At 39.2% G+C, this 72,089-nt stretch overlaps 1 protein-coding gene across 1 annotated transcript; it reads right to left on the bottom strand.

The window, feature by feature from the left end:
* Nucleotides 1-47,936: 47,936 nt before the first annotated feature.
* LOC114298452 (uncharacterized) lies at nt 47,937-71,521 on the bottom strand. Its single transcript, XM_028243022.2, has 7 exons — nt 70,968-71,521; nt 66,642-66,789; nt 62,228-62,419; nt 54,579-54,707; nt 52,080-52,249; nt 51,148-51,278; nt 47,937-48,460 (listed from the first exon to the last, which is right to left on the bottom strand). Exons 1-7 carry the CDS (start codon nt 71,197-71,199, stop codon nt 48,383-48,385), a joined length of 1,080 nt encoding a protein of 359 aa, XP_028098823.1. The 5' UTR covers nt 71,200-71,521; the 3' UTR covers nt 47,937-48,382.
* Between the last annotated feature and the right edge of the window lie 568 nt (nt 71,522-72,089).

Genomic DNA, 72,089 nt, shown 5'->3' with positions numbered 1-72,089 from the left:
CATAGGGCAAGACAGGATGACTAGATTGGCTAGAGAAGGTCTTTTAGGCCCACTCGCTAGAGTCACTTTGCCTACTTATGAGCACTGTCTTGCTAGAAAGGCAACAAGGAAACCATTTGGGAAGGCCAAAAGGGCATCTATCCCATTACAACTTATTCATTCTGATATATGTGGACCAATGAATGTAAGGGCAAGGAATGGAGCCCCTTATTTCATCACATTTATAGATGATTGCATGCGTTTTGGCCATGTCTATTTGATTTCTCACAAGTCAGAAGCATTGGATTGCTTTAGACGGTATGTTAATGAGGTTGAGAATTAATTAGACAAGAGCATTAAGGCTCTAAGGACTGACTGGGGACGCAAGTATCTATCTGTGCAATTTAAAGTGCTTTGTGAGGAAAAAGGAGTTATCAGGCAATTGACAATTCCTAGGACTCTGCAGCAAAATGGTGTAGCGGAGAGAAGGAATCGTACATTGCTTGACATGGTTAGATCTATGATGGCGCAAGCTAATCTTCCCATTTCTTATTGGGGAGATGCTTTGTTGACTACTACCTGCATCCTTAACCGTGTGCCCTCCAAATCAGTTCCTTCCATCCTATATGAGATGTGGACTGGCAAAAAACCTGATTTGGGCAATTTGCGGCCTTAGGGTTCGGCAGCTTACATACACAACGCTTCTCATAAGTTTGGGAAGTTGGACCCTAGAGGAAAGACGTGTATCTTCATTCATTATAGTGAGCATTCTAAGGGCTATGTGTTTATTGGGAAGCATCCGGATGGAAGTGTGACTGAAATTGAGTCACGAGATGTGGATTTCCTAGAGGAGGATTTCCCTAGCAGAGGTGAGGTAACTAGAGATGTAGAACTCCATGAGATGGAGGATCTACTTGAAGGCACACCTAGTAGCCTAGTAGAGAATGAGGAGATAATCCCTTAAGCTCCTAGGGACAGTGGGAGTGATCTACCTGCCCATGGATTAGATCCAATGGATGAGGATTCTCAAGATTCTCAACTGCGTAGAAGCAAACGTGGAGCCATTCCCCGTCATCGTTTTGAGATTGAAGAAGAAGCATTCATGATTGCACCGAGTGATGAGATGGAGCCTAAGAATCTCAAGGAGGCTCTCTCATCCCCTGCTAGTAAAGAATGGAGTACTGCAATGGATGAAGAAATAGAGTCTATGAAGAAAAATCATGTATGGGACTGGGTTCATTTGCTGCCAGGGCGCAAGACTATTGGGAACAAATGGGTTCTCAAAATCAATCACAAGGCGGATGGTTCCATAGTAAGGTATAAGGCTCGCCTAGTGGCGAAAGGTTACACCCAACGAGAGGGTGTGGACTATGAGGAAACTTTCTCACCAGTTGTGAGGTTTGCCTCTATTCGCCTAATTCGGGCCATAGTAGCTCAGTTGGACTTAGAGCTATATCAGATGGACGTTAAGACTGCATTTCTCAATGGAGAATTAGATGAAGAGATCTATATGGATCAACCAAAAGGCTTTGTGGTAGTAGGTTAGGAGCACAAAGTTTGCAAGCTTCAACGATTTATTTATGGCTTAAAGCAATCATCCAGACAGTGGAATCTGAGATTTCATCGAGCCATTGTTTCTAATGGGTTTACGATGATGGATGAAGATCACTGTGTGTACGTTAAGCGGTTCAAGGACATTTTTCTAATATTGTCATTATATGTAGATGACATATTATTGGCTGGAAATGGCAAGGAGATGATTGTCACCACTAAAAGGTGGTTGTTCTCTACATTTGAAATGAAAGACATGGGTGAAGCAAGCTATGTGCTCGGTGTTAAGATCCTTAGGGATCGCTCTAGGAGACGTCTTGGCTTGTCTCAAGAGACTTACATTAAGACTATCCTAGAGCGATTCTAGATGCAGAGCTGCAAACCCATTGACACTCATGTTGTGAATGGCGAGAGCCTAAGCCTTGATATGGGTCCTAAGACTCCAAAAGAGAATGAAAAGATGGCTTGTGTTCCCTATGCAAATGCTACTAGAAGCTTGATGTATGCTATGATGTGTACACGTCCTGACATTTGTTATGCATTCGGATTGGTGAGTCGTTACCAATCCAACCCAGGACCAGCTCATTGGAAAGTAGTTAAGAGGATATTACAATATCTTAGAGGGACTGCAAATTACACACTTTGCTACCAAAGTTCAGATCTATATCTAGTTGGCTATTGTGATGCTGACTGGGAAGGAGACTTAGATGAGCGTAAGTCTACTTCAGGATATGCTTTCATGCTTAACGATGGTGCTATTTCTTGGAGCAGTAAGAAGCAATCCCATATCACCTTATCGGCTATGGAGGCTGAGTTTGTGGCTTGTTCATCTGCCGTTCAGGAGGCCATTTGGTTGAGGAGATTCCTTCAGCATTTGGATATTGTCACACACACTTCAGACCCTGTGACTATCCATTGTGACAGCATGGCTGCTCTCGCTTACGCTAAGGATCCTAAATACCACGAGAGAACCAAACACATTGATGTGAGGTTCAACTTTATCAGAGACATTGTGGCGCAGAAAGAAATGATCCTAGAGCACATCCCTACGAGTCGCATGGTTGCGGACCCTTTGACTAAGCCCATTGCTAGAGATGTTTATCTTACTCATGTTAGGGCTTTAGGACTACGTAGGTGGTGGTATATATATATATGCGTATTCAGTTGAACTCATATTTTTTTGGGATATTTTTGACATTAGTATTCATATTTGTTTCTATTACACATTTATGTTTACTACTTTTTGCAATGGTTTGTGAATTAGCATACACAAAATAAATAAATTGATGTTAGCAGGCAAGATTGGCTCACTCACACAAGCAATCGCCTTTAGCGCTAGGTAGCGAGCAAGGATGAGACTAGTGGCTTATTGTACTTGGAGCAAATAGAGAAGCTAAAATTATCCACTAGCTATGTCGCCTTGGTTAGAGCCAAGATGAGGTCTTGTTAGAGACTGACCATGGATATGAGAGTACCCACTTTTCCATGATGTGCCTGTTATGGATAGCCAAATGCGAGATCTCATTTGATGCTTGAGAAGCGAGCAAATAGAGAATTCGAGTTGGACATTAGGAAGTGACTTGTGCGCTTAAGAACGACTAGACTAAGATCTGTATGGTGTGTGATTTTAACATCACTCTTCGGAAGAGTTACTCCACTATAACATGCATTCGTACTGCATGTGCTTTTCGACCCGTTAGCGAGGTGAAAGAATGGATCCCTGCTTCTTCACCATGTGAGTCCTAAAAGTCATTTTTCCCTAAATGACTTCACTTTGTGCCTTTTGTGACCTTTGACTATGTCATAAGATGAGGAGTTGATGTTTAGCTACTTTGGTATGTTGCCTGTGGTCATGTATGATTCGGCTTTAAGGGACATTATAGGGAAAGCGGTCAATTTCAAATTAAATGATATGAGGATGAAGGGAAGATCATCTAGTTATATATCTCTGCTCTATGTTCACTGTCAACAACTCACATCGCTCTCTATGGGATGCTGATTGGGTGTGAATATAATGCGGGACCTAGGAGAGTCAAACATGCTCTTTGAGGAATTAGAGATGTTTTTTGGACCGATGTAGCTAGATGGGTCTGGGTACATGAGACATTATTTCTGTTCATTTTGGGTTGATGTCTCTATGCTGACTCATATTGAGTTTCTAGTATAGAGCTCCCACATGCAGGTGTTCTCAGTGGTCGCACGGTGCATTGGCTAGTATGAGATTGTTCATTTTTTGGAGAGATTGAGATAGAGATGTGGCAGTGTCATGCCAACTCATGTGCAAATGGGAGATGTTAGAAATTGGGCGCCCATGTGGCATGACCCATGACCCTTTTGAACCTTATCCATGTAAGTTTTGAATTCAAATTCAAAACTTATTTGGATAACCCACTCATGATATCTATATCTATCATATCAACTGATATGGATAGATGATATACATAGCCTATATATCTGATACAATATATGGGATATGGGATAATGAAACAACGTATGTTTTTTCCCATACTGACTCTCTCCCATTAAAAAACAACGATCAAGCTTTTTGCACTATGACTTGTGTGGGTGATACTCATATTGTGGTATCACTCCACTGCTGGGTGTTTGTTGTTCGCATTTTTGAAGCACGTGATTTACCCGCAAGATTCTTCGCTTCAGGTTCTATCACCTAAGGTATGATCTTAATAATTTTACCCGCTGCGTTATACTTGATTTACATATTCAAATCCTAGTAGTGATTTGATGGCTAGACCTTCGATAAAAGAATCTGCAAATAACTTAGAAAAGTCAAACCTCTAGTGATCAAGGGGTATTTGTTGAGTAAACGTGAATGCTCCTCCTCAAACAATGTATATAATTTTCTTGCACACTTACCGACGGCTTTCATGATCAAGAGTATGGAAATCAAACTAGAGAAGGATGGAAAAGATAGTGAAGCCTGGTTGGTGACTTTGAGGTAACCTTTTCCTCATGCTATGAGAGACAAACACATAGGGGTGAACAGTAGAGGTGCAAAAAGGTGATAAGGAGTTAAAAGACTCAACATCACCCAAGATCTACTAGCACCAGTCAATTTCTCAAGAAAAACACAAGAAACACCACTAGAAGTCCATAGAGAACTTTGATCTCTTATACGAAAGAGTCTGGTATTTTCTAATCTAAGAGTGTACAGAATGAGACATACTAATCAAAGTACACTCAATCCAAAATGAGTAATAACCACAGATAGCACACACTCATTAATAAGTAATGGATATTCTCATCAATTCTAATATGCACCAAAACTTCTCAAAAATTTCAAGCCTGCAAAGCCATACATAGAAAATCTTTTTAGATTTTTGATAAACAAAGAAAGAAATAAAAGAACAAACACACACAAAAGACCCCAAATAAGAAAGACAAACACAAAACTCAAAACAAAAACAAAAAAAAAATAACAAATAAAAAAATTAACCCAAGTCAAGCTTTCTCACCCAAACCACTTTAGTATGAACAATGTTGTAAGAATTGGGGTTCTTGGGTAGTGTCTTGACGTTGAGGTTCCCTTCCCCTTCAATGGGAACCCAGCTCGACTTGGTTTCCAACATCTTATTCCTAGGTCTAGGAAAACACAACCCCACTTCATGTTTGGTCTCAAGAAACTCAAAACAATGAGGTCTAATGTGACCCTTAAGCCCATAGTGTTGACAAATAGAAATGAATTTACCCTTGGCTACATAGTTATGAGGCAAAGAAGAAGATGAAATGATAGTACCCCTAGCCATGAAATCTTGAGTATTCTCATCCTTGGAAGTTGGGGCTTTGGATGGTGAGACATGTCATTTGATGATGCCAACTCCTTCTTTATCCTTGGCCATATATTGAATACAAGGAGCTGCATCCACACTTCGAGCACTTGAAGCTTTGACAATGTCGAGTTCCAACTCCAAGGAGATAATTTTCACTTCGAGCTCTTTTTGGGACTTTGAACAAGTCTTCAACTCTCTTTCAAGATCACCGTTCTTCTCTTTCAACTCATCATAAGCATAAAGTAATTAATTCCTCTCCATTTCACATTTGGAAAGTTTGGCAATCAAAGACTACATTTCATTTGAGAGAACACTCACTTCTGCTTGAGCTATCATAAGCTCCTGCTCTACTTTCTCTTTCCCCCCTCTACTTTGCCTGAGTTTGGTGGACAACTTGATGTTCATCTAGAAACTCTGCTTATACAACATCTCATAAGCTTCATGAAGAGTTACACCATCTATTTCTTCTTCTATACTAGAAGACTCACTACCATCATTTGAAGACCCTAAAGTAAAGCTTTCATTCTCACTCTTGTCCGAAGACGAATTTCCATTTGAAGAATCAACATTCGATGCATGAGGGATGGAGGTACCATGAGATTTACCATTAGAACTTACATCCTCATAGAGAGACTTCAACAAATCCCATGCTTCTTTGGTTGTCTCATAATGAGAAACATGGGTTCGCTCACTTTGGATACAACATTCGATGCTCTTGAGTTGTATCCAAAGTGGTTCAACTCAAGTTCACTCCATTGCTCTTGAGGCTTAAAATTTGTCAAGTTTGTTGCCAAGTCAAGTTCATATGGCATCTCAAACCCTTATTCTATGATCCTTTATAAGCTTGCATTGAATGTCAATAAATACACCCTCATTCGAGCACTTTAGTACAAGTATTCAGATTCGTCAAAATGAGGTGGAGTGGAAACATTCTGGCCATGAACATACATAACTTTCCCCTCGGCATAATCCATTCGTCCCTCGGCTATGAAAACCGCCACAAAAGCGAGACATTGTTCATGCCCTTCTTTGCCTTGAGTCTCATTGTCACTTTCATCCTTGTCAAACTCTTATTCATCGTCCCAAGTGATAGCGAAGGCTTTCTTCTTCCTTAATCGATTAGGGCATTCTTGAGCAACGTGGCCAAAACTTTGGCATTCATAGCATTGGATTCTTTGAGGATTCCCTTGTATTTTTCCTTTATTATTCTCTATTGTAGGATCAATTTTGAGTTTTTATTTTCCTTTGGATTTATGAGTTAATTCCAAAAGATTAGGCTTCTTTTTCAAAAAGGATTTTTTGAAGAGTTTTATAAAAGCATTCGTCATCTCTGAATCAAACTCATAATCCTTATTTGAATCCTTTCCAACTATATGAGCACTACTAAAAGCAACATCATCTTTTTGTTTCTTTTTGAAATTCATATGGGCCTCATACATTTGGAAATTTCCAACCAAATGATCTAGCTTGAGGTTGTCAACATCTTAAGCCTTCAATAGCCATAACTTTTGGTTGAAACCAATCAGGCAAGGACCAAAAAAAAAATTCCCACAATCCTGGATTTCGGTATTCTTTTTCACCTAAATTGAAGCTAGAATTCACAATGTCATTCAACTTCACATAAAATTCATTAAAGGTCTATCTATTTTTCATGGAAAGGTTTTCAAAACTAAAAGTGAGCCTTTGAAGCTTTGAGTGTTTAACTGAAGGAGTGCCCTCATGAATAGTTTCTAAGATATTTCATGCCTCTTTTGCGACTTCACAATTACAAATACAACTAAACTCTTCAGGTGTGATGGCGCAAAACAAGGAATTGATAGCTTTACTATTCCAGCTACTATTTGGTAATCGGTTGTGTCCCATTTGTCAATTGGTTTAGGGAATACTACTCCATCAATGGTAATGGTAGGTTCAGTCCACCCAAACATGATGGATTGCCAAACTTTTTCATCAATTACTTTTAAAAATACTCTCATCTGAGCTTTCCAAAGCGAACAATTAGATTTGTCACCGTAGTATTCACCTCACGAATTGAATCCATTATCACAAATCAAACAAGAACTCACTCCTTATAACTTTGAAAAATAAAGATTGGGCGACCCGCTCTGATACCAATTGAAAAAAAGTAAAAACCCCGAGATACTGATTTGTGATTAGAAAATTCAATCCATCTCAATTTCCAAGTCCAGATCCGCCAAGTCCAATGGCCCAAAATCTAGAAATGATAGAATTGATTGTCGTGCTTAACCTCCACCACAAGCCCAACCAAGACATGAAGACCACCTCATAATGGTCATGTGGACGAACTGCTAGCTAGATTGCCTTTGCTTAGCCATCTCAAGAAAAATTGTGTTAAGCTTGAGGTCCTAGAACATAACTTGACTAATGATAGAATCACCAAATTGGAGAAAGTGATCAAGAAGACCCAGAAGCACGACTGTATCCCTGACATTGATGATAATGTTGCAGTCCGTCTTCCTAAAAAATTCAAAATGCCACACATTGATAGGTTCAATGGAATGGGGATCATACGGTTCATGTTCGATTATTTTTTGATATCATTATGCCTATGAGGCTCACCTGAACTCAAATTATTTCACTGTTTGGTGAGACCTTAATCGGGGCTACTGCTAATTGGTTTGCTAAATTAAAAAATGAAGTCAAGTGGAAATGGGAAGAACTGGTTGAGGGGTTTGTCGCCCAATATTCCTACAATTCTCAATTAGAAATGACAATGCGAGAATTAGAGATGTCCCAACAAGAGCCGAAGGAGAACTTCAGCGACTTTGTGATATGCTGGAGGGCTAAAGCTGCTAGGATGACCAATCATCCTAATAAAAGAGACCAAGTCCAAAAAGTGGTTAGGAATTTACAACCACATTTGCTCAAGTATATGCTTCCCATACCTCTCTCCAACTTCAAAAATATATTTCACATGGGTAACCAAATCAAAGATAACATAAGTCAAGGTTTGCTCAACATAGGGGAATCAAGATCATCCCAAAAACCGTTCACCACTTTTAGTGTCAATCCTCATGAAAAATCCCAAGTCAGTAAGAGTGAATACCTTAGGAGCCAAGTATAACCCTTTCATCAATACCTCAAGAACCAACCCTGGCCATTTCAAAAATTGAACTTTCCATCCCTTGCACATGACCCTATCCAAAGCCCTTCAAATTTCAATGAACAAAGGACATCTCGAACCCCTACAACCTAAACCTCTTCCTCACCCTTTCCCAGCCGGCCATAACCCTACCCAATACTATGCCTTTCACTAGCAACCTGACCATCACACCAACCATTGTACCCACCTTCATCATAAGTTCCATGACCTCATTAACAGTAAATTCATTGCTCTCCCTGAAAACCACAATAACCCCTTACTTGATCAAGATGGGATTAACACTATCCAAACCTCACCTCTTACCAACTTTGATCCTAGCCTATAAATTGTGTCATCCACCGAACCAAAACTGATAGAGCCTATCCCAGAGTTTGCTGACCTTAGCTCATTTGGAATTAGAGAAGGTGATAATAACATGGACTATCTCAAAAATTTAACAGCTTTGGCAAAACACTTTAGCTTGCCAATCAACAACATTGGATGCACTGGTAAAACCAAAAAAGAAAAAGTTCACAAAGTAGCAGTGGAAAAGGCTATCAAAATTGAGGGTTTAATCAAAGTAGAAATAATGGCTGAGGAAGACAATATTAACTGGACTAGTGATATGATAGAAATGACTTGGAAACTGGGCTAGATTCTAGCATAGGTCACTTCAACATGGGAAATGTTGATGCAACAAAAATGCTAGAGAAGAAGCCATTGTTGAGTACTACAAGCATGCTGTGGATGCCATGAATGATCAGTACAATGATTGAATGTTTGATCAAAGTGTGTCACATCTGATAGTGAGTTTAGCTGGTTAAGTTAGTTAGTGAGCTTGTTGTGTGTCATGGTTGAGTCTTTTTTCGTTCTTTTCCCTTTTCATTTGAATTTGATTATTCAAAGTCTTTATCCTTAATAGTACGAGTTGTTTTTCTACTTGCTTAGTTGTGCCCATGGTCAAATGGTGTGATCCAAAAAAAATGAAAAAAAATTCAAAGCTTACGGAATTTAACTGAATGGGAAAAAAGGACATGTCAAATTTGTAATGAATGAGATTAAATCTATAAAACTAGGTATTGAGGATGGTCCTAGCTTAGTTTAGCCAATTCTATGCTATCTTTAAAGGACCACAAATGTCACTTTGTCAAAAGAGTTCAAAAAAAATTTTACATGATCATATGAAGACGAACTTGGAGTTAATTCCAAAAATATGCAACTCAAGAACCTATTCAACCTTGATGCCAAATCGATCAAGCATGGAATTAAGAAAAGTTTGACCTGATGAGGAACCTAAAATAAAAATATGTATCAACACAAAGGGAAAACCCGTTGATTTGTTGCAATCAAGATATCATCATCAAGAGCTTACAGTCAAATGGAAAAAACTAATTCGAGGAATCAATCCCATCTAATGAAAGGAGTTCAGAGCATTCTATTGTATATAGAGAAACTGGAGGAAAATCATTCAAGCATTCAATGAGAAAGTCACCTGAAGAATTTGTAAGAAGAAAATTTGGTGTCATCTAAACCCTATTCATGATGCTAGGGGCAATTTCACATCAAAGAAACCCGAGTTGGGCGACTTCAAGACTCTCTGGATAAGTAGAAGCAAAAATCTTTATAAGGCCCAGAGTGGAACAAAGTTCTTATAACCAATCAACTCAAACAAGCTTAAATATCACTACCCTTGAAAGGTTTGCTAGGCCGAAGACCTAAAAAAGGAAACCTAGGCAAAAGTTAGAGCATTCAAAATGAAATAATTAAAAAATGAGAGCTTGCAATGCTAAAAACCTGTAAAATGAGACCTTGGCAAAAGTTAGAGTGCAAAAAGGAGAGAGTTAACACCCGAGCGAACCTTAAGCAGAACTACGTAAAGCCTAATTCCCATCCTTGGGATACGTAGGTAACTTCATCCTGAAGTTTGGCCCCTTCTCATCTGATTGATTAGTTCACCATGATGTTGATTTATTCCATCTTGATACACCGGGCTTATTCTCACAAATTGTAGACTCGTGTTGTCTGGCTCGATTTTAGGATTATTTAATGGTGATCATTGTAAAACATATGTTTAGGACTCTTTGATGAGGAAGGCTAGTTTGCACGATTGGTACTCTATTTTGACAAAGTAAAGAACATTCGATACAGAAATTGGAAAAAAATTTAATACCTAACTTTATTCTTGTAATCTCAAAGCATTGAAAGCATGTTTGACTAATTCCTATGAAGGAAAAATTTTGAAAGCTTGAGAGAGAGAGAGAGAAAAAAAAAACATCATAGACTAGGAGCATGATTGAGTCGAGTGCCGGGTCAAGTCTCTTGTCTGTTGCATTCTATCTCCTTCTAGGGGCACGATTGAGTCGAGTGTCAAGTCAGGTCTTTTGTCTTTTGTGTTATATTTTCTTCTTTTCTTTCTTCATGTTAAGTGTTTGTTCTATCATATGGTGCACTTGTTGGAAAGCTCACGGCTATCAGTATTGTCATGAAAAGCTCCTTGAGCCGTATGATAATTCTGTCTAAGGAAGAAATCTGAATGAAGATGGAAAAGGCCCAATGAACTGCCTTCGGACTACCAACAAAAATAGTGGTTTGATATCATCGGCCTTAACTAGGGGCAATACCAAGCTCACTTTTTCACATGACTAGGCGCATACATTGATTAATCCAAAATGAGGGTAATAGGCTCAACCATGAGTCACATTCTGAAAAAGAAAAGTGAAGACATAAGAGGGGGCAAAAGAAAAGAGATATAAAAGAATAGAGAGATGTAAGTTGTGTGGAAAAAGTGAGTAGGGATGTGTGACAAAATAAAATAGAGATAAAAGAATAGAGAGATGTGAGATGAAAAGGAAAAGTGAGATTGGGATATACACTTGAAAATGGAAAGATAACAGTAAAATATAAGGTCTCTCCTTCATAAAAAATATTAAAGCTCGGTCTTGTGAGATTCCTCCTTGTCACCCTAATATGCTTGGTCATCTTGGACAACATTGTTGCCACTTGACATATAACGATTCTGATTTAGATCTGACCCATTTGATGTTTTGGATCCGGGTTTTATTGTCTTATACAGTTGTTCATGTCTTGTTTCCCCTTATTTCTCTTTGAGTTGGCTATGGGGATGTGTTGGTTTCATTTGGAACAGGTTGATAGCTTGTTTTTCAAACTGTTGTTGCCCAGAATTTTGCCTCTTTGCTCGAGCGACACTTCTTGCGCTCGAGCGGTCCTTGTTTACTCTCAGTATTTTTGTAGGTCCGCAAAAAGAACTGGAAGTTGCCATTCTTCACTCAAGCAAAGCTTCTTGTGCTTGAGCGGTGGTCTTCTATCTGTAAAACTTTTGGGAGTTGGTATTCTTCGCTCGAACAAAGCTTCTTGCACTCGAGCGGTGCAACCTATTGTGTCTAGTCGCTCAAGCGACACTTCTTGCGCTCGAGCGATCTATGCATATATCAGTTCATAAACAGCCATTTTTGAATCACTTTTTCATTTCTCTCTCTCTCTAAACATTTCAAAACCCTAATTCCTCTCACCCTCTCTCTCTCTCTCTAAAATTCACATATTTCCCTCGAATACACCTAGATCCGTCGATCTTTTCACCAGTAACCCTTTTTTAAAAAGATAGGGCTCGACGAGGGCTTCGTTCTAATCAAAGCAAAGTTGATTTTCGGCGTCCTTGAGTTTCCTACACTCTTCATTTCATCTTTTAAGATTGAGGTAGGCATTTTTCGCACTTTCTATGAGTTTTAACTTAGCTATTTGTGTTTTGAAACAATATTATGATTTGGGAAAATTTTTGAACAAATCTAGGGTTTTTGGTCAAAACTTAAAAAAGGGGTTTTCTAATAGTTTCATGGAAATGGTTGTGGGGTTGGAAGTGAGATTGAGTTGTGATAAAATAGTTGGTTTCAATATGTAGAATTGATTTTGGAAGAAAATGGGGTTTTGCCCTAATTGTGTCAGATGTTGATTTTATATAAGTGATGGAATTGGTGTTGGGAATATGAAATTCGATTAGTTTTGATGAGGATAGTGGAGTTAGATATGTATTATCACTCACATCTTGAAATTTGGAGAGTTTACCCTTATTGCTAATTGTTTATCTATTTAGAAATATCTGTTTTGGGCTATCGGTGGAGGATAGCTATGATTATTGTAGAAATTGCATGAGAATTAGGAGAATTGAAACTATTTTCTCATTCAATTGCATTGAGCATTATCTTACACTTTTACATTGGAAATGTTTATCATTTTAAGAAAAATGGGTGAATTTGGGAAGTATGTATTGTCTCGTTGAAATAAGTTGGCCTGAGTGTCTATGGTGAAAGTCCTAAAATTGCTCGTATACATGGGTGCCAATCTCATGGACGAAATTTTTGTGAAATAGCAATAGTAGTGCTTGTATAGCCTACGTTTACATGGGTGCCGGTTTACGATTTCCCATAGACAAAATTTTCGTGAAAGGTTGTATTTGTTTTGGGGTTCACAAAGTATGATTCCCTGCCCTGTTTTCTATTGTAAAGGAAATAATTTATGAATTGTGATATTAGACTAGCACTGCACGGTTTTGGAAAGAGATATAAAATGTTTTGGCACCAGCATTGCATATGCATTCACCTTATATCTTTATTAAGATTCATATACTGTGTTAGATTATTTCTTTTGGGCTTTGGCTCACCCTATGTGGAAAAAACATTTCAAGTGTAGATGACATGCCTCCGCCAAGGCAATAGCTTGGGAGGACTTGGAGCAAGAGCTTCATTTTATTGATTTTTTTTTGTATATGTTTAAATTCTACTTTTGTTACAACCATGCACCTTCTTGGAAAGTTGCAAGCCTTTAGTGCATTTCTTATTTGTTTTAACTTTCATCCTATTTCCTTATCATGTAACATTTGCAATAGATTCAGGGTTAGGCTTGTGAATTTATAGCAGCATATGTTATTCTTTTGTAAAACTTAATTGAAAACTAATTAAAGATAATTATTTTATCATTATTGTCACTTATTGATGTTGTGGATAGCTTATTGCATTTATTTTGGGACATTACAACTTGATATCAAAGCGTACCGGGTTTGAATACTTTGGGTACGTAGGAAATGGTTCTTACCACAATGAGTTTATCTCACTTGATAGAGATGTTTGTATGTTTGGTATGCTATGTGATAACAAGCTTATGTGATTATATGGGCATGGGATTTAATTTCTAAGATATTGATTGGGTCTACAGGTTTCTAGAAGTCCTATTAGAAGAGCACTTGATTACTGCTTGCGGGACGATTATTATCTAGGAAGGAAATTCGTATGTGTTTATGTAACTATGTGCTTATGTGGAGTGAATTACCATTGTCCATTGCCTTAGGACGCAAGTGAGTTAGTTTCGGCACATTTGTAAATGTACTAACCTCTTTTGTTATCTTCATTAGGATGTCAGGATGTGGATGTGGTGGTGGTAGGCGAGGTAGGCCTAGACAGCTCGAGGTGCCATTACCGAATAAGATTCCAATGCAAGAAGAAGGGGTTGGTCAGGCCAATGTGGTCGAACCAGTTGGTCAACAGGCCATGGGCACTTTGGCCCGTGAAATGGCCGGAGCTTTGCGGGAATTTATGGACATTCTCAGGGATGAGAATCAAGTTCAGGCCCAAGTTGCTAAAGCAGGGCCGTCTTTCTTGAAGAAAGAGCTCTTCCGATCGAATCTGGATGAGTTTTTGGGCGACCTTAAGGAGCCACTGATGGAGGATGAGTGGCTAGAACAAATGGTGAAAATGTCCGAGATGCTTGGCATCGAGGATGATGGGCTGAGACTGACCGTGGCATCCTTCCAGCTAAAGGGAGATGTGGGTCAATGGGGGAAGCATGCGTGTGGGCGCATTGGAGTGACTTGGGAGGCCTTTGTTAATGCCTTCCAAGATAAATTTTTGCCTCCCACTACTAGGGAGAAATTGAGGGACCAATTCTTGAAGATCAAGCAACTTAGTTTGCTAGTAGCCGAGTTTGAGGCAGCTTTCACAAGCCTTTCTCAATTTGCACCAGAACTCGTGGCAACTAAGGAACACCATTATATCGAGTTTAAGAAGAGGCTGAGGACTAGGCTTCTTTTCAAAATAGATGGGTCAATGATTTGGGACGATGGATGCCTTGTAGAGGTGGTGGCTCATCTAGAGACCGTGGTTCAGGCCGAGGAATAGCGGATGAGGGGCTCCAAGAGAAGTCAGAAGGTTCAGGGGAGAATCGAGACAATAAGAGGTAGAGGGGTTCTGCTCCACAATAGTCCCAGGCTACACAGTCTAGATCCACATTGTAACGCCCCCAAAATAAAACAATAAATTCAACCTATGAGTAGAAAAATAATAGAGATAATACACTTTCATTCATCAGAGTTCGTATACAAAAGACAACACATGCGATATACATTCACAAACTATTCATCTTGAATCTACAGCATGTGTTACAATTATAAGAGAACTAAAAACTAAACAGGCAATCATATGCCCTATAGGCTTACATCTTCCCAAATCGTTGCTTGGTTATAACAAAAGTGAGCCTAGCTCAATTACAGTTAAAGCCATTGGCTATATAAAAGAATACAACAAAAGAAAGAGGCTCTTGCTCCCAAATGTCTCTCCAAACTATTGCCCTGGCAGAGGCATATCACCAACACTTGAAAATGGTTTTTCCCAAATAGGGTGAGCCAAAGCCCATTAAAAATAATCTAACACAATATATGAGATTTAACAAATATATAGGTACAATGTGCATATACAATGCTTGTGACAAAACATTCACATTTTATATAATCATAAAGTACCAAATTCATATCTTAATCTATTTTCCTTCAATTCATGAGCCAATTTCATTATCTTTCAACAACCCAACTGAGACTACAACCCAGTGGTTCTTCAATCAACACAATTACCATATAAACACTTCAATCTGCCATTTTACGAAAATTTCATCCACGGGATCAGCACCCATGTATATGCGCGGTTTCAAGACTTTCACCCGGGACACTCTGGCCAACTTAATTTCAATGGAGTTCATCCCCTATCTCCTCCTAAACATGGAGTACATCCCCTTTCTCCTCCCAAACATCATGCATATACAATGTATTTAAAACATAATCATATTCAATGACAACAACAGGAGATTAGTTTTAATCAACCTAATCCTCAAGCAATTTCTACAACAATCATAGCTATCCTCTACAGATAGCCCAATACAGATACTTCTAAACAAATATTAAATCTCAAGGAAAATAGTTTATTCAAATTTTCAAAAGGTGTGAGATAATGCATATCCAACTCCACCATTAACACCAACATTCATCCAATTTCATATTTATAATACCAATTTCATTTATTTATACAAAATAAATACTTGAACCATTTTAGGGCAAACTCTCCTCTTTTTTTTTAATATCAACCCAAGGCCAAAATCAACTATTTTGTAATCATACAACCTTATATTTAACCTCATAACCATTTCCACAACATATACTTAGAAACCCCTCTTTTGATTTTATAACCCAAACTGTAGGTTTGTCCATAATACACCCAAAGCCCACCATTGTTACACAATAATGAATAACTAAGTTAAAAACTATATGAAAGTGTAGAAAATCCCTACCTCAAAGAGAGAAAACGAGTAAGGCAATGATGAAACTCCAAAGATGCTCAAACCCAACTTTATTCAGATCAAAATGAAGATCTTGAGATGCTCTATCTTTTTCTCAAAGGCACTAGGGTGAACATCACAATGGATCTAGGTGAAATAGTAGAGAGAAGATGAGTTTTAGAGAGATAAACTCAAGATCTAGGGTTTTGGAGAGTTTTAGAGAGAGAAAGGAATGAAAAAGTGAACCAAAAAGTTATTTTCACAGACTGATATACATGCAGTCCGCTCAAGCGTGAAAAGTGATGCTCGAGCGTCAGACACATTGTCTTGCTCAAGCGCAAGGAGTGATGCTCGAGCGTAGAATACACACTTTCAGAAGTTGTCAGATGAAGGACATCACTCGAGCTCAAGATTGGCTGATCGAGCGGCCACCCACTTGAGCATAGGAAACACTGCTCGAGCATAGAATACACTATTCCAGTATTTTGTAGGTCTGCAAAAATACTGAGAGTTTGCCAAACCTGCTCGTGCGCAAGAAGTGCCGTTCGAGCGGAGGAGCAAAAATCTGGGCAACAAAGGTTCGAAAATCAAGCAACCAACCTGTTCCAAACAAGACCAATACATTCCAATAACCAAATTTAAGGAAGAATAAAAGGAAAAATGACGATGAACAACAGTCAGAAACCAAGAGCCCGAGTCTGGACTGCGACACAGGTCGGGTCAAAACTGGAATCGCTATAACCTCCCACCTTAAGGAATTTCGTCCCCGAAATTTCAATTCAAGTTCAAATCCATTATTAAACCATTCACAACAATGCTAATCTAACAAGTTCAACACCATGACCCACTCTTCAGTCATCCATTCTCATCAACTCGATACATGAGTTCTGATATTGAAAGTGCAATTTACAATTTCCCAAAACATTTACAATGTTTAAAATTTACACAACATATACAATGTTTTCAAAAGTGATATAACACACACGATATTCCATATTCTCAGAACATGTGCAATGCTTATATTGAATCTATGTTTCCAAACACCCCATAACATATACAATGTTCTCGTGTTGTAAAACACATACAATGCTTTTACATTTCATTAACAAAATCAAAATCTCAATATATAATCAAACACCAACAAATAAGTCCGGATATTTCTCTCGGACTTCCAATTCACGCTCCCAAGTTGCTTCCTCAATTTCGTGATGTTTCCACAATACCTTAACCAAGGGGATTGTTTTGCCTCGCAAAGCTTGGTCCCGGGTATCCAAGACTCTCACCTGTCTCTCTTCATACGAGACATCCTCATCTACCTCTAAGTCGGTCCAATCCAACACGTGCGATGGATCCGGCTCATACTTCCAAAGCATACTAATATGAAATACATCATGAACCCTAGAAAGTTGTGGCAGTAACGCCAAACGGTAAGCAACCTCTCCGACCCGCTCAAGGATCTCAAAAGGTCCAATAAATCGAGGGCACAACTTCCCACTCTTCCCAAATCTCATCAAACCCCTCCTAGGTGATATCTTCAAGAACACATGGTCTCCCATCTCAAAAGAAAAGGGTTTCCTCCTACAGTCAGCATAACTTTTCTGATGACTCTGAGCTGTAACCAACCTCTTACAAATAAGTGCCACTTTCTCCGTCATTTCCCGAACCAACTCTGGACCCAACAAAGGTGCATCACCCATCTCGGCCCAACACACCAGAGATCTACACGGTTGGCCATACAAGGCCTCAAATGGTGCCATGCCAATACTTGATTGGAAGCTATTGTTATAGGCAAACTCCACTAAGGGTAAGTGCCTCTCCCACAACCCCTTGAAGTCAAGGACACAACTTCAAAGCATATCCTCAAGGACACAACAAAATTCATCGTGACATGCTCCCACTTTTACTCAGCTATAGGCAAGGGTTGTAACAAACCCGCTAGCCTCTAATGCTCGACCTTCACTTGTTGACAAGTAAGGCACTTCGATAAAAACACGGCTACATCCTTCTTCATACCTCTCCACCAAAACTGGCGACTAAGATCGTGATACATCTTTGTGCCTCCCGAATGCACCGCAAGGAGGCATGAATGATGAAACTCTCAGAGTACTTCCTCTCGGCAAAACTCTGGCACAAACAAATGGTCACGGTATCTCACACTCATGTCGGGATACACATTCAAGCCTCTTTCTACCTTCCCACTGGAAATCTTCTCCCGGAGGGATTCTACCTCAAGCTCACCCCTCTATGCTTCTATCACTTGATTCACAAGTGTAGGTTGGGCAACTACTGTAAACAACGCTACAAACTCAACGAACTCGCCAAGATGCAAGTCAAACTCACCGAGAGTACCCAACATCTCCCATTCCCAAATAGCGATATAAGCCACACTGCTAATTGATTTCCTACTCAAGGCGTCGGCCACAACATTGGCCTTCCCCGGATGATAATGCAACTCAAAATCATAGTCCTCTATAACTCCATCCACTTCCTCTACCTCAAATTCAAGTCTTCCTACGTAAACAGATACTTCAGACTCTTGTGGTTAGAAAACACCTCAAATTTTTCCCCATACAAATCATACCTCCAAATTTTCAAAGCAAAGATCACCACCGCCAACTCTAGGTCATGAGTAGGGTAGTTCCTCTCATGTGTTTTAAACTGCCGCGAGCCATAGGCTACGACCCTCCCCTCTTGCATCAATACACAACCCAAACATTCCCATGAGGTATCACAATATACCGAATAGCCCAAACCCCTCTCCGGAATAATCAATACTGGAGCAGTGATAAGTCTAATCTTAAGCTCTTGAAATGACTTCTCACAAGTCTCACTCCACACAAATTTGATTCCTTTCCTCGTCAACCTAGTCGAAGATGAGGCTAGCCTAGAGAAATCCTTCACAAACCGACAGTAATACTTGGCCAACCCCAATAAATTACGAATTTCAAAAGCATTCTTAGGTTGTGCCCAATCTTGCACTGCCTCTATCTTGGATGAATCTACAGTCACCCCTTCCCCTAATACCAGATGGCCTAAGAACTTAACTTCCCTCAGCCAGAACTCACACTTCCCAAACTTAGAATACAGTTTTATGGGCTCTAAGAAACTCAAGCACCACTCGCAAGTGTTCCTCGCTCTCCTCCTCAGAGGGTGAATAAATTAGGATGTCGTCCACAAAGACGACCACAAAACGGTCTAGGAATTCACAGAAGATCCGGTTCATCAAATCCATAAACATAGCTAGAGCATTGGTTAACCTAAAAGGCATCAATAGAAACTCGTAATGGACATACTGCGTACGGAATGTCATCTTCGGGATATCCTCATCCCTTACCCTTAACTGATGATAACCTGATCTTAGGTCTATCTTAGAGAAGCAACAAGACCCCTTCAACTAATCAAATAGATCAACTATACGAGGCATTGGGTACTTGTTCTTGACAATTACCCGATTCAATTTTCGGTAATCGATACAAAGTCACAACGCTACATCTTTCTTTTTAGCAAGAGAGCCAGTGTTCCCCAAGGTAAGATACTAGGGCAGATAAAACACTTATCTAGTAATTCTTGGAGTTGAATCTTCAACTCACTCAATTCAGCAGGTACGAATCTATACAGTGCCATAAAAATCGGTGCTGTGCCAAGCACTAAATCAATTGAGAACTAGATCTCTCGGTGAGGTGGTAAACTAGTAAGATCCTCGGGAAAGACATCGGGGTATTCACAAACCACCCTTGGCAACTCAATCAGGAATTCATTACACTCACCACCCAAGAAGGTTGCAAGAAGGCAACTAAGTTCACTCTGCACATGTGGATCATATACTTGTGATAAGACTCTATCCACTCGGTCCCTCAAGAAATAAAAACAATCACCGTTTAGGGTACATACAGTAACCCTCTAACGATAGCAATCTATAACAGCCCGATATGATGATAACTAGTCCATACCCAAAATAACATCAAAACTAGACATATCAATCAATACAAATGCAAATAGAAGTCAATGACTAGCAACCTCTATGTCACAACCCCAACACCCCTGCTTCAAAATAACCTCACCACCGATCGGTGACTCTACACAAATAGGAGATGCTAACTAAGCCAACTCTAACCCAAAAACCAATGCAAATGCAGATGAGATAAAAGAATAGGATGCACCCGTATCAATCAATACATTAGCAATTGAATTGCGAAACAAGAAGGCACCTCTAACTACAGAAGGAGCAGGTACAAGATCTGGCGCTATAACAGCATACATACACCCCATAGGTCTCTACTCAACCTGCTCACTCCTTGGAGCATAAACCTGATGCACTAACTGAGCCAAAGAGGCTCCCTGATTGGCCCTCGAAGCCTGTGCTAACTATGCAGGCTGGTGGCTCTATGTCTACCTCGAACTAGACGCACCAGATGTGCCACCCAACTGTGGGCAAAATCTCTTCACACGCCCCGCCTGCCCACACTGATAACAAGCGAGCAGCTACCCTCTCCCTTGACTTTGGCCCTATGAATGAGCCGAAGATGATGCAAATCGTTGCCCTCCTCCCCTCTGCGAGCAAGCTGGAGACTTGTGGCCCAATTGACCACATTTGTAACAAGTAACATCTCATTGACCACCCCTTCCAGAACCCGAACTCAGTACTGGAAAAGTGGACCTTGATTGAGCTCCCTGGGATGATTAGGGGTTAGAACCCCTCTGTCTCTTACCGTCTTCCTGATTATCCTGGCTCCTCTTGGAGCCCTTTATTCTCTCCTCTTCTATCTGCATAATGGTCTCGAGATGGGCCGCCGTCGCCTCCACAAGACACCCATAATCTCTAATCATAGACCCGGCCACTCGGAACATAAATCTGGTCCTTAACCTATTCTCAAACTCCAAGCAACGGCGCTCCTCAATCGCCACAAGCTCAGGTGCAAACCTAGACAAGCTAGTGAAGGTAGCCTTAAACTCAACCACTAGTGTATTCAATTGCACCAATTTACAGAACTAGTCTCTTAACTTCTCCCTAATTGTTGGAGGCAAAAACTTGTCCTGGAAAGCGCTGACAAAAGCCTCCCAAGTCACCCTAATGCGCCCACGTGCATACTTCCACCACTGACCCACATCCCCCTTCAGCTAGAAAGTCACCGAGGTCATCCTCAATTGGTCGTCCTCGATGCCAAGCATCTCAAACATCTTTACTATTTGCTCTAGCCACTCATCTGCCTTCAGTGGCTCTTTGGGATCACCCAAAAACTTGTCCGGATTTGACCGGAAGAACTCCCGCTTCAAGAAAAATGGCCTTGCCTTATCTACTTGGGCTTGGACCTGATTCTCTGCCCTGAGAATGTCCATGGATTCCCGCAATGCTCTAGCCATTTCGCGGGCTAAGGCACCCATGGCCTGTTGACCCACTAGTTCGGCCACATTGGCCTGGCCAACCCTTTCTTCTTGTGCCGAAATATCGTCCGGTAAAGGCACTTCATGCCTCGTAGGTCTACCACGCCTACCACCACCACGTCTACCACGATACCAAGTTATAACACCCCCAAAATAATACAACAAATTCAACCCATAAGCAGAAAAATAATAGAGATAATATACTTTCATTCATCAGAGTTCGTATAAAAAAGATAACACATGCGATATACATTCACAAACCGTTCATCCTAAATCTACAACATGTGTTACAATGATAAGAGAACTAAAAACTAAACAGATAATCATATGCCCTATAAGCTTACATCTTCCCAACTCATTGCTTGGTCACAACGAAAATGAGCCTAGCTCAATTACAGTTAAAGCCCTTGGCTATACAAAAGAACACACAAAAGAAAAAAGCTCTTGCTACCAAATGTCTCTCCAAACTATTGCCTTGGCAGAAGCATATCACCAACACCTGAAAATGGTTTTTTCCAAATGGGGTGAGGCAAAGCCCAGTAGAAATAATCTAACACAATATATGAGATTTAACAAAGATATAGGTACAATGTGCATATACAATGCTTGTGACAAAACATTCACATTTTATATAATCATAAAGTACCAAATTCATATCTTAATCCATTTTCCTTTTAATTCATAAGCCAATTTCATTATCTTTCAGCAACCCAACTAAGACCACAACCTAGTGGTTCTTCAATCAACACAATTACCATACAAACACTTCGATCTGCCATTTTACAAAACTTTCGTCTGCGGGATCGGCACCCATGTATACGCGCAGTTTCAGAACTTTCACCTAAGACACTCTGGCCAACTTAATTTCAATGGAGTTCATCCCCTATCTCCTCCCAAACATGGAGTGCATCCCCTTTCTCCATCCAAACATCATACATATATACTGTATTTAAAACATAGTTATATTCAATGACAACAACAAGTGATTAGTTTCAATTAACCTAATCCCCATGTAATTTCTACAACAATCATAGCTATCCTCCACCAATAGCCCAATACAAATATTTCTAAATAGATATTAAATCTCAAGATAGATAGTTTATTCAGATTTTCAAAAGGTGTGAGATAATGCATATCCAACTCCACCATTAACACCAACATTCATCGAATTTCATATTTATAATACCAATTTTATTTATTTATACAAAATAAATACTTGAACCATTTTAGGGCAAACTTTCTTTTTTTTTTTAATATCAACCCAAGGCCAAAATTAACTATTTTGTAATCATACAACCTTATATTTATCCTCATAACCATTTCCACAACATATACTTAGAAACCCCTCTTTTGATTTTACAACCCAAACCCTAGGTTTGTCCATAATACACCCAAAGCCCACCATTGTTGCACAATAACGAATAACTAAGTTAAAAACCATATGAAAGTGTAGAAAATCCCTACCTCAAAGAGAGGAAACGAGCAAGGCAAGGATAAAACTCCAAATATGCTCAAACCCAACTTTATTCAGATCAAAATGAAGATCTTGAAACGCTCTATCTTTTTCTCAAAGGCACTACGAAAGATCACAATGGATCAAGGTGAAATAGTAGAGAGAAGATGAGCTTTAGAGAGAGAAACTCAAGATCTAGGGTTTTGGAGAGTTTTAGAGAGAGAGAGAGAGAAAGAAATGAAAAATTGAACCAAAAAGTCATTTTCATAGGCTATTATACACGCAGTCCGCTCGAGCTTGAAAAGTGACGCTCGAGCGTTAGACACATTGTTCCGCTCGAGCGCAAGAAGTGACGCTCGAGTGCAGAATGCACACTTTCAGAAGTCTTCAGACGAAGGACATCGTTCGAGCTTAAGATTGGTCGCTCGAGCGTGGAATACACTCTTTCAATATTTTGCAGGTCTTCAAAAATACTGTGAGTTTGCAAAGCCCGCTCAAGTGCAACAAGTGCCGCTCGAGCGGCGGAACAAAAATCTAGGCAACAAACGTTCGAAAATCAAGCAACCAACCTATTCCAAACAAGACCAACACAATCCAATAACCAAATTTAAGGAAGAATAAGAAGAAAAATGACAATGAGTAACATTCAGAAACCAAGAGCCAGAGTCCAGAATGCAATAAGGGTCGGGTCAAAACCAGAATTGCTATTCACATTTCCTATGCCGAGTTCGGGTTTAGGGAGAGGTAGTCAGGGATGTTTCACTTGTTTTAAGTGTGGCCAGTTGGATAACAAATCTCCAGCTTGCCCATAGAAAGGAGGAGGGCAACAATCTGCACCATCTTCAGCTTACTTTCAGAGCCAGAGTCAGGGAAGAGGGCAGCCGCTTACCTGTTATTAGTGTGGGCAATCTGGGCATATGAAGAGGTTTTGCCCTCAGTTGGGTGGCACACCTGGTGCGTCTAGTTCGAGACAAACACAAAGTCATTAGCCTACCCAATCAGTTCAGGCCTCTAGGGCCAATCAGGAAGCCTCTTCGGCTCCGTCAGTGCTTCAGGCTTATGCTCCGAGGGGTGAGTAGGTAGAGAAGAGACCTATAGGACGTGTGTATGATGTTACCATGCCAGACTTAGTGCCAGCACCTTTAGTAGTGAGAGGTACTTTCTTGTTATGCAATTCTATTGCCAATGTGTTGATTGATACAGGTGCATCCCATTCTTTCATTTTGTCTACATTTGCGTCGACATTGGGGTTAGAAGTGGCTCGGTTAGCGTCTCCACTCAGGGTAGAGTCACCTATTGGTGGTAAAGTTGTTTTGAACCAGGAGTGTCAGGGTTGTGATATAGAGGTTGCCGGTCGCCAACTTCCTTTTTCATTTGCATTGATTGATATGTCAAGCTTTGATGCTATATTGGGTATGGACTAGTTGTCATCGTATCAGGCTATCATTGATTGTTACCGTTAGAGGGTCACTGTATGCACCTCGAGTGGTGATTGTTTTTATTTCCTAGGGAATCGAGCTGATAGAGTTTTGTCGCCAATCTATGATCCACGAGGTCAGAGTGAGCTTAGTTGTCTTCTTGCAACCTTCCTCGGTAGTGAGTGTGATGAAGTCTGAGTTGATTTGCCAAGGATAGTTTGTGAACACCTGGATGTCTTTCTTGAAGATCTCACTGGTTTATCACCTCACCGTGAGATTGAGTTCTGTATTGATTTATTGTCTGGCATGGCACCGATTTCTATGGTACCATATAGATTCACACCCGCTAAATTGAGTGAATTGAAGATTCAACTCTAGAAATTTCTTGATAAGGATTTTATCCGTCCTAGTACTTCACCTTGGGGAGCACCGGCTCTCTTTGCCAAGAAGAAATATGGTACATTCTGGCTTTGTATTGATTACCAGAAGTTGAACTGGGTAACTATTAAGAACAAGTACCCATTGCCTCATATAGATAATTTGTTTGATCAGTTGAAGGGGTCTTGTTGTTTCTCTAAGATAGACTTGAGATCGGGCTATCATCAGTTAAGAGTAAGGGAAGAGATCCAAAAAATGGCATTCCGTACGTGGTATGGCCATTATAAGTTCCTAGTGATGCCTTTTGGGTTAACCAACGCACCGGCCATATTTATGGATTTGATGAATTGGATCTTTCATGAGTTCCTAGACTGTTTCGTAGTTGTCTTCATTGATGACATTTTGATTTACTCACCCTCCGAGGAGGAACACGAGGAACACCTGTGAGTTGTGCTTGAGTTGCTTAGAACCCATAAACTGTATGTTAAGTTCGAAAAGTGTGAATTCTGGTTAAAAGAAGTAAAGTTCTTAGGCCATGTGGTATCCGAATAAGGGGTGACTGTAGACTCTTCTAAGATAAAAATAGTGCAAGATTGGGAACAACCTAAGAATGCCTTTGAGATTCGTAGTTTCTTGGAGTTGGCCGGGTATTATAGATTAGCCTCACCATTGACCAAGCTTACAAGGAAGGGAATCAAGTTTGTATGAAACCTGTGAGAAATCATTTCAAGAGCTTAAGGTTAAACTTACCACTGCTCCAGTGTTGATTATTCCGGAGAGGGGTTTGGGCTATTATGTGTATTGTGATGCGCCACAGGAAGGTTTGGAGTGTGTTTTGATGCAAGAAGGAAAGGTAGTAGCTTATGGCTCACATCAGCTAAAAACACATGAGATGAACTATCCTACCCACGACTTAGAACTAGCGGCCGTGATTTTTGCCTTCAAGATTTAGAGGCATTACCTTTATGGTGAGAAGTTTGAGGTGTTTTCTGATCATAAGAGTCTGAAGTACTTGTTTTCACAAAAGGATCTAAATTTGAGGCAAAGGAGGTGGATGGAGTTTATGGAAGATTACGACTTTGAGTTGCACTATCATCCGGGAAAGGCCAATGTTGTGGTCGATGCTTTGTGTAGGAAATCCATTAGCAGTGTAGCAACTATTGTCATTCGGGAATGGGAGATGTTGGGTGCTAGTGGTGTGTTTGACTTGCATTTTGGTGAGTCCGTTGAGTCGGCTACCTTGTTTACTATAGTTGCCCAACCTACACTGGTGAGCCGAGTTATAGAAGTACAGAAAGGTGATCTTGAGGTAGAAACCTCCAAGAGAAGATCTCTAGTAGGAAGGTAGAAAAGGGCTTAAACGTGTATTCTGACTCGAGTGTTAGATACCTTTACCGTCCCTACATACCGGAGTCTTGTTGAGAGGAGGTACTCTGAAAGTTTCACCATCCACGCCTTGTGGTGCATCCAAGAGGCACAGAGATGTATCATGACCTTAGCCGCTAGTTTTGGTGGAAGGGAATGAAAAGGGATGTAGCCGTGTTTATTTCGAGGTGCCTTACTTGTCAACAAGTGAAGACAGAGCATTAAAATGAAATCCAATCAACTGTGCGGAAAAGAACTTTTGTCTGAATCCGAGGTAGCCAACGCGACAAAGTACCACATTGCGAGAAGAACCAACTTTGAAAATGTAGCAAAAGAAAGGACAAAGACATGCATAAGAGAATGGAGAACCAAGCTCAAATCAAGGTGAATCCAGTTCCAGTATTGGGGCAAGGATGACTATCGATCAAATTCACCACAAAAGTTGTAACATTATCCTTGAGAGGCTCACTAGGCCAAAAACCCGAAAGGGTGACCTAGGCAAAAGTTAGAACATGAAAAATGAGAAATCAAATAAATAGAGCTCGCAAGGTTGAAAATCCAGAGGGGCGACTTTGGCAAAAGTTAAAGCGCAAAAGGAGAGTGTTAACACCCGAGTGAACCTCACCCATGAACTACGTTGGCCTGATTCCCATTCTTGGGATACGTAGGCAACTCCATCCTAAAGTTTGGTCTCAACCATATACATCTTATTCATCTCGACCCAATCATCTTGCCCAATTCACGTCGTCAGCTTCACATCAATCCACAAGCTACACCGACTGCTGCGCATATCATACTGGCATTGGGTAAGAAAGAACTAGCTTGAATCAACAAGTGGAGCAATTTTCAATGCTTGAACTTATCAGTGGAAACTCTATCTTGAGCAAAAAAAAAGGAAACAAAAATCAGGTTTTGCGAATTTGAGTTTTAAAGAGAGCCTAAGTAATACTAGGGGCACTATAAATGATCAGTCTCACCTTGAGTCTTTTTCTATTTTTGGGTTAGTTATGAGTTCTGTTGTATCATGCCCAGTATTTGTTTCAATCTGCGCTCTTCATCGAGTCACCATAGCATGTATATCTCTCAAAAGTGCTCTTTATCGAGTCACCCTGGCATGTCTGTCGCTCAAAGTTCAACGGAGTGGCATCACCAAAATTCCATACATAAATTTTCACTCCAAACTCAAAAACAAGTCCATGTGGGGAATTCATAAACAAACTGAGAGAGCCCATACAAGGGGTATCGCGCATTCATGATCATTGCAAAATGTATATAAGAAATCTGTCACTGCTTTAGAGGGGAATGGAGTAAGTTCTTAATATGTCAGGAGAGAGCATGAGTCTAATTGATTGGCAACTGTTCCAGGATCTAGTGATCTCCATCACACGTGCCTGCATAATGTTAAAAAGGTGGCCAATGACTGAAAACTAGGGGCACTTTTCAATACATCATCTATCAAACAAGGGACATGAACCCAACCGGTGGCCAATGAACACTAGGCGCAATTTTTAATACATCTGATCCGGTCATCAATTGAACAAGGGACATGGGCCAACCTTTCTCTTAGTCTGCTCAAAGCCATTTGTTGGGTACTTTCCCCTGGGTTAGGCCCCATGATGATTTTGCTATGATTCAACTTTTGAAAGTTGTCTCGGCCATTTCAAAACTCACTTGGGATTGCTATCTTCCCTCTGATTAATACGTGTGCTTTGTATTATACCTGAGTGTTCATACACCTTGGTTGATTTGAATTTCCTGATTGGTTGCTCTTGCTCTTAACTTTGTTCTGTACTGTGGGGAAGTGGTTTGGAAATACTCTTCGGATCCTAGGAGACGCTAGTGATCCTCAGCTAGTCACCTGAAAAGATACAAGCACTCCGGTCGGGGGTGCCGGAATTAGCACTCCGACGGACAAGTTAGTTCAGACACTCAGGATAGCTTACTTTCTAAGCCTCTGTGAAGTGATTCTTACATACCTTTCTATAACCGTTGTTCCTGTATTTATACCTGTTCTTTTTTATCCTCGGGGCCAGGGCCTACTTTTTAATCATTGCCCTTTCTTTCATTCGAAGCTACTGATCTCCATCTATTCAACTTTACTCACGTATTCAACGTCCTGATCACATAATATGACGCCGGATAGTATCTAATTTCCGAAGCGCGCATCCTCCGACTCTTCCATTTATTCGGCTCCCACAATTGCCCCCCAAGCATTTCACCGATGACAGTTGGCTGGAGTGCTTGGTTTTGAATACCTAAAAGTCGGAGCCAAAATTCGGTGGTTGGCCTCATCCTTCTGCGGACATCTAAGCGCACCCCTTTCGATTGTTGTGTTGACTCCCCACCCCCTCGTACGTGTCTATTTATTGCGATTTAAAATTTTGAGGTCCTTTCCAGTGTATATTTTATGATGCTCATCGCTGGATTGCCTTCTGGATCGTCCCCGAAACTCTCCTCCGATATCCTCTTCATCCTTTGTAAGTTCTCTCCTCCCTTGCTTCGAGGACTCTTTCTGATTTATTCCTTCCTCGGCATATTCTCATAGCCTAGGATATGGCGAAACATTTAAAAGACCTCCTCTCATCAGATCGTATTGCTGGCTTTAAACACCATTTCTCCATTCCTGATGATTTCCATTTGTCGCTTGTGGCAGATGGCACTCTTGCTATGGAGAGGGAGGATGAAACCATGATTGTCTTTCCTATTTTGTCAATTGCAAAGGGTGGAGTCCGTTTCCCCCTTCACCCGTTTCTTAGGGCTGTGCTTCGCCATTGGGGTTTAATCCCTTCCCAACCTAATGTGAATTTCTTTAGAGTCATAATGGGGGTTATAGCGCTCAACCGTCGCCTAAGAATTAATCTTGGCATTCCAGCCATCCGACATTGTTATGCCTTGGCTAAGTATTCTGGTCGGCACGGGCATTTCTTCCTTAGGGCCAAGGATGTCGACCATCAGCTGATAACTATGCTTTCCAGTTCTGGAAAACGAGTTGATGATGTTATGGTCGTTGTCCAGGGTAACTGGGAATTTGGCGAAGGGGAGGATCACGCCGACCCTATTCCTAGACGGAAGGGCGAGCCAGGTGCCTGATTGCTTTCTCACTTTTATTATTTGTTCGTTTTTGTTGTAAAGTCTCTTTTTTGAAATGTTACGGCATGGCTTGTGTAGGGAGAAATTTGAAGAAAGTTCTGTCTTCAACTGACGGCGCCATTCTTTCGGATATCGAAGTCGCGCTGAAATATTTCCGCCGTCGAAGTCTTCAGAAACAAGGCAGGGCGGCCCACATTCTGCTTCGTTACGATCCGACATATACGACCTTCTCGACGGCGGAAAGCATCGCGGTTCCGAAGGGTGAAGATTCTCTCATCGCTCTCATTTTGTCCGACTTCCAAAACTTAAGGCAGGTTGGTTTTGGAGGGTCGGATTCGGAGCGGGGTGTAGCTAATGTTACCGAATCAGATCAGTCCGAAACCGAATCTGACGTGGTATTGAATTTGGCCGATCCCCCATCTGCTTCGGGCCGAGGGGATCTTTTGCTTGACGGCGTTTTTCACAGTTTAGAGGATATTCCCGCTGCAAACCCTGAAAACATGACCGGGTTAAGCCTGACAAAACTTGCCAGGAAGGCGAATGCGGAAAGGTTGGCCGCGCAGCGAAGAGCGGAGGCCCTTCTGTCTGAAGCACCACCCGCCTCCACATCTCAATTTTCCCTGCCTGCTAGCGAATCAGAGTCCTTCCGCGTTATTGAGGTGGAGACGGCGGAAAATCGGGATGCCAAATCTACCTTGATCGTGCAGGCCGGCCAAGAAGTCGAGGCAAAGAAACGGGAAGTCGAGGCAAAGAAACGCTCCGCCGAGTTTGAAGCCGGCGTAGAAGAACATGGCAAATGTCCTCGATTAGAGGGATCAGACGTGATCGTTCCTTTTGTCATTCAGCCGATGATAAAAAACGTGCCAGTTTCTTCTGATGCTTCGGCGCTTAAAGATCCAGAAGTCGCATTCAACTTGGCTACGTCCGTGTCTTTGTCGTCTGACAAGGAGGCTTTCCGGGTATAAACGGATCTAGATACGACAGCACTGGCCGTCCAATCGTCACTTTTGATACATATTCGAACTTAGCTTCACTTAATCCAAATACTGTTGAAGTTATGGTTCTAAATTCTTGTTTTACAGACCGTCAGATGGATAGCCGATATGGGCCGTCGCCATCGTGAGGCCGTCAAACAGATTGGTCATTTACGCGAGGAAGTTGAAGGCCAGAGGAGAAGAGCCGAGGTCGAAACGTTGAGGGCGAACAAGAAAACCTCAAGGGGAGACGCCGAGATGGAGAAGGCTCGTTGTGTGAATCAATTGAGGTCGGATGCCGAGAGGAAGGTGGACGTGAGTGAAGATGCGCTCAAGTTGGCCCAGAAAGCGATCTCCAAACTGGAGGCTGAGTTGGCTGAAATGAAGACGGCGAAGGAATCAACCGAATCGGAGTCTTCCAAAGTATTCGAGGTCGGGAAAAATGCTGGGCTCGCCGAGTACGTGAACCAAGTCCCCAAGTTTGAAAATTGAGGATTCAAACATGGCTGGCACAAAGCCCTTACTGCTGCTGACGCTTCATTGATTGTGCCAATACCATATGAGCAAGTCGATGTTGAGCCATTGGAGTCTAATTCCGATGGCTGATCCGGCCGACTGACAGTTTTAGGATGTCGCATGTATTTTTACAGTTTTAATTTAGTATTTTTCATCTTTTGCAACAGTCAGTGTTTGTTTTTTGAATGTATTTTTACGATTTTAATTTAGTATTTTTCATCTTGTAGCTTTCTGTTTGGTAACTTGAGTATATAAAATTTCTAAAGTTGTGCTCAACTGGCTAGGAAGATGTTGTTGATAAATGTTATTGCTTTCGGTTATGGTTAGATCGGCTGCTTAGCTTAGGTATTTGGCCGAACAGATCTTCCCTTGCCTTAGCCAGGGCGCGAGTTTGGGAAGCCGAATGGCGTAACTCGCGGGCTGGCTGAGGCACACATTGATCGGCGCTTGCGCTTGAAAACATGGCAGACCAGATTAATAAATCTGCCCTTGCCTTAGCCAGGGCGCGTGCTTGAGAAGCCGAATGGCGTAACTCGTGGGCTGGCTGAGGCACACATTGATCGGTGCTAGCGCTTGAAAACATGGCCGACCAGATTAGTGAATCTGCCCTCGCCTTAGCCCAGGCGCGAGCTTGAGAAGCTGAATGGCGTAACTCGTAGGCTGGCTGAGGCACACATTGATCGGCGCTTGTGCTTGAAAACATGGCCGACCAGATTAGTGAACCTGCCCTCGCCTTAGCCCGGGCGCGAGCTTTTGGAATTGGGAAGCCGAATGGCCAAACTCGTGGGCTGGCTGAGGCACACATTGATCGGCACTTGCGCTTGAAAACATGGCAGACCAGATTAATAAATCTGCCCTTGCCTTAGCCAGGGCGCGAGCTTGAGAAGCCGAATGGCGTAAATCGTGGGCTGGTTGAGGCACACATTGATCGACGCTTGCGCTTGAAAACATGGCCGACCAGATTAGTGAATCTACCCTCGCCTTGGCCCGGGCGCAAGCTTTTGGAGTTGGGAAGCCAAGTGGCGGAACTCGTGGGCTGGACAATTGTCATCCAACTTTTGACGTTTGGGATTACTGACGTTGCCTCGGGAGAGCTACATACATTGAAGGATAAGTGGCGCGGGTGTACGCCATAGGCCCTACTTATTTCCATTCAGGCAACTTGGGAGAGACGAAGATTGGCTGAATTAGACGCCGCAATGAGTCGCAGTAGCGAGCCTATGCGTACAAGAAGAAGAACGTCCAAGGATCGGGAAACACAGCAGCCCCTTAGTCGTCGAAACGTATCGCCCCGAAAGGACAGGCAACAACGGGAAAATTCTCCGTGCCCGCGACCGAGAATCAAGCCTGATGCGACGCCACGACCGTTGAGTTTTGCGGTTTTTGTGAGGAATAGACCAATGACGGAGGCAGATTCTATCATTAAAGACCCAGGTGTAGCAGTCGAGTTCGCTCAACAGATCTTCCCGCCTGAAGTCCAACAATCGATGGTCGGACGTCAAGATTTTGAAGTATTTTGAGACGGCATACATGGGGCCGTGAGAGGACTATATACTACTCACGAAGTCGGCATGCATCTGCGGGAAGCGCGACTGAGAGTGAGAAAAGGGACGAAAGGAATCGCGGTCTGGAGATTCACGCGGAAAAGGCTAAGCGTGAGCTTCGAGAGTTGAAGAATGTTCAAACGAACGCATCGGTGGCGGTCGGTCAATCTAAATTGGTCGTTGAGAGAGTGACCCAACAGACCTCGGGTTATGAAAAGGGGTTTCAGGACGGCCTGAAGGTCGGGATAGAGAAGACCAAACGAGACCTTGCCGAGGAGGTCTGCCAATGTGAAAATCATGGATTCAAGCACGGCTGGATCAAGGCCCTTCAAACCGAGGAAGCTCTCGAAGCCGTGGGCATTGATTCGGCCTCGCCCCTGTATCATCGCCACTACTTTCCTTATTCCGATTTCAAAATTGAGAAGAGCGATGATGAGGGCGCCGAATGAATAGACTTCGCGCCGAATAAATAGAATTTTTTTTATTTTCAACGTTTATATTCGGTCTTGAAATGTTGTGTTTAATTAATCGTATTATTTCAAGTTTCTGCCAGGGTTTGTGTTGCGTGGTGTAAATATTTAAACATGTATTGACCAGCTTGAATTAAGAACAATTCTGTGAATATGTATTCGGCCCTAAGGTGTCATGCACCGATAAGGGCTCTGAATCCGAAGACTTTATCGTCCCTAAGGTGTCATGCACCGAAAGGGGCTCCGAATCCGGAGACTTTAATTTGGCCAATCGTGATATCCACGAAGGGCACTCTGAATCCGAAGACTTTAATCGGCCCTAAGGTGTCATGCACCGAAAGGGGCTCCGAATCCAGAGACTTTAATCGGCCCTAAGGTGTCATGCACCGAAAGGGGCTCCAAATTCGGAGACTTTAATCGGCCCTAAGGTGTCATGCACCGAAAGGGGCTCCGAATCTAGAGACTTAGTCGGCCCTATGGTGTCATGCACCGAAAGGGGCTCCAAATCCAGAGACTTTAATTTGGCCAATCGTGATATCCACGAAGGGCGCTCCGAATCTGAAGACTTTAATCGGCCCTAAGGTCATGCACCGAAAGGGGCTTCGAATCCGAAGACTTAGTCGGCCCGATGGTGTCATGCACCGAAAGGGGCTCCAAATCCAGAGACTTTAATTTGGCCAATCGTGATATCCACGAAGGGCGCTCCGAATCCGGAGACTTTAATCGGCCCTAAGGTGTCATGCACCGAAAGGGGCTCCGAATCTGGAGACTTAGTCAGCTCTATGGTGTCATGCACTGAAAGGGGCTCCGAATCCGGAGACTTAATTGGCCCTAAGGTGTCATGCACCGAAAGGGGTTCCGAATCCGAAGACTTTAATTTGGCCAATCGTGATATCCACAAAGGGCGCTTCGAATCCGGAGACTTTAATCGGCCCTAAGGTGTCATGCACCGAAAGGGGCTCCAAATCCGAAGACTTAGTCGGCCCTATGGTGTCATGCACCGAAAGGGGCTCCGAATCCGGAGACTTAATCGGCCTTAATAGGCTTAGTCAGCCCTACGGCCCTAATTAATCAAGGCTTGGGAGCGGGCTGGCGAAAGCAAGAAACTTTGTATTGCAAAGGTGGAACATGTACAAGTATCAAGCCCACAAGTCGGGTCAATGATAGAATTTACGTAAATGTGTTTAATTCCAAGGTCGTAGCAGGCTTCTTCCTGACATGTCTGAGAGCCGATATGCCCCTGTTCCTGTGATGGATTCTATCTGATAGGGGTCGTCCCAGTTTGGACCCAATTTTCCATCAGCCGGTCTCCGGTCGACTGGAAGTACCTTCTTCAGGACAAGCTCTCCTAGCGTGTATCGGCATAACTGAACTCGCTGATTATATGACTTGGCGAGCTGCTGCTGGTACCGTGCCATGGATGCCAAGGCACGGTCCCTTCGTTCCTCAATGAGGATCAGATCCAGGGCAAGCATCATATCGTTTCGGCCCATGTCAAAAACTTGTGATTTCAGAGTTGGGAGGCCGATTTCCAGGGGTAAGATTGCCTGGGTTCCGAAGCATAGAGCAAACGGCATTTCTCTAGTGGATCTCCTCGGCGTAGTACGATGAGCCCACAATACACTCAGTAATTCTTCCACCCATTTGCCTTTAGCTTTTTCCAGCCTCTTTTTGATGCCGTCCAAGATGGATTTGTTAGAGGCTTCGGCTTGACCATTGCTTTGGGGGTAGGCCGGTGTCGAGAAGTAAGGCCGAATGCCATATTTGCTGCATAGCTCTCGATATACACCAAAATCGAACTGGGTGCCATTGTCTGAGATGAGAGCTCTCGGAATGCCGAATCATGTTATGATGTTTCTCCATACAAAGCGTTTAATGTCGGCATCTCGTATATGTGTCAAAGCCTCCGCTTCGACCCATTTTGTGAAGTAGTCTGTCGCGACAATTAAGAATCGCTTGTTCCCTGGGGCCCTGAGCAATGGTCCTACGATATCAAGTCCCCACTGAGCAAACGGCCAGGGGCTGGTGATAGAATTCAACTCTTCGGCAGGCAGATGGGTTAATGGGAAGAACTTTTGGCACTGTTCGTATTTTTTTACATAACTCTCCGCGTCAGCTCTCATTGTCGGCCAATAGCATCCCTGTGTTATAGCTCGATGGGCCAGGGAGCGTCCACCAGAATGGGCACCACAACTGCCCTCATGTATCTCTGTCAGAAGCCCCTCCACTTTGTCGGGGTGCACGCATTCCAAATATGGACCAGAGAGGGACTTTTTGTAAAGCCTTCCTTGCGGATCCAGATAGTATCGCAGGGCTTTATTTCGCAACTTGTGAGCTTCTTTTTTGTCCTCTGGGAGTTGTTCGGAGGAGAGGAATGCAGCAATGGGGTCCATCCAGCTTGGTGTGGATTCTATAACGTTGACATGGATTTCATTCGGAGGGCCAATGCTCGGCTCCGGGACGAAACCTACTTCGATGGTCCGCTTGATCTCAGAATTGATTTCGGAGGCTAGGCATGCCAAGGCATCTGCGTGTGTGTTCTGGTCACGTGTTATTTGGTTCAGTTCGTTATGGTCAAATTTTGCCAGCAAGGAATTGGCCATTTTCATGTAGGCCGCCATACGATCGTTTCTTGCCGCGTATTCCCCCTTAGCTGATTGATTACCAATTTTGAATCACAAAACACAAGTAGACACCGAGCGTCGAGAACGTGCGCATTCCGTAGACCGGCTAGAAGGGCTTCGTATTCGGCTTCGTTATTTGATGCTTCGAAGCCAAGCTTGACGGCCTGCTCAATTACTACACCGTTTGGAGACATGATTACAACTCCGGCGCCACTGCCCCTTTGGTTAGATGATCCATCACAGTACAATTGCCAAATATCCCCGACATAAATTCTCCAATTCGGCTTTGGTAGAACTTCAACCTTTGGTCGAGCTTCATCAGATTTGAGGTTGGCGAGCTCGCCGATGAATTTGGCAACAAAGTCGGCTAACATCTGCCCCTTGATTGCAGTTTTAGGTAAAAATTGAATGTCGTATTGGCCGAGTTCAAGAGCCCATTTTGAAACACGTCCTGATGCTTCTGTACTTCGTAGTACTGATCGGAGGGATAATCTGTTAGCACCCCAATGCTATGTCCCTGGAAGTAATGCATCAGTTTTCTTGCCGCCATGACTAGGGCTAAGATGAGTTTTTCCAGTGGAAGGTAGCGAGTTTCAGCGTCAACCATTGCCTTGCTCACATAATACACTGGCCGTTGCTCCCCCTCCTCTTTTTTTAACAGTACGGCGCTAACGGCCCTATCGGAAACTGTCAGATATAGGATGAGTGGGTCACCAGCGGCGGGTGTTGTCAAGAGAGGTACTGAGCGGAGGTAGGTCTTGAGTTCGTTGAAAGCTATTTCGCATCGGCGGACCATTCAAAAGCCTTACCCTGCCGTAGTGTCTGAAAGAATTGTCAGCAGCGATCTGTAGACCGGCTGATAAACCTGTTGAGTGCAGCGGCCATCCCCATCAACTTTTGGACTTCTTTTACTGAGCGGGGGGAGCCGAGTTCCAAGATTGCTGTGACTTGCCTTGGGTTGGCTTCGATTCCTCGGTGATTGACGATGTAACCTAAGAATTTTCCAGAGCCGATTCCGAACGCACACTTGGAAGCGTTCAGTTTCATTCTGTATTTGCATAAGATACTAAATGTCTTTTCTAGATCGGCTATATGACTCTGTTCTTCTTTGGACTTGACCACCATAGCATCGATGTATACTTCCATAGTGTGGCCAAGTTCCTCTTTGAACATGGGGGTGACCAATCTTTGGTAGGTTGCCTCTGCATTCTTTAGCCCAAAGGGCATAACTTTGTAGCAATAGGTTCCTCTTGGGGTGAGGAAGGCAGTTTTATCCTGGTCATCTGGATGCATGGCGATTTGATGGTAGTCTCTGTAAGCGTCGAGGAAGCTCATGCGTTGGTGGCGTGCCGTCGCATCGACGAGCTAGTTGATTCAGGGTAGAGGAAAACAATCTTTGGGGCAAGCTTTGTTTAGATCCGTGAAGTCGACGCACACTCGCCAAGTCCCATTTTTCTTCTTCACCACCACTGTATTGGAGAGCCACGTAGGGTAAGTGACTTCTCTAATTGCCCCGGCATCAAGCAGTCTGTCTACCTCCTCAACAACGGCGGCAGTGTGCTCCACGGCTGACCATCGGCCTTTCTGAATGATCAGCTTACATTTCGGATCGACATCCAAATGGTGCTGTGAAACTGACGGATCTATTCCCAGCATTTCATACGGAGTCCACGCAAAGACGTCAAGGTTGTTGTACAAGAAAGAGATCAGCTGCTGCCTGTCGGCCTGATTCAGAGAGGCGCTGACCATGAAGAACTTTTCTGGGCTGCCATCAATGTCAACTCGGTCCAAATCTTCCGTGGCCTTCTCATTTGGATACCGCCCAACATTGTCCAGGATCTCCCGATTCGGCACCTCAGTGGAGTTTACTTGCAGTTCATTTGGCGTTCTGGCGGCAAGGAGATAACATGCTTGTGCCGATTTCTAGGATCCGCGTATTTGCTCAATGCCGTGTTCTGTTGGGAAACGTAGCAGTTGGTGATAGGTGCTTGGGACGGCCTGCAAGGTATGCAACCACAATCTCCCCATGATGAGATTGTACGACGACGGCAGCCTGACGACCAAGAATTCCACGTCCACCATTCTAGAACCTGCTCAAACGGGTAAGCTAATTTTTCCCAATAGGTACTCTGGAGTGGCATTGAAGCCGAATAGTGGATAAGGAGACGAAGTCAGGTCTGACTCGTTGAATTTGAGTTTGGTGAAGGTTTTATAATACATAACCTCCGAGGTACTGCCCTGGTTGATAAGAACGGGTTTGACGGTGAACCGGTTTACGCGCAGCTCAACAACTAACGGATCGATGTGGGGGAGTGTTACACCGATCAAGTCAGAATCGTCGAAGGTGATACTTGGCGTGTCTCGGGGCCGCTTTGCTAGCGTGAGTTGCTGTTGGGGGCCTGGATGTGATTGGATCGCATGCAAGGCCGGGGCCGCTAGAAAGCTGTATATCATGTGAATGGTGTCAAGCGGAGATGCATCCTCCGGACGGGCAGGTGTTTGTACCATACTCCTCCGGATGCATTGGTGGAGACGTTCGTCCTTTGCCAACTCCTCGAGATGATCTGCCCTCAGGGGTCGCTCAGAAGCCTTGGGCATCATTTGTTTGGATTTTTCTATTTCCGAGGCTAGATCGCGACGAAGGCGTTCGTTCTCAGCGATGATGTTGGCCAACCTCTGTTGGGTTTGCCTACCTTGTGCCATGGTCGCTTGTATCGTCGTTTGCATTGGGTTTGAAGATGAGCAGAGGTCTGAGGCAAGTCTTGTCGCGATGGTTTTTGGTCCAAGCGAGTTTGCTGGAATGAGGTCAACTCTCTGTGCGGTCTCGTCAGTGGCTAGTGGAGGATCTTCAGTCACGCTTGCCATGGATGTGTTTGAGTATTCCCATAGACGGCGCCAATTGTGGGGAAGTGGTTTGGAAATACTCTTCGGATCTTGGGAAACGCTAGTGATCCTCAGCTAGTCACCTGAAAAGATACAAACACTCCGGTCGGGGGTGCCGGAATTAGCACTCCGACGGACAAGTTAGTTCAGACACTCAGGATAGCTTACTTTCTAAGTCTCTGTGAAGTGATTCTTACATACCTTTCTATAACCGTTGTTCCTGTATTTATACCTGTTCTTTTTGATCCTCGGGGCCAGGGCCTACTTTTTTATCATTGCCCTTTCTTTCATTCGGAGCTACTGATCTCCATCTATTCGGCTTTACTCACGTATTCGACGTCCTGGTCACGTAATATGAAGCCGGATAGTATCTAATTTCCGGAGCACGCATCCTCCGACTCTTCCATTTATTCGGCTCCCACATGTACTTAATAGAGTTTCGTTGAGTTACCTTTCGCAGTGTTTTTCAGTTACATTTTCAATAAATTGTGGTAAGTTGCCCTACATTTCATAAGGTACACGATGCACTACTTTACATACTGCTCATTACCCTTGCACTGCACTGTTTTGTGCACCCATATAGCACTGCTTTATGCATCTTCCATAGCACTATTTGTGCATTCATCTTATATTGCATCTTATATAGCACTGTTTTGTGCATTCGCTGACATCGCACTGTCTTATGCACCATGCATCGCATTATTTTGTGCATTGAACGTGCATCGCACTGTCTTGTGCACCTTGCATAGCATTGTTTTGTGCACCTTGCATCGTACTGTTTTGTGCACCTCCCTCACACTATTTTATGCACCCACATTGCATTGTTTTGTGCATTCAACTTGCATTGCACTATTTTGTGCATTTAATTTGCATCGCACTATTTTGTACATTTACTTTGCATCGCATTATTTTGTGCATTCACCTTGTATCGCACTATTTTGTGCATTCACCTTGTATCACACTGTTTTGTACACCTTGCATCGCACTGTTTTATGTACCTTGTATCGCACTATTTTGTGCATTCACCTTGTATAGCACCGTTTTTTGCGCTTGCATAGCACTGTTTTGAGCATTCACCCCCACCGCAGTGTCTTGTGCATCCAAATAGCATTGTTTTGTGCATTCACCCTATATAGCACTGTTTTGTGCATCCTACCCAACACTATTTTGTGCATCCACTTGCATCGCACAGTTTTGTGCACCTCACCCACAGTGTCTTGTGCACTCACAGGGTCTAGGAGATCTTAAATCCTTTAAAGGTGCAATTCCTTTGGTGTTTGTCATGCCCGAACGACTTTATCGGTCTGGTATAGCCATCTGACTGTGTTTGTAGTGATTTCCTAAGAGACCAACTGAGATGGTGGAAACTAGAGTTGCAAACATGGCTAGGGAGAAAAGTAGTACGCGTGGTTTGGAAGCACAAGTTGAAGGAAGAAGTCTTAAAACCAAGAAGAAAAGGAAAATCCTCAGCAACTAAGGTAAGTCATCACCAATTACCCCTGTAAGGTGTTTTCTAAGGCACCACTTCCTAGTTGCTACATCATATCCATTATCATCTATTACATTGCACATAGCATCTATCGCATGCATCTACGACCTTATCCATTACATCCATTACATCATACCATTTTATTGCATGCCTTATTTCCATGTTAAGCTTAGTTTGGCTTGTGCTCATGCATTTCCCATGTTAAAACATAGGTATGCATGTGTACACACCGATTCTGCAAGAATTGTGGTCTGAGGGTTCCGACACCTTTTTTGTGTTAGACGTTGTTTGTTTTGTGTCGATGCTTTTTCTAGGTAAGACATAGTTCATCTTACGCCCCTTATTCACTGCATCCATTCCATCCGTTGCATCGTACTTTCTCTTGTTGCATTCAGCATTTAGGATCATTATCTTTCCCCAGCAAATCATTCATCACTTATATCATACCACCCAATTACTTGTACCCTTTCTGCGAAATGCATAGTTTTGCATGTGTACACACCTATTCCGCAAGAATTGTGGTTTGAGGGTTCCGACACCTTTTCTATGTTAAACGTAGTTTGATTTGCATCTCCATTCCTTTATGGTATTCGTGTGTTTCGCATTGCTTGTGGTTTGATGGTTTGATTATTTCGTTATATTATGTATCATTTTGCATTCTACCCCTGAACTACGCTGGTTTGATTCCTTGCAATGGGATACGTAGGCAAGTCTCGGGTTCAACCAACTGCATTAACATTTTGTTTGTTTGCCCAAGTCTTATGGCCTTGTCAAAATGGGTCATCTTCAAGCTTTGACATTCACTCACATCATTCCATAACTTCGAGCTTTGTCAAAGAGAGGCAATTGTAGACACCCCATTTTTTACCACCCTTAAGACTTGGGCGCCGCACTTTGAACGCTAGATGATAAAATGCTACGCTGTATAATCATTCGAATCTTCAACAAAAGGCTTCGATTTTTGAGCTTCTGATCCCAACCTTACACCCCATTTTGACCAAAACTATTTTAGACCTTAAAACCTTTTTTTTCAAAATATTTTTCCAAATATTTCTACGATGTTCTGAGGCTCATATTTCGTTTAAATATTGCACATTTCGGTAAACCGAGTAAGGACAAAGTGGAAATAAATGGAAGGGAGGTGAACTCTTTGAAAAAAACATCTCATTTATAAGTTTGGAGTTAAAGGAAATAGGAGTGGATGGAAGAAAACTAATTTAGGAAAAGGTTGAGCATCAAACCGTTAAGAAAGAAATGAGTAGCCTTTACTAAATTAGGCATATCTCTATTTACACTTACAATTTCAATATGAGACCACCATCATTGGAAAGTAGACTTTCGAGGATTCAATTTAGACTCAAGAATCACCCACAACCAATTCTATATGAGGGAGATATGCCAGTTTGAAGTCAGACTTGAGAGCAATTTTTTTTTACTGGCATGCCACTTTTTGTGGCAAACCATACAAGTCATTGGCCGGCCGGCCGGCCAAGTGTCCCGACAGGCAAATATTTATAGCCAGTTGTACCTCCTTCCCCATGTGCATGCCTTGCACCAACTGGCTTTATATAGATATTTCCGACAGAAGAAGCTATTTTTCTATAAATACAAGCCCACCCCTCTTGATTTTAAGTTAGAAAATTTTGCTAAGACTCCAAAACTTGCCAAACACCCTCCCTCTCTATCTTGCAATATACATACACTATACATACACTTCCTAAACCAAAAATTTGAGACTCCTTGTTGAGATTACTGAGCCAAATTTTTAGCTCTTGAGGGTGATCACTTAGTGGTTTGTGAACCAAAGAGTAACTCCTCTTTAAGAGGTATAACTTTGGCCATCTTTACACTACATCTTCCCTCTCTTTTCTTGCTATTTTTGCACTGTTTTTAGACTATTTTGGTAGGCTGAAACTTATGATTTAAAGCTACCAAAGATGGAGGGGTTAACCACCCTTCTTTGAACCTTATTCCATAAGCTTTTATCCTTGTGTTTCCCACTTGTTTCTCAACTTTTGGCCACTGTTTTTCAGAGTTTTCAGAGGCTAAAACATGTGGTTTTGAGGTCCAAAAAGTGGAGGGGTTAGCCACCCTTCCTTAGGCTTGCTTACTAGCTTTAATTCTCTCTCATTTTTGCTCACTTTTTTAGCTTTTCAAACTAATTGTCCAGCACTGTTTTGCTATTTTTGGGACTGTTTTGATGTGTTTACTTCATTCATGCTTTGAATATTAGGCTTGTGTTGTTGTAAGTCCTTATAGGTTTGGTAGTTTAAGGCTTAGACACCAATCTATTTGAGTTGCTAGCTTTTATTTCATAGCTTTCATACATATACTCTCACTTGTAATACTCATCTCTGCAATCTCCCTCCTTTCTTGGTTTTCTTTCTTTTCGTTTAAGCGTTGTTTCAAACAATCGATTGTTGTTTAAGGCATGCGAAAGAGACCTTCTATGCTTAATGGTTTAATCTCTTCGGAGGTTCATTACCAGGGCATTACATCTCTTTTATGCCGAGAACAACTTCTTGTTTGACACTTTGCTTCATTAGTGGACATAACTCTCATTTTTTGGACTAAAATGATTAAAGAATGGAAAGGTAATTAAAATGGTTAATAAAATTGGACTAAAAGAGGCACAAGATGATAAAATTGAGTTAGGTTCAATCGGATGTTATATGGGACCCATTGAGTCTTGAGTCATTTTATACTCTTTAGTGATGATAATTGCTCAAGAATCAATGTCTACCATTTCTCTGGAAGTAAATCCATGATAGGGAGAAGGTTTTGTTGGTCTTTTATTTTCACTCATTGAGCCTTTGTCCCATCGATCCATAGATCATCATGCAATGACCTTGCGACCATTGATGATTTGTGGACCGATTCTACTCCTCCCTTGATCAATTTCATGATAGGGAGAGGCAAAGAGGATAAACATCCTCTAAAAACTCTCTGTTTCCATTCTGTTGCAGTAGGGCAGAGCCCAAAAATAGTGGCTGGCCGGCCACCATTCCTGTCCGGGCCGTCCACTTTCCATGGTCGGCCGGCCACCTTTTGTTGAGCAAGTAGTGCCATTTTCATGGCAGAACAAAGCAGAGGCTAGGGTGAAAACATAAGTATTTTCTGACTACGAACATAAAGGAATCTGGCAGCAGAACATATGAGTTTCCGAGCGGATGTTCTCGATTGCGCGTGTGGTTTTTCGACTTCCGTTAGTATTAATTAGCTTAATTGCTCTTAGATTAATTAGAATGTTGTAATTAATTAGTTGAATTCCTTTGACTTTGTAATAGCTAGTTAACCTAGTTAATTGCTCTGATTAATTAGTGTGTTGTAATTAGTTAGTTTAATTCTAATTTGTAATAATCAGTTAGTGTAGTTAATTCATTCGTTTGGATTTGTAATAGTTAGTAATTCAAACACTTGGACATTCAGACCCTCCTACGCGAGGGCAACTTGTAACATTATGTATGTCTTCCAACTCTCATTTCTTTCTCCCTTTTATTTACTCACATATGATGGATTGCGTGTAGCATCATGTTTTCCTTAGCATTTCCATGACTCGCATCTATTTGTTTTGCATGCATAAGGGTTCGGCTCATCATACTAATCAATATCAATTTCAAATTCCTTACTCGAATACATGCTCTATTGCATGCCTTGAATTGAGATACATGACATGCTAGTAGTCGAGCCTATTAATTGCATGTTGTATGCGTTGCATTAGTCATGTTGCATTATTTAGGATCATGCATTTTTTCTAACTATTTTCTTTCTTTTGGCTCGTCTCGGATATTTAGGGTAAGTGTTTCCTACTTTAGCACATTGCATATATGTTGATGTTTCCATGTCAAGCATGTTTACCATAAGGCTACGTGCTTATTTGATAGATCTCTTGAATGCCTTTAGATGAAGGCTATTTGCATAAGTTGGGATGACTTGATTAATGTACATATGAGACCACTTTTTCAAATGGCGAATATTCAAACACTTTTCAAAACAAACATGAAATCAAAGCGTTCCAACTTAGGCGAATCAGTCTATACTTGTGTGCATCACATAGTAAAAATAGCATAATAATCGAAGGAGAGCATATAATGTATATAAGAATCACATCATGATTAGTAGAGACCGATCTTTGATCGGGTGAATGGGGTGCTCAATTCATGATCTTCCCCTTTCATACCTTAGTTTCTAAGCCGAGACATTTTGGTGATGATGGATAAGTGGCCTTTGGCACGAGTCACAGGTTTCTTAAATTTTCCAAAAAACAAATATTTAGGTGGCGACTCTGAAATCTGGCAAAGCGGTCCATTTTTGGCATTTTTGATTAAAAATCAATTTTTCAAAAGATTTGCCGAATTTGGACTCTTTTATGTTTTTCACTCTTTCACATTGCACTTGTGAAAGCAGATTCAGAACCACGGGAGTCCAAACTGTAGGGCTATCGTATCCGGGGAGACTAAATCCCTCTGAGGAACACGAAAAGCAAGCTACACACCCCCACTTGCCTGATCGAAGATCGGTCTCTACTAATTCTTGATATGTAAATTAGTAACACGATTTGATCATATAACCTGATTATTAATGTGTTGTCTTTACTATGTGAAATAGACAAACATACATCAAATCACCTACTTTGAAATGCTCTAATCTCTTTTGTCATTTTGAAAAGGGTTTGAAAGTAGAAATCTTATGAAAAATCGAGATAACCATCATGCGAACATATTAGAGTCATTCCAACTTAAGCAACAAGGCCTCCACACAATAGGCAAACATGAAGATATATCACATAAGCACTTATCCTCATGGTAGTATGCAAAACATAACGTAAATCAATCACAAGCAAGATACAAAGTTGAAAGGGACTCACCTAGTGCTTCTATGCACCATGCCAAGAGCGTAATGTGTTAGAAACGAATGCATGATCTTAGATGCCGAACTAAATAATATGCAAAGGAGGATAAAAAATATAAAAAATAAAAAAGCTCACCGAGTACTTTAGCCAAGCACATCAGGAATTAATTAGAAATATGCATGATCTTAGATTTTATAGCTAATGCAACATTCACACACAATGGGTCCTAGGAATTCGGATACTAATAAGATGGCATGCAAGTCATCAAAGCTACACATCACATAACCATCAAAATATAATGATCCGAGCCCAAATGCATGATCCTAGACTAAACATGTGAATGTCATGAAACTAAAATTGAATCTAAGTAAAACACAAAGTAAATTATGAGAGAGAGTAAGGGTAGAGAGAAAGGAAACTCATTCCAACACACACGACAAATATAATGAATAACAACTAAGAAAATGCAATAAAATGAAATAAAAAGAACTCCGACAAGAATAGAGAGACTCTCACTCTCTAACACATGAAAATGGGTATAAACTACCCAAGTCCATGAAATATAGTGATGACAGGGAAGATTCATTCTATTCTCGAAGAGGAAGTCATGTTTGGGCTTTTGCATTATCAATGATCTATCAAAATAATAGAAAAGCGAGACTCTAATAAGAAGAGAAGGGTTCTCCTTCTCCAACTCATGAAAGTGGGTATGAGCTACTCAAATCCATGTAAAATGTGTTCAAGAGAAGAGAACCAGTCTCTTCTCATAAAGGAAACTGTGCCTGGGTTTCTAACCCATAATGAATCAAGAAAAAGCAATTCGAACTTGGCCAAAGTCACTATATAGGCCTCTACTAACTACAGAAATGGAGGAAGAAGAGAGAATCCAACTATATTATCAATAACAACCCAGCAAGGATTTCAAGATCTCAAGAAAACTCCAAAAAGACAAGAATAAAGATGGAAATTGCCAGAAATTTAAGAATAGAAGTAGGGATTGCCTCTTAACCAATAGAGATAGGACCTAAGCTGATCACAAACTCTAGTCCAAGCTCCCTTTAGCCAATAGAGATCTCTAGCTCCAAGTCTCCAAGCAAAGGGATGAAGATGATGGTCCAAATGTATCAATTCCAATGTCCAAGCTCCCTTTACCTAATAGTTGAGCCCAAAGCTCCACCACAAAAACACTCTGTACAAGTTATCTAATTATTTCTATAATAAAATACATAATCAAATGTAAAAGAGATTATACACAACTCAATTTACATACATACATTGCCGAAAAAATAACACCTTATATATTCACTGACATATGAAGAGTTCTCATAGATATAAATGAATCAACCAATGCATTGGCTCTTACATATAATGCAAAGATAGATTAGGCCCGTCATTTGGCTTATTAATTTTGATTTATCGCATTACTATTAGTAACCACCATCCATTATACAAAACTAATTATTTGTAGGAAAATATTTAATATTGAAATAACTCGTGCGTTTATGCCCAACACATTGTACCTTGATGAATTTACTCAAAATCATAGCAGCTTAACATTTGCTAGAATTTCGTAGAAGCTACCAAAGAGATCCTAACTTCCTTTGTTATTAACTTAAGAAATGGTGGTCCTTTTGAAATCAAAGTGAAAGTCCCTTTAAAATCTCATCTGTGTGAAGAATGCAAAATATTTGATCATTCTACAAACTCATGTCCTAGTAATTCTTAAAGTCAAGTTTTAAATATTCCCAAACAAGAGTGGAATTCAAGAAATGGCCGAAACAATTCAAGTTGAGACAAGTAAAAAAAAAAACAGTAAGGAAGTTGTTGACACTCGTAGAGTTAAATGATGTTTCTACTCTTCCTCCATCTTCATCAAATGTGTTTGATGTTCTTAGCGGTTGTATAGCTAACGAGAAGGTTCTAGTTTTTTGTGGATCCTAAGAATGTACCAATTGTGAGATGCTCAACCCTTCAAAAGGAAGTTAAGCAAAGTGGAGATAATCCAAGGAGTATCCAAAGGAAGAGACAAAAATTGAAGGAAGTGTGGGTAATTTAAATGGGCCTCTTCAACGATCTTTACATCGTGAAGGGCACCCTGAGACCCTTTCTGGTGCAACATTTATTGTTCTGTAGACAAATCTATCTTCAAGAGGAGAGATCAAGAAGAAGTTATTTGAGAGAACTGCAAATCTTAACAATAAATGTTAAATTACACTACAATGAAACTTCTTTAGGCCCTGTTTGTTTGGGGTTATAGGGAGGGGATTGGGATTGGAATTGGGATTGATAGTGAGGTGAAACTATTATATGGGGTGTTTGTTTTGAGAGATAGGAAGGGGACTCCCAATCTCTTGATATTAGTAAAGGCCTTGGAAAGGGGATTGGGAAGGAGGTAGAGATGGTATTAGAAAAATAGTGAGCGGATTAGAAATTTTCTTATTTTTTTATTTTTTATATATTGAGAAATTTTTTTAAAATATTAATGTTTAATTTTTTATATTTTTTTATTTGTTTTATTATTTTATATAAAAATAATTTAACAATTCCTCACTATGAATCCCCTCACTATGAATCCCCTCCATTCTACCTCTAAAAACAAACGATACCTCAAACTATTGAGAAAAATATACCCACTGTCTTGTCCAACAGCGGCATGTTTTCCAACCTCCATAGTAGATGTTGTGGGTTTGAGATTCATGTAGATCATTTGATACCTTTTCCCTTTGCCCTTAGATTAGGCTAGCGTAGTTTCTAACAACAGACCTAAAAAATATATTATTAAAGAAAAAACTCATAAAAACTAACTCTTAACAACAAATGTGTAAGATGTACTACGATAAAACTTCTTCGAACTTTTAAAAAAATGAGCAAAAAAAATATCATTGAAGAAAAAAAATCATGAATCGTTATCAAATAAATTATGACACAAACATCTAGAAAAGTAATTTATTGCATGCATGTGCACACATGACATGCGTACAAAGCTCTTAACAATCAATGTGTAAAAAATGTACTACAATAGAACTTTTTAAAACTATTGAGAAAAGTACAAACAAAATATAAAAAAAAAAAAAAAAATTAACAAAAAAACTCATAAAAGTTTACTTTTTAAGCTATTTTTAAATAAATTATTACACAAAGGAATAGAAAAGTAATTACAACATGCATGTGCACGACGCTCAACAGCTATGTAAAATATGCAACATTAAAACTTCAAACTATTGAGAAAAATACATCTTTTTTTATTTGCATTTTTCAATGTATTTTCATTTTTGAAATTTTCTAAAGCCTCTTAGACTATAAACCTCAAAACAAAAAAAAAATAAAAATAGAATGCTCCACGCAAAAAATACTATCAAAAATAAAAGCGAACTCTTTAAGCCGTTATCAAATAAACAGTGCCACAAGGGACTAAAAAAGTAATTTCCCATGTGCATTTGAACGCATAGCACGTGTAGGCAGGTGCCTCTATTTGCACATCACATTTCATCTCAAAGTATACCACTATGTTTTTAATACAATAAAACTTCTTTAAACTATTGAGAAAAATACAAAAAAAATAAAATAAAATACTATTAAAGAAAAAAAATATCGGTTATCAAATAAATTATGACACTGTAAGTGTAAGATGGGGTGAGCTTTCAAATGTTGAGGTTAAAGAGTGGCTGTAATTTGCCCCCACCATAAAGCCCTGCCCCACAAAAAAGCAACAATCACAACAGCAGTCTCTTTATATTATGCATCCAAACTCTTGACCTTCCAGTGTACACAATAATAGAGCTTGTGCGGTGTCAATAATTACTGAGCTTTTCGGGCAATAATAACAATGTTCAAGCTTTACTTCATTTGTACAAAGTTTCCATGTATGTTGAGCTTTACAATTGAATTGGATGTTTCTAAACACATCCCAGGTCATCTATGGCAGTTGACTTCTGTTTCTTTCTTCAAAAGATTCCAAGCAAACAAAGCTGCCCCAACTGCAGGCTCCACCTGAACAATCAAAGTGAAATCTTGACTTGTAACAATCCATCTACAAAATTTAATGTGAAATAAGGGGGGGGGGGGGGTTGGAAAGATAAAAAAAACAACGATGTAGCATACAATTTGTTCTCGATTGCGTACATTTCAGAGATGAAGAAATTATTTTGTTTCATCTATAATTTGAATCTTGTCCCATAGTGAAAACTGGGAAATACTTCATTTGTAAAATTTCAGAATTTAGGAATAGAATATCGTAGTTCTATGGAGAAAGGGCAGGGAGGCCAAGTAGCATAGCAACTTTTCAGAAACTATGGAAACATTTGCACTCAACATGTTTAGAAGGAATGTAGATACCAACCCGGTAAAGATGGTGCAAAGGTCGTGAAGAAAGTCAGTCATTAGCTAGTGAGGATTAGGATTAATTCCCACTCGAGTCCAGAATGTGAATGTGGTATGATCTTTTGTTTCTTTCCTTTCAATTTTAATGGGGGTGCCATTGGTTGACCATAGTCACAACTTTTTACAAAACCAAATTATATAGTTAAAACATTTGTAAACAAACATGTATAGTCTGAGACAACAGAATAAGCTTTAGACTATATACAATCATTAGTCATTGACATCCTTGCGTTGTGTTTGGATCATGAATTTGGGGGAGGAATTTGGGAAGGGAAAGAGAAAAGAGGAAAAAATTTAGCTTATATTTCATTCATATATCCCTCACCTTTTCCTTTACCCTTCCAAATCCTAACCCAAATCTATGATCCAAACAGAATCTTAGTGTAGACCACTACTTAAAAAGTAACATGATTCAGAAAACATACGCAGGTGCTGATAAGTAAATGCTAGACATTGGAGAAAAAGCTTGCACCAGCTGCAACTTTATATTTCATTTGCCAAGAGAGAAATGCAAGAACTTTTGCAAACAAGAGAACAGAGACTAAATTGCTTGAGGAAAATTGTTGTAAATATTAAAAGTAGAGCAGTTACCTGGAGTGGCATTGTGGACAATCAGTTTAACAAAGTCATGCAAAACTGGAATTTTTCTAGCAGCTTGTTTCATAGGATTTGATTTCTTTATTTGCTGTAAGAATTGCTGGTGTATACCCTAGTTGAACTATTGTAAGTTTTGTTGTGCTAATATATACATTACCTTACCAGAAAATTAGCAAGAATTCCAAAATCAGAGTGGCACAAGGTTTCCTGACTATGCAGAAAGGTGTTCAAAACAGTTTCAAGGTCCTTCTAGGGTTGTAGCACTTCCATCAATGCTTTTGCGAGGCAAAATGGACCTCAATCAAAATATCACACATGTGACTGTAAGTTGGTACTCACTTTTACATCTTTTGAGGAATGAACTTCTCACTTTTTTCTGCCTTTCTCCGCTCAACTTGGGAGCATGCTATTTAATTTAATACTTCAAAGTGTTCAGAAAAGCATGGATGATGAAAATAACAGATCAATCCTTCACAATACTATAAACACTTCTCTTTCACTAAAGGATGTTTTTGGGAACTTCAATTTGGATTTGCGTTATGGTTTTTAAATCTAAAGGATTTACATAATCAACATATTTGAAATTTTATATTTTAAAATGCATTACTTGATACTAAAAATTAGTGAAGAATCTATGCATGGATTTCTGTGTGTAAATAGGATATACATATTGTAATTGTGATAATCGTTAGAATTTTTGGAGTTTACTTCCACAGGAACTAAATGGATAAACAAAATCTACTCCGCAAACAGAGAAAAAATTTGGTTCAATGACTATCAATTATATAGTAAAAAAGGTTAAGATGGCCCAAGTTCAAACAAATATATCTCCTCTGAACTAATAAAACATTATGAAACATATCTTTGTATATTTATATACATGTATAAAATAAGTAAATACATAAAGTACCCAAAGACATTTTAATATATTGCCCAAGCATGGATATTGACATTATAGTAGAAGAAATAATTGCATTCTGAAGTACATTATTAACTAAAATGATAATATGACACACTAAAGTGATAGAAAGCAGAAAATACACATACACATTAAATTAGGTTAGAGTTAGAGTTGGGGCTTGTGAAGAATCACAAGGGGAGAGGGAGAGAGAGAGAGAGAGAGAGATGCTGTCACTTAAAGTTTAGATGGAGAGACTATGAGTCGATGGGTGGGTGGATTTGGGAAATAACACCCAGCAGCAGTTATTTGAAATCAACAAGTTTTGGTTTGTAATATCCGTGGGAGGATTTTCTAAAAAAATTGCAAATCCTGAACACAATTAGTAATCCAAACAAGGGATGCAGATTTCACCTCAGAATTTGAAATCCACCAAGCCCAAACCCACAAATCCAAACAGAGCCCAAAAGAGTTGCAACAGAGTTCCACAATGCCAGAAACTAAGAAGAGAGGACACATACATGGACATGATACACACTGACACAACAATTTTCAAAAATTACAGAAAACTGACACACGGGAACACGCACAAAATATGTGGTTTTATATATTTATTATATCACCGACGCATGTCAAGAAGTGTCTAACGAGTGTCTGTATCAAACATGGGCACGCTTTCTTTTTAGAAATGTTTGTGCTTCTTAGGACAAAAATCAATTAAATGGTGACAAATTGAGTTAATTGTTTCAGTGATGACAAACATATTCTACAATATGGACCTCTATTGATAAAGAATGCCAACCTTTGGTTTAACTGGACAAGCCTTGGGGTAGGTCTTCTGGATACAGTCAATAACTTCCTTTCCTATGTCCCACTTCCTGTTAGCTTCAAGCACACCGCCGACCATCACAACTGGGAAAGAGCCATTTCCATCTGCAATTAAAGATCAATTTGCTTAAAGATCAATTTGCATTCTGAAAACTTCTACATCTTCATGAAACAAGGCCACACAAGGCAGCAAGGGGGGTTTTGGTTTCACATTCTATTGGCATGTAAATTTTTTCAACTGCTCTTTTTTTAGTAGTATAATGGGGATTTTAGCAGCAGCTTATGGGCTGTTTGGTGTAGCTCATTGTAAGCTAAAAGCTGATAATCAGAATCCCTTCCCCCAACTTCCAGATAATCAGTTTATTTAAGCTATTTTTGCCTAATAAGTTGTAAGCAGAAACTAAACCAAACAGTCTAGCACAGACTTCCTGAATAACAAAAGCTATAAGAAGCTTGTATCAATCGCACAAAACAGCCCCATATGAGCTGCTCGTAGCTTTTTTTTATTTATTTTGTAAGTCACTACCAAACTATTTTGTGCAACTTCTGCTTACAACATTCTAGGTAGAAGAAATAGTTTAAATAAGCTGAAAAAAAGTTGATAATCTGGAAGTTGGGAGGGGTGCTTTTGGTTTCTACTTTCTTATTATCAGCTTTCAACTTACAAGAAGTTGCACTAACCTTTCCCAATGCATAATGAACATTCAGGTCAATCAAAAATAATAACCATCTAACATTTCAAATTTTATGAGAACCAAAATTCAAATTCCATGTCCATAATTCGAGTTGACTTGTCTTAAAACTCAACCAACTATATAAGTTACATAATATAACCCTATCCTTCTTTTCCTTACCAATTATGAAATGAATAATATGTTAAATTTGAATACTTAAATAAGGATGTACCTACTCCACCCAAGCAAAGTCTTCGAACAACTGCTTTCACACTTACAGCCAATTCTTGGACTGCATCTTCTAAAATCTTGTTTGCAATTTGATCTCCATCTTCCGCACAAGACACCACTACTGGGACAAGTGCCGCAATGCGTGCCCAAGATGGATCGGCATAGGTCCACCTAAATTCAAATAAGAAAGAAGAATGAAACCATTTGTGCAAGGCAGCAACCATTATTGAACACATTCAATCATCATAGGTAATTCGACATGTTTTCTAAATCTTTGTTTACTTCTCTAACAACACGAATTAAGTAAATTATCCAACTAAAGTGAGTTGTGCACTGTTTCTAAGTTCATTGGCAAAAAATATGTTTCTTCAGAGGGAAGATGATGTGAGTTAGTTTGTTGAATGAGCTAGCCTTTGTGGTAGTTAGCCTCCTAAAAACAAACTTTTGATATTTTGAGATTGTAAATTCAGAGCTCTAGCTCTTGAATCCCTAGATTTGGGAAACTCTCTCTAACAATTCAATTCTCTTGATTTGCTTCCATCATTTTGGTATCGGAATCTTGGAAACTTGTTGAGATGTCTTGTGGGAGATCATCCACAGGGTTGGGATGGCGTGCTTCCTTTAGCTGAATTTTCTTACAATTCCTCTCTCAATCAAATCATGAACATTTCTCCATTTGAAGTGGCTTATGCTTCCAAGCCTTATAGTTTGGTGAATTAGTTCCTTTGCCTATAACTAAGAAGGGGAATGTCAAGGCAGAAGAGATAGCTGCATTTATGTAACAAATACAAGCTCAAGTGAAGGCACAAATTGTTGGATCTAATGCCAAACACAAAGCCGCAACTGATGTGCATAAATGAAAGGCCGTTTTCAAACAATGTGATCTTGTTTGGGTGGTTTTGACCAAGGAAAGACAGCCCCATGGCCCTTACATGAAGTTGAATGCTAGAAAAGTGGGACCTTGTGAAATTTTGTGCAAGACAAATGACAATTCCTACCAAGTCTGGTTGCCTCCACATTTGAGCATCTCCAACACTTTTAATGTCCAGCATTTGGTGCCTTATGTTGTCAACTAGTCTAGCTAGTTTGTTGTTTGAGCTAGCCTTTGTCTATAAATAGGTGGTTGGCCTCCTAATAAGTTAATAACTAACTCATGAAATTTTGAGATTGAAATTCAGAGTTCTAGTTCTTGTATCGCTAGATTCAGGTTGTTTGATGGAAGGCAACAAGTTACAGCACTTCCACGAGTACGTAAACCATCACTTAATGCCGTTCAGCTTACATTAAAGTGGTCATAAAGTCAGTTTTGTCATCAATCGCCTTATGATGAATAAGCGCTCCATCAAGTTCAGATCTGGTCTTTCATATTTGTCAATATTATTCTCATAGTCCTAATGGTGGAAAAAAAAGGGATCAGGGAAGAACTTTAATTATTAATAGAACAGTTTGAATGAGGACCACTTCCACACCTGAAAGGTTGAAGTAAATGGGAATATAATATTAAGAGTTGTGGTAACAAGATGGACGGCAGCCCACACATAACCTTTACATTAGTCTCTTCCATGGCATGGGTTTTTGATGGGATTCCGTGAAACTAAAGCAGGAACTGCTTAGGCATAAGAGCATAGATTGATGAATGTAGCATCCCACTTTTGACAATCTTTTGTGTGAGACAACAAAGACATGCATATCCAAATAGTTTCAATAACAATTAAGAATTACCATCCCACTTTTGACAATCTTTAGGTTTTGTGAGGAGATTACATGTGGTGCATGTTCAACAACCAAATGGATGAGTGGTAGCCATGGAGAACACATCTAGTAAATCATCTTATGGAGGTGCAAGCTGTCAAAGGCTGTCCTTTCAACATAACATGTAACTGTTAAGAACACCACCAAAACTACTAGCTTGAACTAGAAAACCATGAAAGCTGATCTACTAACAAGACATAGCTTGATGGATATCTTTCCTTTAGCAGTCCCACATGGGCGATACAAGAAAGCCTCCCCTGCCAATTATCCTAGGAACAACTTTATTATATATGTTTATAAGTAATAAAATAAAGTCTTCTAAGAAACTTAAAAGAAAGTCATTTATAAAAAGAGCCCTTGGTGAAATTTGTTCACTTCCGAAATTAAAATAGGTGCGCGTATCTATTGAATTCTTAGAATTAATTGGACTACCAGCATATAAACAACATAAATATTAAAATAAAAATAAAGTGAGATGATTGTAAACTTTTCAAATAGAGCCTGACTTGAAACAACCTGAAAGCAATTCAGATTAGTTAGACTCAGTTCCAATATGTCCTGTTAGTATGATTTGCAGGTTAGCCAGGGCTGAATATGTCCAATACAAATTCCCGTCATAGCAAGGAGTTGCAGGTCTCTTTTTTCTTTTTGTCCTACAGTCCTTAGAGTAATGGCATCCAAAAGGTTTAACTAGAGATTCAGTACAAAAATTTAACAGGAATAGTTATAAGTTTGAAGAGAGAGATACCCAATAAGTTCATCTGGAGAAGAAAGACTAAGTGACTGTAGAACACTTTTTGTAAGCATTGTTTGTGGACCACGACCATCATGAGCCCTTATCACTGCTGTCAGTGCCTGTGCAGCAATTCCGTAGCCACTGCAGCAAGTAAACAGATATCTGTCAATCCAATTTGCCATCAAAATATTCACTTTACATAACAAATTAATTTGCTGATCATAAGTATATCCATAGAACTGGTAAGGCAAACAGTGGTCCTTTCTTTAGTGGGAAGGCTGCATAATCTCCTCGGTTACAATCAGTGCAGTATCTAAGAGTATCCTGATATCCTCAATTAAGAAACATATAGCATGCTTTCAACTACATATATGGATTATTTAAAATTCAGACAAATCTTGAGACCTAGTACTGAAAATTAGCTACAGGAAACCTCTAGCATTCAATTCTTTCCAGTGCTTTATTTCAAAAGGAATATTTGTTTATATGCTATAACAAACCCTCTTTTAAAAACAAATAAGTAAACAAATAAAATCCTTCAGTTAAACGATCAGAATGAATGGTCTCAGGCATATATTATCATACAAGTTCATCATAAAAAGAATACAGTATGTACATGAAACAAAAGATCTGCTTGTTTTAACACATACAAAAAAGGTCCAGGGAATAATATCTTCTTCATTTTCTCCACTACTTGCTCAAATATTGCCATGTAAGGAATACACTTCATTAAAAGATTATATAGAAACCAGAATTTTGACTTAAATATTTTTTGGGGCTAATTTTCACTTCGTTGATGTTGAGCAGACTGAAAACTGTGATGAACAGAGAGCAGTCCAAAACACTCCCAGAGTTATTATCAATATGATACATTGAATGCTGGATCTTGATCACGAGAATATCCTCACCGGGAAAATTCAAAGGGCAACTCATCCCAGGGAGGCCATGAAGATCCAACCTGCAGTGAAGAAGATCAGGACTAAGCCTTCGAAGTCCAGGTTTGTGGTGTCTTTCACAAAGAGGGGACTTGGAGAGAGTACAGCACCCCCACACCATTGCCCTCATTGTCACCATTGGAATAGGAACAAACTTTGAAGTCAACAGGATCCTAATAGATCAAGGCAGCTTAGCCAACATCATGTACTTTGAGTTGTTCAAGAAGCTCAGCTTGAGCAAGAAAGACCTAACCCCTGCCACCATTCTGTTCGTTGGTTGCCACTCCCAGCCAGAGTGGCCTTCGCGGCAGGCTGGATCAATGACTCTGGATGTTGAGTTCATAGTGATAAACGCCCCTTCCCTCCACAATGCAATATTGGGTAGACCATGGCTCCATTGCATGAAAGCAGTACCGTCCACTTACCATTAGCTACTGCCCTTCTCGACTGAGCGAGAAGCGGAGAATATACATTGAGACCAAGTGGCACCCAATCATTGCTTCATAGCGCCAACAAAAACCAAACACACCATGGAGTAAGTCCAAATGTGGAAGTTCCAGACCGCCTAGCCTTAAAGGACGTAGGTGGAGTGCTTGTAGAGAAGATGGTGGAAGAACTAGAAACCGTTCGGATTGGAAGAGGATAATCCGAACAAGTTTTTCCTTCTTGGTACCTCTTTGGCCAAGAAAGAACAGATGCTTGCCTTCTTCAAAACCAACTTGGAGATGTTAAACATAGTCACCTTGCGACACACCAAGAGTTGACCCAAACGTTGTCTGCCACAAGCTAAACGTGAGCTTAGGGAGCTGACTGGTCATACACAAGAGCAGACGATATTCAATCGAGTATATCCTAAGAAGCACGGACACGGATAAGGACACGTGACATGACACAGACACAACAAGGACACATAAATTTTCAAAAAATGCAGAACGTGACACTTTGGGGAGTGTGCAAAAAATTTTATATATTTATTATGTCATATTTTTAAATATCTAATATGTATTTTATATCAAATATTTAACTTTATCAAATTTATTAACTTTAGGTATGTTATTTTAGTAAAAAAATTAAAAAATTTAATTTTTTTTGGGAAAAAATAAGTCCTCATCATGTCCCCAAGTGTCCCCACCGTGTCCGTAATGTGTCCCAAGTGTCCCAGCGTGTCCGACAAATGTCCAATGCATGTCCAACACGTGTCGAACTCTCATACGTGGCCTCTAGAGAGGTGTCCGTGCTTCATATGTACACCAAAACAGTGATACAAGAAGTGGACAAGCTGTTAGCAGCAAGCTCCATAACTGAGGTCCAAAACTCCCAATGGCTTTCTAACACTGTCGTGGTCAGGAAGAAGAACTGGAAATGGAGGGTGTGTAGATTCATGAGCCTTAACAAGGCCTGCCCAAAGGAAACTTTCCCATTATCGAGAATCGACAAGCTAGTAGATGCCATGGCCAGACTCGCTTGTATGAGCTTTCTTGTTGCGTACAACGAGTATATCATCAAATATCCATGTTCAGTTCCAACCAAGAGAATGCTACATCCATTACCCCCAAGCGTACCTATTCCTACAAAGTGACGAACTTCAGTCTGAAGTCCTCAAGAGCAACTTACCAAAGGATACTAGTCGAGAACCATCTCGAAGCAAGCTAGTCGGAAAGACCTTGGAAGCATACATTGATGATAAGGTGGTCAAAAGCAAGCTTTTCGAGGACCATCTCAAAGACTTTGGTCAAGTATTTGCGATTCTCAAATCTCATAGGTTTTGTCTAAATGCCTCGAAATGTGCCTTCCAAGTGGGATCAAGGAATAACCTGGGTTACATGGCCACCAAGAGAGTGATCAAGGAAAACCCAGCTCAGCTATCGACCATACAGTCCATCAAGCCTCAGAAAAAGCCAAGGTGCTCTAGAAGCTCGCCGGTATGGCATCAGTGCTCAACCATTTCATAAGCCAATCATCAGATAAGTTGAGGCCATTCTTTCAACTCTTGAAGAGCAACGCTGAAATTTATAGGCTTCTCTTTAGGTGATGATGAGGAAACTAAAAAGCACCTCGAAAACAAAAGAGGTGCCATTAAATCTAATCATGACTCCTTGAGAGGTGTCAAAGTCAGCTTGTTTTAGGCGCTAGGTGACTGAGTCAGAAAGGTGCACCAATCACACCACGCCAACAGATGATTCAGATCAAGCAACGGAACAACTATGTTTAAAAGCAAACTAGGTATCATGATCAAAGGTGCTCGTCCCTAGATTACCTTCCACTTCCCTTACTTGAGTGAAAGTCATGAGCAATTGAAAGGAGTCATTCTAACCAAGCAAAGTTATGCTAGAACGAGCAACCATTCTACTCCAAGCCAAATCCCTTTATAGACTAGGGTTGAGCACCCGCATAACCAAGCCTCGGATCACTTTCTCCAGCCTAGGGCTGAAAATCTAGGATCAAGCCTTGGAATATGAATAAGCCCTATAGTGGGGGCAAGATAGTAACAAGGTAGAGTTGGCCCGAGCGGCCTAGCAACTTAAGGCTAGTTTGGAATAGTTCGGATACATGAAGAGTATCCAAAAAATATCTGATACTTCTCAAAATTAAAGAACATTAATATTAGGCATCGGATACGTTTAGTAAGTATCAGATACATATTTGCAAATATCTGAGTATCAATAACTGATACGGATACGGTATGGATACAATATGACTCCTTTCTAGAAGTATTTGTGCTTCATACATTTCAACATAGTTGTGCTAAAAGGTTACAAATCCTTACGTCACACAATGAGATCCAACAGCCCATCAAATTCACTGGCAACAAGGTTATTCATAGTTCAACTAGCATATCAATCATTACTTGCCATTTTGTTTGTAGTCATATTTTCCAGGAGGTCCGTCATTGCATTATCGTCCTCTATTTGTTAAGTAATCTTGCAACTGCACAATGCCGCATTTTATTAAGAATTTATTCCTTTTACTTCACAAGATATCCTTTTTGACCCAATATCAATATAAAGGATATTTAAAATATATATATATCTATAATTGGACATGAATGCTTGTAGTTGTTCTCTCAATGTAGGCTTAATAAGCTTCTGGGTGTTAGATGAAGGAAATGGATTTGGGGGTGCTTGTCGTCATGCAATATGGCAATCATTGTGAATGGCAAGGCGGGGGATTTTTTTCTTAGCATCCAAGGATCTAGGGATGGCAATGGATAACCTACCCTGTGGGTATCCATGGAGACCCAACCCAAATACATGGGTTTTCCCCTTTTTTTCTTATCCATTGGGTAGGGTAGGTGATATTCTTTAAATATCCACAGGGGATGGGTTGGGGATGGGTACCCACTAATTTCCCCATATGTTTTTTTTTTTTTTTTTTTTTTTTAAGATTCACAACTAAAACTAAATATACATTCAATCTTTTTTCTTTTTTTTATTTATTTATTTTTTCAGGTTCACAACCAATTTTTTTTTTTTTTTTTTTAAGATCCACAACCAAAGCTAAATATACGTCCAATCTTTTTTTATTTTATTTTTAAGGTTCACAACCATTTTTTTTTTAATTTTTAAGATTCACAACAAAAGCTAAATATACATTTAATTTTTTTTCCTTTTTTTAATTTTTTTTAAGGTTCACAACCATTTTTTTTTTTTTAAGATTCACAACCAAAGCTAAATATATATTTAATTTTTTTTCTTTTTTTTTACCAAAGCTAAATATATATTTAATTTTTTTTTTACCAAAGCTAAATATATATTTAATTTTTTTTTATAAAGGTTCTGACTTTGTTATATAAATTTAAAGGTTCTGACTTTTTTATAAAGGTTCTGACTTTGTTATATACTCCATGTGTGGAAACTTTATTTCCATTTATACTTTTTTTAAAAAAAAAAAATTTAAATTCTGAAAAGAAAACAACTTCCAATCGTTTGCCATATCGCTGCAATATTTAAGGTAATTAATTGATGGTTATCAATTATACATGGAACTACATGGTTGGAAGAGCTAAAGGTTCTGACTTTGTTATAATTTATATATTTAGTTTTGGTTGTGAATCTTTAAAAAAAAAAAAATTAAATATATATTTAGTTTTGGTTATAATTTAAATATATATATTTTAAAGAGTAGGTAACTCATCCAATATATAAATTTTTTTTTTACCAAAGCTAAATATATTTTTTTTGTTAAAAAAAAATAAAAAATAAAAAATAAAAAATAATAAAAAAAATTGTTAACATTAAATATATTTAAAAAGAAAGAAAAAAGATTGAAGGTATATTTAGTTTTTGTTGTGAACCTTAAAAAAAAAAAAAAAAAAAAAAAAAAAAAAAAAAAAAAAAAAAAAAGTGGTTGTTAACATTAAATATAAAAAATAAAAATGGGGATTAAAGTGGGTTGGGGAAAATCCATACCCATTAAAAAATGGGAAGGGTGGTACCCATGGAGACTGGGGAATGGGGAATGGGGAAAATTTATTATAGGGGAATGGGGATGGGGAATTAATATCCACCCCATTGCCCCCCATTGCCATTCCTACAAGGATCTAAGACAGGGTGATCCTTTGTCACCATTTTTGTTTATTTTAGTTGTTGATGTGTTGGGTAGGATTATTGATTTAGCTAAGGATAAGGGTGTCATTGAGGGGTTTGTGGTGGGAAGGGATAGGATAGGTGTTACTCACAATTTGCGGATGATACTATTTTCTTCTCATCTAAGGAGGAAAGTAAGGTGCGGAGTTTGCTAAAGATTCTGAGAATTTTTTAAATAGTGTCGGGTCTCAAGGTCAATCTTAGCAAAAGTAGTGTTGTGGGTATTAATTTGGATGATAGTCATGTGCATAGGGTGGCGGTTATGTTGGGATGTTCAATTGATTCCTTTCCTCTCAAATATTTGGGGCTTCCGTTGCAAGGAGATCCTAGATTGGTGTCTTGTCAAAATTAGTAAAAGATTAGAGGGATGGAAGCGAACTTTGTTGTCTAAGGGAGGGAGGTATACGTTGGTACAATCCGTATTAGGATTTGTTCCTATTTATTTCCTGTCCCTTTTCAAAATTCCGGTTAGCATTGCAAGAAAGATTGATAAACTGATGAGGGATTTTCTCTAGGAAGGGTGTGAGGAGGGTAAAGGAGTTCATTTGGTTGGGTGGGAGACTGTTTCTCTTTCTAGGGCAAAAGGTGGCTTAGCTATAAGAAACATCGTTGCTGGGAATATTGCTTTCTTGGGCAAGTGGTTGTGGAGATTTCCTCTTGAAAGTGAGTCGTTATGATGTTCAGTTATTAACAGCAAGTATGGAGTTCAATCCAATGGTAGGGATTCTAATGTGGTTAATGGAAGTAATTGTCGTTCACCGTGGAAATCCATTTCTCGTTTGTATCCTCTTGTGTCTAATTTTTTTTCATTCAGAGTGGGGAATGGGGAGAATGTTCGGTTTTGGGAGGATGTTTGGTTAGGGGATATTTCGTTTGCTAGATCTTTTCCCCTTCTTTACAGATTGGCTCGTTCTCCAAATGTGTCTATAGCGTCGGTGGCTAGCTCGTCTATGGCACCCATCTCCTGGAATTTGATCTCATTAGAAACTTGAATGATAGGGAGGCGGGGGAGTTGGCATCTTTGTTAGTAATGCTCAAGGGGGTTTCTCTTTCTTCGTCTTCTGATAGTAGGGTGTAGAATCTTGTCTCTTCAGGGGTCTTTTTATGCAAATCCTTTTTTGATAAGATTATTGATAATCCCTCGGTTCCCTTGTTCCCTTTTCATAAGAAAATTTGGAAAGCTGGTGTCCCTCATAAAGTGAAGTTTTTCATATGGTCTTTGGCTCAAAAAGGTGTTACAACTAATGATGTTCTCCAGAGGAGAAGGCCTAATCACTTTCTATGCCCTCAATGGTGTGTGATGTGCAAGAGAAATTTGGAGGTAGCGGATCATCTTTTTCTTCATTGCCCGGTGGCTTCTGTATTATGGTAGCGTCTTTTCAAATTATTTGATGTGCAGTGGGTTGCTCCATGGGAGTGTATGCATATGCTTCTTATTCGGTTTGACGGGTTTGGGAGTACCAAGAAAACCAAAACAATGTGGATAGACATTATTTTTGCTATTTTCTGGGTTATATAGCTGGAGAGAAATGTTCGAATTTTTTAAGGCAAGGAAGTAAGTGTAGAGGCTTTGTGGGATAGGGCGGAACATTTGGCCTCATTTTGGGCATTTGTATCTCCTCCTTTTAAAGGAGTCCCCTTTGTTTTTGATCTCTGGAGATTGGGCTGCGCTTTGCCATCCTTAGGGTTACGAGTTTTGCGATTTTATTTTGCTTTTTCTTCTTCTCTTTTTCTTTCTTTCTATGAGGACTTCTTGTCCTCTTTCTCTTTCCCGTTTTAATAAAATTTGTTGTTACTCAAAAAATAAATAAATAAATAAGCTTCTGCAAGTTATAACACCACAATTGCTCTAGTAAATTCTTTACTGAGCACATGCTGTTAATCTTAATATAATACAAGCAGCCAATAACTTCCTACATGCACATTCAGAATTATTAACATATTCCTTGCCCTTTTTACAAGTACTTATTTCTAAGACTTTTTTTATAATTTCTGATAATTACTTGACTTAATTAGTAGGATAGTCGCCCTAGAAATGTACCTTCAATTTTCTAAGTAAAAGAAAAGAATGATGCTAAAGAAAACAAAGCTAACATGTCCTCCATGGACAAAATCGTGAGGAAAGCATGTTGGGCATTACCTGCCCCAATCACCTAGGATAGGTCCAGCACCAGCAGCACGAGCCTCTTGTCCATCTTCAGCAAATCCACAAGCAATGCAACCTGTACCGGCAATCAAAACACAGCCATGAAGCTTACCCAATGTCCCACTGGCCAAAGCTGCTACAGCATCATTATGAACATATAGCTTTACATGGCTTGGGAATATGTCCCTGAAAAAGTCATTATCAACAATTTAGATCCAGTTGTGTGGGTGCCCAAATATACTATCAGAAACAAATTATCTTTCCAGCATGTAGTATTGTGATTCCAGTCTAAGATAACATATTTCAAAAAACTGCAACAATAAAATAAAATAAAATTTTTTTTTTTTTAAAATTCTAAAATTGAAAGCACCAAATGATGCCAAAAATCCCAAAATGGACACTCATTTAAAGATTTGTATGGACACTCATTTCCAAACTTTTCATTGTTTTTGTTTCCAAAAACATGAAAAAAAACAAATCCAAAAACTGAAAATGAAATTTTTGAAAACTATACCAAACATAATGTTACCATACTATCCCAAAATAAATAAATAAAATATTTAATTTTTCCATGGTAAGGATTTGTCCCATCATCTTTTCCACCCCAAAATATACAGTTCTTCAATTATCTTGCCTATATGTTTTATTTGAAGAATACATCTAATCAATATTTTTGTCATCAGCAACAAAATATTTTATTAATAAACTAAATAAGTACAAAGAAAGTACAACAAAGGATAAGAACTCTGAGGAAATGAAAAAATATAAATTCCATTTTCTTCTTCCTCTCTCTACTGTTTCTCTCTCCTAGTCCCTTCTCCCCCTCAATCCACCCAAGCCCCAAAGCCACATTGCCCAAGCTTTTCTCTCTTCACCTGATAAAATACACACCACAACTATAACAGAATACACGCAACCCTAGAACGGACAATTCTCGCATCACTTAGTGTTCTCTGCTTTGCAGCGGTTCTATTTCTGAAATATCTTCTAGTTCAGGATAAAATCTTGTAAAAATGCTTTGTTAGTTGTTCTTTTCTTTCTTCTTTTTCAAATCATAACATGTTATGCATGGAAATTGTGTCTTGTTTTCTAGTTAAACTGCATCTCTTTGTTCGCGATGCATTCATTTATTGTTGGACTAGAAATACTAGAACTGGTATCCCAGGAGAATCTATGTGAATAACTTTTTGCTGCCATAATGGAATAATTGTTTCTAATAGACTGATCATATTTTACTAGATAAAAAAATTTCCACAATTCAAACCTTAACATTGTAGATAGAAAAAAAAAAAGGCTATTATTGATAGCTGCTAGCATTGCTGGTAATAGTGTCCTTGCCGCAGCATATGCCCTAGTTTGTCCTTGCTGCTGATTTCTATTGATGGGCTTGTTTTGAGGGTGTGTACCATATGCAAGTTATGATATTTGTGGGTTTGATTACTATAAATATCATAACTCAATCCTACGAGAGTCACAACTACAAAAAAAAAAAGTTACAACCAAACACCACATAAGGTATACCTAAGAAGCTCTTGGATCATAACCAACATCATAATGAGTCATAACTAACACCATAATAGGTCATAACCAAAGACTACATAAGTCGTAACTAAGATGCATTTTGTACACACCCCCTAGAATTTCCCCTAATTTATATACGTATATGTTATATATATAACGGTATAGTTTAGAAGAGAGGAAGATGATGAGGGTACTTGGTCAATTTACAATTCCCATTAATAGAAGTTAGCAATGCATTTTCGTCCACAAACTACAATAAGTTAAGTGGTTATTTTTAAATCTGGGGTTATGTGAACAGGGCCTATACCACAAGGGATAAAGTGAAATTTGCCCAAATTAGATTGTAATTATACGGGTACAGGCTAAATTAATAGATTTACCAGGTGCAGCTTAATAATATCTACCGATGTGCTCAAAAAGGCCAAAAGCTTGGCAAATAAAGCCCTTTCTGATAGTTATATATTATGCAGCTCACTTCCCCACGCACACAAAAGTAAGGTAAACCATATACTTGGTTGTATTTTTTGTTTCCCTTGACCTTTAACCTATACTTGCCATACTGTTAAATTCAAAGACTTCCACATATATATAAGAATTAAAGAATTGGATAGGAAAAACTGGATGGAGTTGCATGGTCCATTCCTTGTTGGCTTCATGTTTTCCACGCAACTTTTTAGAGCTGGAAAATGATTTCTTTGCTACAAACACACCACGATCACACATTTTCCTCAAAACTTGCCTGAGTTGCAACTTGCCTGAGTTGTACAAGCCAGTCACGGTTGCTTCCTTGTTCAGTCAAACTATGATCCCCAACCTGGCTGTGGCAGGTCTGAAAACACAGCTCTTGAATGATTTTAATTTCCAGCCTCCAACATAACTCGCGGATGCAGAATGGCAATAACTGGAGCTATAGTCAAAAGACTCAAAAACCCTTCCTCAGATCATATATAACATCCTCTCTCAACTAATTCCACTGAAAAAAATCTTCAAATTTATAAACGTAGATGGGATGGAAAAAAATGCTTCACGTGACTTTAAAGGAGATGTTGACAAGAGACTACCAATTTCATAATTAACTTAACAAATACTCCAGTAGACAATGTTGGTCCCACCAATGGGTGCTAGGCATGGTAAACTCTACAAACCCTAAACAACGACATTATTTGCATACAATAGCTGTACCCAAAATCAAACTTTCACATTCATACTAGTCAGCCCAAGTTTCTATCATTGCATCAGTCATCACAATAGGGCTTGGTTTGAATAATTCCGGAACTAGTCATAACCTATTCACAAAGTCTCCATGTCCCATCTTATAATTTTACAATGCAACATCAAAAATTGCATCATAATGTTGTAGTATATGATGCAACAACTCTAAAATTTATTTGAAACATCAAGCATGTAAATGCTTTTTTTTTTTCCAGCACAAATTGCTGTCCCACTCAAATTCTGCACATACATGGCTCATTGTTACTTGCACCCCAACCTTTTGTCACATTTTACTCTCTGACTGAACAAAACTTTCTTGCTGGCTGCTTAATGATTTCCGAATTTATTAGTATAATTGCACAAAGGAGGGAGCCAGGAAAAGATGAATGGCTCAAAAAGGAAGTTGTTCTAAACCTAGGCGGCTCCATATAAATTAGTGTGGATTCAATGGACCCCACTAGATTTTAAAAATATATATATTAAAATTTTTTATTTATATATATTTTTAGATAAAATTGATTACAAAAAATGGCCCCACTTTAGAGTAATTGGACCGTTCAAAAAAAAAATTAATCATCTCTTATATTTGTCTAAGACCTATTACAATCAACAGTTGAGTAGCTTCATTCAATTTCTAAGACTATAGTCATCTCTATGTGTTTTTTGATCTGTCTCATCCCTAATTGTGTTCTAGTGATTTTTTTTTTTTTTTTTTTGGGGGGGGGTTCTAGTTTTAGTATACTGATTCGGTAATATAAAAAGTGGCTTTTTTTTTTTTTGGAGACTTCAACAAAGGGTTGTACTTAACTTTGAATTAATGCAAAAAGTTTCCAAGATATTCTACAAACCCAAAAAGTCTTGTAGTTATGCAAAAAATTGAAAATCCCAGTTTTTAAATGTAATGCTGAAATTGGCAATGAAATCTACATTTTAGGAGAAAACTATAACAGTTAGACTAGTAATTGCCCGATTTGGATCAAAATCAATATTTTAGGAGAAGCCACCAAGAAGAATAAATTTACTTGTGAAATTAGATTTACTTTTACCAGTAGTAATGACAATGGTAGTAAAAACATTTTCAACAATAATTTATAATAAAAAAATAAAAAACAATTGCACATGTGAATGAGCGATCAATGGATTAATGATTATGTGATCATATGCTTTGAAAATAGTATATTTGATAGTAGTAATAGTAAGACAGTTATGTAACAATTTCAAAATATGAAAACCCATAGAGAACAATTGAAGAAGTTTATGCATTTACTTTCTTCTTCTTTTTTTGTAAAAACATTAGTATGAATGCACAAAAAAATTTATTTTTTCCTTGAGAAATTTAAATTATCTTTGTCAAATTATTTGAAATAAATAGTAGATACAGATAAGTCATTAACCCCAATGACAAAAAAAAATTGGAGCCGACACTGGCTCTGAAACAAATTATAAACGTTCTGTTACCACAATGGACCAATATTTAAATCCCAAATAGCTGTCAGATGACCTATAGGACTGATCTAATTCATTCGTCTATGGGTTTTTAATCTCAATCATAAACTAAATTCTTTGCACTCTTAACCTGCAATTAGCTCCTCCTTAGTTTAGAACCATCATGCAGTGATCAAAATACACATGAACAATATGAAGACAACCACAAAACAATGTCCAGGCAACAAACCTTAGCCATTTTAATATTCTTTCCTGATCCGTTGGATGGTTAACACCAGATACACCCAAACAAACAGCTCGAACAGCAGATCTCTTTGAACCTGAATTTAGAAGGGTTTCTGCCATAACCTGTTCTAATGTATCTCTGGCTGCAGTTTCTGTAAACATGAAAAAGAAGGGGGAAGTAAACTTAGAAAATCAAAATGATTACAGTTTTTTTCTTACGCAAAGATTTTTTTTGAATTTAAAATAGCAAGAGAGAAACATATCATATATTTAAAAATTATAATGAGCAGTCAAATTTGCAGAAATATAATAAGGACTATGACTCATTGATCAACAAAGAAATCAGGGAAGTTGCTCTTGAATCCATTGTAATCAACAAAGAAATCAGGGAAGTTGCTCTTGAATCCATTGTAATCATCCTAATAACCCTGACATGTACTTGTCCCTTAATAACAACGAAAAGACGAAGGAATGACCGTAACCTTAATGATAGAAATGATATACACACAACAAAATAACTAAATAACTAGGCGATTAATCAGTTGACAGGAGACAGGAACTGCATTATAAAACAAACAAAATTGCAACATCAACTCAACCAGGCCCCATCCAGATTCGTCATAAAAATTTTGTGAGGTAATTCCAAATTTCCAAGGTTTCGTATACTATAACATCCATCAGAAATGGTAGTACCCAAGTTCTATGACAACCTAATAATGGTTCTGTTATTAAACCAATTTTGTCCATAGCAACCTTCCCTCACAATATTGGATCAGCAGAAAGGGCCCATCACTTAATGGCTAACAAATACGGGTATGTAAGAGACACAAATACAACATGGTACGGACATGTTGACATGACAATTTTCAAGAAATCAGGACACGATACAAGTCACAACAACAGTAATATATAGATATATGATACGGCCATGTCAACACAACAATTTTCAAAATAGCAATACATGACATGGATCACAACAAATAAATAAATATATATATATACTATGTTACATGGACTCTTCAAATTAAATCAAATACCCGTGTCGGACACCCGACACTCGGACAAGGGTATGGGATATGTGTCGGATACTTTTCAACGGATACTTCTTATATAATTGTATATAACACTATTATTATATGTATATATTGTTATATAATTGCTATAAATGTCATTTTGACACTATAAGTTAAATATAATACCATTTTATCTCACATATTAGATTAAAAATATAAAAATATGACATTTTTTTGCCGAGTCCGCGTATCTTTAAATTTATGATTTGATGAGTCCGACCTCTAGATACATACCCGCACCCGACACCCGTACCCGAGTCCATGTAACATAGTATATATATATATGTATTATATAAAACATTAACAATTTCTTCACTTTTTGCATTATAAATCATTTTCCACATTTTACATATTGGAACATAATTGTGAACAAATATCCTTACATCTATTTTAGAAAACTCTATCCACAAACAAATCAACAGTTTCAGGCTTTAGAATTCATGGAATTAAAAATTCTGAAGAAGGGACGATGGTTATTACATCCACATTTCTTTTTATTTTAATCAATGCCTCCCAAGTTCTTTTCTTCACACTTGTGATCTCTCTCATTTTTTATAAGAAAGATTCATTAACAAAGTGAAGTGCCTTGACTGGGCAAACATGTGAAGTAGAACCAAGAGAGAGAAAGCGAAGAGAGGAAGAACATAAGGGCCACAACCCTAATTGCACAAGGCCACAACCTTAAACGCTCCCAATTTTATCAATCAACTCTGAATAATACAACGCAAAATCTAATATTATAGACCATTAACCCTAATTAAAATAGGAAACTAAACCCTGATAGGAAAAGGGAACTAGAATTACTAATAAAATAGAAAACCAAATGTAATTAAAATAAATAAACAAAGACATAAAATTGTAAATAAAACCTCCATGTGCATGCATCATTCCACATCACTCTCCTTGGATGATAAAAAAAACTCAACCTCGAATTTCCTTAAAAATATTGAACTCGTCCATGCCAGCAAATTAAAACTTCGAAAATGCTAGCTACCTTATTTTCTTTCAAATCTGTCTAACCTTGGTTCCAAGTTATTGGAGATGTCCACCAGAAAAGGATTAAGCACAAAAAAAAAAAATCTTGAACACCAATAAAGTCAATTATGTCTAACTTGATCAAAGAATTTGTTGGTGGCATGTCAATATGATCCAACGATTTGAATGTATCTTCATATTAAAGAAGCTCTTCTTTTGATAAAACCGTGTTGCAGGTTGGATTGTCTTGCCTATGCTTGTCAGACTTCCAAATTTTCTTCCAAAATAATATCACTTTTGTCATACTTTAGAACTGCTTGATCACTAATTTCAACTTGATCATCACCATCCCTTTGAGAAATTTATGAAGTATTATGGGCTAACAATTTGTCTAGTGGGCTAACAATTTGTCCTATGTTACTTACATCTTTTTCATTCGCTCCCTCATTTGCTCATGACATCTCCTTATTGATTGTTGGTCACGAACATGATTTTAAATCGTGATATCAGTCAGCATAATGGTCGCAGTCACGATCTCATGTAATGGGTATCAAGAGTATCGAACAATGTGCAACAGGTATCGGAAACTAAACTCATGCATTTTTTTCATGCACTAATCAATGCCACACACACACACACACACAAAAACTCATTTATATTCTTAACTATTTGAATGTTAGTAATAATTGTCAATCAACATTGTGGCATGGTTGCACCTCAAAACTTGATTTGTAAAGTATTATTGAGTTTTATGTTGCTTTTAAGCAAAAAATGTGGAGAATTTCATCTCGTAAGGGAATTTCACAATCTAGGATAACTAGAAATGCTAGTACAATAGGTAATTCATAACAATAAAGCAAACAAAGCCAATATTTTTTGGTAAAATAATACAAATACCACAATATACTAATTCGTGCTCTAATATAATAGTAACATGTTGGCATCAATTATCCTAGTACATAGAATAAAAAAACTAGTTAAAAATTAAATAACAATTAACAATTTTATAACAATGATAAAAAAATTAAGCTTGGATCTTGAAGTTTCAAGCCCTAAATGAGTTCCACGTATTTCAAACAAGTGGAGAGTAACAACCAGAGAGAGAAGAGAGAGAGAGAGATTATATAATTTGAGCCAAATGTGAGATTATTCTATCCAGTGATTATTTAATCCAATCCCACCCCTTTATTCGCAAAATCAAATGTCATTCCATAATCTTTAATTTATATAGAAATCATTCTTATTATTCTTACAAAAAATTCTATGACACATACCTTTAAAAGAAGTGTACCATACTCCCAAATTATGAAATTTGTGGGCTTAGTTATGAGGTGTTTTGGCAATCAAATTTATAGTGAACTTATGAGATTTTGAGGCTGTTGGTTATGAGATTTTTTTTTTTTTTTTTTTTTTTTTGATTATCAGATATCCGAGTCAACTTATGTGTACCTCAACCAATCCCGAAACCCATGCGAAGCGTCCCTTCCATGTGGATCGGGCAATTCTCGGGCACAGCCCGCGGACGTGACCCCAAAGAGTTGATAGCACCTAGTAAGAGTTAAAAAATCTAAGACACGAAGGGAACACACCCCCAAACCCCAAGCTACACCCGCTAGGCCAACCACTTGGGGTTGAACCAAAGTGGATTTAGTTAGATACTTTTGGTTATAATCCAAACTGGTAAAAGTTATGAACAATTATATCTGAAATGTTGGGTGCATATCATACACAGCTTTTTGGGATGTCTATACAGTAGCACTTCACTGATTCTTACCACGCAAAATCCTACAACTGAATCTACATGTGTGCACTGCCCTAATTTGAAACAGAACACCACCTATCCCTTGTGTTCAGAAAAGAACACCCCAAGAATGCCAACCAAATCGAAACCAATAACAATGCTTTCTACATATCTAACAAAAACAATGATTTATAGTCAAGAAAAACTTAAGAGAAATAAGAATTTACCCCAAAAGCACGCATAACAATCAATTTTTCCATCAAATTCAAATTTGATGAAAAAAATAGCTGAAAGTGTGCTCAAACCATTTAATCAAATTGTATCAAATCAAGGATGCACCGAATTCCCAACAATCATACTTTTACTCAAGTTTGATGAAATTTCACAAAAATAAAAATAAAAAATCCAAGTATTTGGACATGGCTTTCTTTCATGAAAAACGATTTTTGGGATGACTTCGAAACTTTTCAAAAAGATTTGATGAAAAAATCAAAAAAAAAACAAAAAAAAACAAAACAAAGAAAGAAAGAAAGAAAAATACCTCCGACGCTGTTGTGGTTGGAACAACCGGCGACGGCGCGAGCGAGGATAGGAAGAGAAGGGTCAGGGAGAGAGTGGAGGGAGGAGAAGGGAATGCAGACACAGATGGTGGACGTGGTGCCACCGTCCACACCCAAGATCACTCCACTCTCTGAATCAGAATAAGAAGAAGAACAACCAACGTGGCCTCCATTCTCGAATCCCCAGATATCCCCATTCCTGTACTTGATCATTGTTCAAATCAACAACCCAACCCAACCCAACACCCACACCCTGACTGTCTCACTCTTGCTGCTTCTCTCTCTCTCTCTCTCTCTCTCTCTCTCTAGACTGAGACAGAGTTGGCTCAATTTGAGCTCAAACTGAGAGACATATACACACACAGAGAGACAGAGAGAGGTAGTTGTGGATAGAGAGAGAGATACCAATATGTCAAAGAAATCAACACGTTTTGGGAGTTTGATTTTTGACGTTGGAAAGTCAGAACCAGGAAGGGTTTCTTTAGGGAGAATTTATCAGCTGTTATTGGGTAATAGGTGTTGTTTGGGATTGACTGTTTTTTAGAGGTTGTTTGGCCGGACTAAAAATTTGTAATTTTTTTTATCTTTTTTAAGTTATATTATCTTTTTAATTTTTTACATATTTTTTTATAAAAAATAAAAATATATATATTAATCTAATACATTCCAAACAATCCCTTAGTGGGTTTTACTTTTATGAAAAAGATAGAAAAATAAAGTTAATGATTGATAATTTATATTGATTTTTTTTTACTAAAACCTCTAATTTCCAAGCAAAGCCTTAGTAAAGCTGGGGTTCGGACCACACTGTTTCGCAAAAAAAAATTATTTAATTTATTTTAAACTTATGTAAAAAATTTGATTTTATATAAATTATTTTAATTTTTTCATCAAATAATTTGATGAAAAAGTTATTTCTAAGAGTATCTTCAATTCAATCCAGTATTAGATATTTCATTAAATTTAAATATAATGAGAAGTGTCTTATTTTGATGATCTAACCCTTTCACCATATTCTTATCAAATAGACAAAAAGCCAAAATTTTTATCAAATAAAAAGAATTTTTCATCTATTATCAAATTTAAATTGTTACTGTTAAGTC

The sequence above is a fragment of the Camellia sinensis genome, chromosome 9 (genome assembly GCF_055761805.1).
Source record: "Camellia sinensis isolate YWXY chromosome 9, ASM5576180v1, whole genome shotgun sequence".
Classification (NCBI taxonomy): domain Eukaryota; kingdom Viridiplantae; phylum Streptophyta; class Magnoliopsida; order Ericales; family Theaceae; genus Camellia; species Camellia sinensis.
Note: the sequence above shows the minus strand (reverse complement) of the source record. Positions and strands in the feature narration are given on the sequence as shown.

What these genes read in the sequence shown, in the direction of transcription:
- LOC114298452 (XM_028243022.2), bottom strand. Translation starts at nt 71,199, where the DNA reads ATGATCAAGTACAGGAATGGGGATATCTGGGGATTCGAGAATGGAGGC. An exon ending in AGAATATTAAAATGGCTAAG is followed by an intron (nt 62,420 to 66,641) that starts GTTTGTTGCCTG and finishes TGACTTTTTCAG; the next exon opens with GGACATATTCCCAAGCCATG. An exon ending in ATCCTAGGTGATTGGGGCAG is followed by an intron (nt 54,708 to 62,227) that starts GTAATGCCCAAC and finishes TACTTGCTGCAG; the next exon opens with TGGCTACGGAATTGCTGCAC.